General features: G+C 38.4%; 1 long non-coding RNA gene across 1 annotated transcript; it reads right to left on the bottom strand.

The window, feature by feature from the left end:
* Nucleotides 1-40806: 40806 nt before the first annotated feature.
* Nucleotides 40807-44052, bottom strand: LOC134736247 (uncharacterized). Its single transcript, XR_010120144.1, has 3 exons — nucleotides 43887-44052; nucleotides 43040-43092; nucleotides 40807-40896 (listed from the first exon to the last, which is right to left on the bottom strand). It is a non-coding gene; the product is annotated as an uncharacterized lncRNA (long non-coding RNA).
* Between the last annotated feature and the right edge of the window lie 28037 nt (nucleotides 44053-72089).

Raw genomic sequence — 72089 nt, 5'->3', positions numbered from 1 at the left:
TACAACAGATGACCTAACATTATACTTCAAGAAACTAGAAAACAATCTAAGCCCAAAGTCAGTAGAGGGAAGAAAATAAACATCAGAGAAGGAATAAAATATATAGAAAGACAATTAAAAAAAAATCAATGAAATCAAGAGTTGGTTTTTTTTTTGGAGATGGAGTCTTGCTCTGTTGCCCAGGCTGGAGTGCAGTGGTGCGATCTTGGCTCACTGCAAGCCTGCCTCCTGGGTTCACACCATTCTCCTGCCTCAGGCTCCCCGGTAGCTGGGACTACAGGTGCTCACCACCATGCCTCACTAATTGTTTTGTATTTTTAGCAGAGACGGGGTTTCACCATGTTAGCCAGGATGGTCTCGATCTCCTGACCTCGTGATCCACCCGCCTCGGCCCCCCAAAGTGCTGGGATTACAGGCATGAGCCATCGCGCCCAGCCAAGAGTTGTTTTTTTAACTTAATTTTATTTATCTTATTTGTTTATTTTTGAGACAGAGTCTCGCTCTGTCACCCAGGCTGGAATGCAGTGGTGTGATCTCAGGTCACTGCAAGCTCCATTTCCCGGGTTCACGCCATTCTCCTTCCTCAGCCTCCCCAGTAGAGCTGGGACTACAGGCACCCGTCACCACGCCTGGCTAATTTTTTGTATTTTTAGTAGAGACGGGGTTTCACCGTGTTAGCCAGGATGGTCTCGATCTCCTGACCTCGTGATCTGCCTGCCTCAGCCTCCCAAAGTGCTGGGATTACAGGCATGAGCCACTGTGCCCAGCCAAGAGTTAGTTTTAAAAACTTAAATTATTAAATTGTTGTATTCACACATTGTCATTGCAGATATTTATGGGGGTACAATTTGATGCATCAATACATATATGTTATATAATGAACAAATCAGGATACTTAGCATATCTGTCACCTCATTTATTTATCATTTCTTTGTGATGAGGACATCCAAAAGCCTCTTTTTTCACTTTTGTGTAATATACAATGTCATACTGTTAACTATCATCACCTTACTGTGCAATATAACACCAGAACTTATTCCTCTTATATAAGTGTAATTTTGTACCCATTGATCAAACTGTCTCCCCTCCTTCCAACATTGGCTTTTTGAAAACAAAATTGACAAATTCTTACCTAGACTAAGAAAAAAAGAGAAGATACAAATAAAGTCAGAAGTGAAAAAGGAGACATTATAAAACCTGTATCACAAAGAATCAGAAGATATTACTATGAACAATCATATGCCAATAAATTGGACATCCTAGAAGAAATGGATAAATTCCCAGACACACATAATGTACCAATACTGAATCAATAAGAAATAAAAATCCTTCAAAGACCAATGACAAGTCAGGAAATGGAATCAGTAACAAAAATCTCTCATCATAGAAAACCCAGAACCTGATGGCTTCACTGCTGAATCCTACCAAACCTTTAAAGAAGATCTAATACCAATCTTTCTCAAACTCTCGCAGATAGTTGAAGAGGAAGAAACACTTCTAAGCATTTTGTGTGAGGCTAGCATTACCTTGATATCAAAGCTAGCAAAAACATTATAAAAAAAGAACATTACAGTGCAGTAACCTTAATGAACATAGACACAAAAATCTTCAACAAAATACTAGCAGACCAAATTTAACAACACATTAAAATGTGGTTCAACATATACAAATCTGTAAGTGTGATACATCATGTTAACAGAATGAAGGACAAAAACCATATGGTCATCTCATTAGAGGCAGAAAAAAAATTGACAAAACACAACATCTTCCATGATACAAACTCCTCACACATCAGGTATAGAAATATACCTCAAAACAATAAAGGCCATATATGACAAGCCCACAACTAACTTTATGTTCAACAGTAACAAAGCTCTTTTCTCTAAGTTTTGGAACAAGACAAGGATGCCTACTCTTACCACTTCTATTAAACATAGTGTTGCCAGAGCAATTAGACAAGAGAAAAAAGGCATCCACATAAGGAAGGAAGTAGGTGAAAGCTTTTCCTCTAAGATCAGGAGCAAGACAAAGATGCTCATTCTCATTACTTCTCTATATAATATAGTAATAGAGGTTTTTGCCAGAGCAGTTAGGCAAGAGAAATAAGTAAAAGGCATTCAAAAATAGGACAGGAAGTAGCAAAATTGTTGAAGTCATGATCTTATACATAGATAATCCTAAGAACTCTACCAAAACACTATTATAGAACTAATAACAAAAAATCAATCACGTTTCAGGATATAAAAATCAACATACAGGCCAGGCATGGTGGCTCACACCTGTAATTCCAGCACTCTGGGGGGCCGAGGTGGGCGGATCACGAGGTCAGAAGATAGAGACCATCCTGGCTAACACGGTGAAACCCCATCTCTACTAAAAATGCAAAAAAATTTAGCCAGGCATGGTGGTGGGTACCTGTAGTCCCAGCTACTCGGGAATCTGAGGCAGGAGAATGGCATGAACCAGGGAGGTGGAGCTTGCAGTGAGCCGAGATCACGCCACTGCACTCCAGCCTGGGCAACAGAGCGAGGCTCTGTCTCAAAAAAACAAAAACAAAAACAAAATCAATGTACAAAGATCAGTAGCAATTGTCCTGCCTCAGCCTCCCGAGTAGCTGGGACTACAGGCATGCACCATCATGTCTGGATAATTTTTGTGTTTTTAGTAGAGATGAAGTTCCACCATGTTGGCCAGGCTGGTCTGGAACTCCTGACCTCAAGTGATCTGCCTTCTTCAGCCTTCTCAAGTACTGGGATTAAAGGCATGAGCCACTGCACCTGGCCAAATAATCCCATTTATAACAGCTACAAAATATGTGTACACTGAGCACTATAAACTGTTGATATAAGAAACTGAAGAAGACATAAATTGAAAGATATTCTATGTTAATAGATTGAAAGAATACTGTTAAAATGTCCATACTATCAAATTTTCTATAAATGCAATACAATCAAAATTCTCATGTCATTTTTCACAGAAATAGAAAAACATCCTGAATATCCAATGCAATCATGAACAAAAAGAAAAAGGCCAGAGACATCACACTACCTGACTTCAAACTATATTACAAAGCTATAGTAATTAAAACAGCATGGTGCTGGCATCAAAACCGAAACAGCAACCAATGGACCAGAATAGAGCTCCCAGAGATGAACCTATGCATTTATACTCAATTGATTTTTGACAGAGGTTTCAAGAACACACAATGGGGAAAGGAAAGTCTCTTCAATAGAGTGCTGAAAAAACTAGATAATCACAAAAACTATACAGAAGAATAAAATTGGATCCTATCTCACCCTATAATAAAATCAACTAAAAATGGTTTAGGAACTTAAATGAACGACCTACAACTACAAAAATATTAAAAGGAAACACAGGAGAAAAACTATATGACATTCATGTGGGCAGTATTTTTTTCGGATTTGACCACAAAAGCTCAGGCAACAAAAGCAAAGAAAGACAATTGGGATTTTAATCAAAGTAATAGCTTTTGTACAGCAAAGAAATCAACAGAGTGAAGAGATAATCTACAGATTGGGAGAAAATATTGTAAGCAACACAACTAGTAAGGAGTTAACATGCAAAAATATAAGGAACTCAATAGCAAAAAACAAATAACCTGATTTAAAAATGGGCAAAGGACCTGAATAGACATTTCTCAAATGAAGACATACAAATGGCCAACCAGTATTTGAAAAAAAATGCTTAAGATCACTAATCATTAGGGAAATGCAAATTAAAACCACCATGAAATTTCACTTCACACATCTCAGAATGGTGTGGCAGCTGTCTTTTTTTTTCCATGAAAAATATGAATAACAAATGTTGATTAGAATGTAGAGAAAAGGAAACCCTTGCACACTGTTGATGGGAATATAAATTAGCACAGCCATTATGGAAAATAATATGTAAGGTCCTGAAAACACCAAAAATATAACTACTGTATGATCCAGCAATCCCACTTCTGGGTAAATATTCTAAGAGCTTGAAATTACTATGTGTCAAAGGTATTTGCACTCCCCTGTTCATTGCAGTGTTATTTACAATAGCCAAGTTATAGAGTCAATCTAAGTGTCCACCAACAGATGAATGGATAAAGAAAATGTAGATTTACCCAATGGAATACTATTCAGCCTTAAGGAATAGGAAATTCTGCCATTTTTCAATGATGTGGATGAACTTGGAGAACAATATATTAATTGAAATAAGCCAAGAAGAGGAAGACAAAAACATGTTCTCCCTTACATGTGAAATATCTAAGACAATGGAATTCTTAGAAGCAGAGGGTAGAATGCTGGTTTCCATAGTCTGAAGGGTGGGGTAAATGGGGAGATGTTCGTAAAAGGGTAGAAAGTTGCAGTTAGATGGTAGGCAATAAATAATTATTTAAGATGGATTATGTTAATTAGCTTGATTCAACCATTCCATACTGTATGTATATGTGTGTGTGTATATATGTGTATGTATATATATATCATAACGTCACTGCGTACTTCATAATTATATATGATTATAATCAGAAAATAAAAAAATGCAAGCAAGTAATTTTCACTGTGGTATGAAATTTGGATTTTATTCTAAAAGCAAAGGAGAGCCATTGAAGGGTTTTAAGTAGAGGATCAGCTGATATAATTTACCTATTAAATAGATCACTCTGGTACACTTTTAGATACTAAAAAGCATTGTTCATAGATACTGAACCATATACCACAGACTTGCAAAAGTAAGTCCATATCGTTGAAATCTTCACAGATAAGAGAAATTTTTAAATGTGGCAAGTCAAAATAATTATCCTGCCACCTTCATATTTTCCCATATGTAAATTTCTATTGCAAAGTTTTATAATCTTCAACCAGTAATATTCCAGCTAAATATAGAAGTATATATTTTAAGGTTCTGGCAAAAAACCTAATGACAGTTCACAAGGTAAAAGATAAACAATTTCCTAATGATAAACTTGTTGTAAGTGTAAAAACAGGCAAGGCCATTTTTACTGTGTGTCATCACCATGGCCTCAGCAGGCTCCACCAGATGAGGAGCTAAACAGAGGGATGATGGCCTGACTCAATCTTCCCTTCCTCAAAAAGAAGAACCTCCATAATCTTCCTGAAGCCAGATAGACCCTGCTGATCCTTCATGTCTAACATCATCTGTGTAACATTCCACACTGTGACCATCTCAGTGGATGCCTTTCTTGACTTCTTACTCATTAGCATTTAGCTGGGCTCAGACATTTCTACTACAACAATGCCTGGATCACATGGCATTGACTAAGATTTTAGAATCGAAATCATTCTTCCAGAAAAACGATATAAATGAACTTCAAATATATTTTTCTCTACATTTATGTAAAAATGTTTACCTAATTTCAGGTATCTGTTTTGGTGGCAGGCTGAAAGCAGCAGTATGAGGAAGGGGAGGAACCAGCTCGGCTGGCTGTGTGATATTGGTCATGTTTAACTTCTCTGACTCCAGTTTTGACATTTATAGTGTGGGGATAGTAATACCTGCCATACTGGGAGGTTGGGAAGTTAAGAGGCAGTGCATCCACATTGCTTGGCACATAATAAATGGTGAACTAATAATATCTCTTATTGCTATTTTATTTGCCAACTCTACCTGTCTGTGTAGTTAATAATATCTTTCTAATAATATATGAGTAAGTTATTCCTCTGTATTCCTCTTTGATATATTTGTTCTATCATCTACTTGGCTATACCTCTTTTCCACAAAATACTCTACCCACAAAATAAGTCATCCCTCTCCAAGGGAGATGTTCAGAACTCAAGTTCTAAGCTTTCTTTACAGGTAGGGTACATTTGATTGGTCTACTGTAAATGGGGCTCTTATTTTTGCTGGTACAGGTGACAGGAGCAGCAGTGGTGGTCATTTTCCAGAGTTCACAAAGTTATGTTTCTGAGACAGCAGTAGCTCTGGTGACAGCGTTACTAGTGGTTGTAGTGAAGTCAAGTTACTGCTGACAGAGAAATTTGATGGTGCTGTTTGGTGCTTCGTTCCTTAGCTTTGAAAATCCTTTACCTAATATCCCATATTAAGCCCAAGCCTTTTGGCTTTATCTATCTGGATTCTGTGTTCTTTTTAGTTTTGTTTTTAAATAAAAACTTTTTAGTTGGAATAATTTTAGATTTACAGAGAAGTTTCAAAGCCAATAGGAAAGTTAGGAAACAGTCCACAAAACCACGCTCACTTCTGACACCAAATGCAGATTTCTGGGTTTCCAAGACCACTCTCACTTCTAACACCAGTTGCAGGTCCAGAGTTCACCAATTCTACCATTAGGTTTGATTGTTGATTAGAAGGACTTGTAGAACTCACTGTAATCTATCATGCTCAGAGCCACAGTTTGCTACAGCAAAACGATGCAGGCCAAAACCAGCCACGGGAAGAGAAGTACAATGCAGAGTCCAGGAAAGTTTCAAGCACTGATCTTCCAGCTGTCCTTTCCCTCCGGAGTCATGGCGTGTGTTTGCTTCTGCTGACAATTATGTCTGATAGTACACATGGAATAGGGCCCACCAGAGAAACTCACCTGAGCCTCGAGTCCAGAATTTATATGGGGCTCAGTCATGTGGACATGGTTGGCCATTCACACGGCTGACCTCAGTCTCACTCAACTCAGGATACTGTCCTCCAGTCATACTATTAGATTATCTGGTGTAATCCAAGGCCCCCAGTTTTAAAAAAAAGAAGACATCTTTATGAGGCAGGACATTCTAAGAGCTTGAAGATTACCTCCCAGGAGCTGAGAGCATAGGCCAGACCTCCCTTTACGCAAGGTTAAGTTCCAATATACAAATAAATCATTTTTTTTTCAGCTTTAAGTTCTGGGGTACGTGTGCAGGATGTGTTACTTAGGTAAACATGTACCATGGTGATTTGCTGTACAGATTAACCCATTACCTAAGTATTAAGCCCAGCATCCATGAGCTATTCTTCCTGATGCTTTCCCTCCCCCTGCCCCTCTGACAGGCTCCAGTGGGTGTTATCCATCCCCATGTGTCCATGTGTTTTCACTGTTCGGCTCCACTTATAAGTGAGACCGTGCAGTGTTTGGTTTTCCATTCCTGTATTAGTTTGCTGATAATAATGGCTTCCAGCTCCATCCATGTCCCTGCAAAGGACATAATCTTGTTTCTTTTTATGGCTACATAGTATTCCACGGTGATCATACACAAATCTTAATACAAATTTAAATACCTGTATACCTCTCACATCAGTACTGACACATGATCCTTTGGTCTCAATAGCTGCCATTTAATTATCTTATATATTCTAAGCCATGAGCATTATCTCCAGTCACTGCAGCAATATTTTAAGGTAGCTGTTCTGACATTTTATGATTGAGGAAACTGGGGCTCAAAGGTGAAACAAAAACATGTCTGAAGTCACCAAGATAGTAAATCACAGAGTCAGATTTCAGAGCCAGCCCTGACTCCAACGCCTGTCCTCTTCTGCAAAATGGCTGGTCTTACTTTGTGACTGATGCACTTGCCTTGGACTCTATAAAGTATAGACAAGACTGATGACTATTGCCTAATTCATTAAACTGTGATTAAACATGTTTTTTAGATTAGTCTAAACATTTATATTAGTCACATCCCTATGAGCATTTTTAAAAGAAAAAAATGCCTATTTGACATATTAATACAAACAGCATTAGTTTATTGCACAGTTCTGTCCTTATGATTTTTGCTTTAACTTTTCTTTTCTTTTTTTTTTTTTTTTTGAGACGGAGTCTCGCTCCTCTGTCGCCCAGGCTGGAGTGCAGTGGCGCAATCTCGGCTCACCGCAAGCTCCGCCTCCCGGGTTCACGCCATTCTCCTGCCTCAGCCTCTCAGAGTAGCTGGGACTATAGGCGCCCGCCACCCCCGGCTAATTTTTTGTATTTTTAGTAGAGACGGGGTTTCACCGTGGTCTCGATCTCCTGACCTCGTGATCCGCCCGCCTCGGCCTCCCAAAGTGCTGGGATTACAAGCGTGAGCCACCGCGCCCGGCTTTAACTTTTCTTAGGCTTATTTGAATCTTCTTTCTTTCTCCCTTCATGGACTTCAGCTAAGTGCTCATTCTTAGTTTTAAAGTGTTTTATTGTCATCTTTTGTCAATAAATAAATCTGGTTTTCTACTTCCCTAGTGAAGGCCAACAAAATTCCAAAGTGTTGTTTGGGATTCGTATAAGTTCAGAGTTCCTTTGTAATTCTCATTTTGTTTTAGATTAAAAACAAACAAACAAAAAACATGGACTCCCTGAACCTTGAGGCACTCTCTTCCTGTGCCTCAAGGCCAGAAATGTAACACAAGTCCTTTAGTCAAAGGTGTAACAGACAATTGCTGCTGAGAAAACGAAGCTACAGGAGTGGTGTTCCAAGTACTAGGTGGGCTATGGTAATTAGTAAGTGGTAAGCATTGAGCACCACAGGGAGCTGATAATGGGATGAAACTAATACCTTGTCAGAAAACAAGAACGATATGTCTCAACATTTAAAATAGATTTAAATACATTTAAGCCAGAGAGGCTGTCAGAGAAAATCTGCATGTGCACATTTCTAAGGATATAGCAATTAAATTAACTGCCACCCACTGCATCTTAAGATGAGAAAACTGAAGCATGATGTTATGTAGCAATATTAATAGTAACAACAACAGCTATTACTTATTAAGAGGTTTCTAGATGGCAGGTGGTGTATTAAACACAAACACATTGTATCATTTACTCCTCATGTTAACCCTGAGATAGGCATAATTATAGCCATCCTCTTAAATTGAGGACTGAAGTTTATAGAAATGAAGACACTTGGCCAAGGGTACAACAATTGCTAAATGATGGAACCAGGATTTGAGTCAATGAAGTATATGTCTAAACTCATATCTTTTACCATTAGGTACTATTTCCAATCATAGACCCATAGTCAATAATGGAACCATGAGAAGAATCTATCTTTCCATGCTTACAACCTGATAGAAACCAAAATGCCTCATTGTTAATTGTCCCGATATTGCACTGGGAACAACCATGTTGTCTGGAAAGAAAAAGAAAAAGTTGGGGCAACTAGTAATCTCTACAGAAGCCTTCTTATGAGGGACCAACGGAGAGAAAATACATTTTCCTGGCCCTTCAGCCAAACTTCCATCTTCTGCCAGTCCTGTGCCCTCAGGAATATTAACAAGTATTGGTGCACTAACAGATCTTGAACTTCCCTAAGCAAATAAATGTTCTCAGATTAATTTCCCTTCTCCTTCTCTGCATTTGAGAACCTCAGGTTAATTCTGATTTAGACTCAGCAGTTGTAACCGAGGCTGGGAGTAAAAAGTAAGGTTGACGGAGAAAAATTTACCAGTAAAGATATCTTCCTATATAATCCTATCCTCAACCTCCCTAAGTACAGACCAGAGAGAATATATTCCCAGGAAAAATCTGAGAGGCTTACTCTAGAGAAATTAAATGAATAAACCAGGAAATAGAAAGTTTAATAGTTTATGTGTTAATACTGCCATATAGCAGTTTTCTACATAATGACGCTTTGGGAGCCACAAACTTAACAATGGGCTTCCCACGAGTGGCTATATTAATATCAGAAAAAATAGCATCACCACTTCTATTCAACATAGTACTGGAAGTCCTGGCCAGAGCAGTTATGAAGGAGAAAGAAATAAAAGACATACAAACCAGAAAGGAAGAATCTAAATTGTTCCTGTTTTCACATGACATGATCTTATACAGTCACGTGCCACATAATGATGTTTCAGTCAATGACACATTGCATATACAATGGTGGCCCCATAAGGCCATAATGAAAACCTTATTTTTACTCTACCAACTAGTTTTGTGTAAGTATACTCTATGATATTCACACAATGACAAAAATCACTTAACAGTGCATTTCTCAGAATGCATTCTACCCTTAAGCGACACATAATTGTATATAGAAAACCGTACAGATTCCACCAAAAAAACCTTTAGAACTACTAAACAAATTCAGTAAAGTGGCTGGCTACAAAATCAATGTACAGAAATAAGTAGTGTTTCTGTATAGTAACAATGAACAATCTGAAAAAGAAACGAACAATCCAGTTTATAATAGCTACAAAAATAAAATAAAATACTTAGGAATAAATTTAACCAAGGAAGTGAAAGATCTGTATACTAAAAACTATAAAACACTGATGGCAGAAGTTGAAAACACAGATAAATGGAAAAATATCCAGTGTTCATGGATTGGAAGAATATTGTTAAAATGTCCATACTACCCAAAGTAATCTACAGATTTAATACAATTGCTATCAAAATTCCATTGACATTTTTTCACAGAAATAAAAAACCCTGAAAGACCCCAAGTAGCCAAAGCAATCCTGAGCAAAAAGAGCAAAACTAGAGGCATCATATCTACTAATCTCAAAATCTACCACAAAGACAGCATGATCCTAACATAAAAAGAGACAAATAGACCACGTAGAGCACAGAATGAAGAGCACAGAAATAAACCTCATGCATTTATAGTCAATAGACCTTTAACAAAGGTATCAGGAATGCATGGTAAGAGGACAGCCTCTTCAATAAATGGTGTTGGAAAAACTGGATATCCACATGCAGAAGAATGAAATTACACACTTATCTCACGTCATATATAAAATTCAACTGAAAATGGATTAAAGATTTCAATGTAAGGCATGAACTGTACCCTACTAAAAAACAAAACAAAACAAAACAACAAACAAACAAAACGGAAAAAAAAAACCTCTTGGTATTGGTCTGGGAAATGACTGGATATGACCCAAATCACAAACAACAAAAGCAAAAATAGACAAATGGGATTGTATCAAATTAAAAAGCTTCTACACAGCAAAGAAAACAGAGTAATGAGGCAACCTATAGAATGGGAGAAAATATTGGCAAACTATACATCTGATAAGGGGTTAATATCCAAAATATACAGAGAACTAAAACAACTCAATAGTAAGACAACAACTCCAACAAAGGGCAAAAGACTTGAATAGACATTTAAGCCAAAGAAAACATAGAAACGGTCACATTTTTTATATATAAAAATGTTCAACATCACTAATCAGGGAAAGGCAAATTATAACCATAATGAGATACCACCTCACATCTGTTAGAATAGCTATTACCAAAAAGAAAAGATAGCAAGTGTTGGCAAGGATGTGGAGAAAAAGGAACCCTTGTACACTGTTGGTAGAAATTAGTACAGCCATCATGGAAAACAGTATGGGGTTTCCTAAAAAAGTTAAAAGTGAAACAATCGTATGATCCAGCAAGAGTATATATCCAAAGGAAATAAATTCAGTTTATTGAAGAGATATCTGCATGCCACATTCATTGTGGCATTATTCACAATAGCTAAGATATGGAATCAACCAAAGTATGTATTGATAGATGAATGAATAAAGAAAATGTGATATAGATATATATAATGGAATACTACTCAGCTTTGAAAAAGGAAATTCTGCCATTTGTAACAACATGGATGAACCTAGAGGACATTAGGTTAAGTGACATTAACCAGATACAGAAGGTTGAATACTGCTGCATGATCTCACTTAGATGTGGAGTCTAAAAAAGCTGAACTCATAGAAGTAGAGAGTAGGATATTGCTTACCAGGGGCTTGGGTGGGAATGGGAGGGCATTAGGGAAATGTTGATCAAAGGATACAAAGCTTCAGTTAGACAAGAGGAGTAAGTTCAACAGATCTATCATGGTGAACTATCATGGTGAATATAGTTAACAATAATGTATTATATACTTGAAAACTGCTAAGAGTAGATTTTAAGTATTCTCACCACAAAATGTAAGTAATGCATAGTTAATTAGTTTGACTAACATTGATACATTGATTCTACAATGTATATATATGAAAACATGCTGTATACAATATATACAATTTTTGCCAATAAAAATGAATTTAAAAAGTAGATGCATCATAAGTACAGTTTGTGAAGATGATTTAACAATGATGAATTATATGCATACAATGACAATGCACCTAATTGTATAAAGAAACTACTATTAGATAATCTTTAAGAATGTTGATGAAAGTACAATAAATATTTTAATGTATTTTTTTCAGAATAAGATATACTATACAACAATAAAAGGAATATAGAAGAATCAAGTTTTATTTAATAGCTAGGTATAGAATTTTTAGTGTCATAGATAGAATATATCTAAATATTTTTCTTTATAAATTTGTATTTTACCACAAAGAAAACCTTACCATTTTAAAAAATAAAGTTGAGAATTCTTTAGGCCATGTACTCTGATCTTTATCTGATGAAATTAGAAATTAGAAGATGAATTATAAAAACTTAACTGATTAAAATTTAAAGAGTCTAAATAATCCCTGAATCAAAGAGGACATTAAAACTGAAATGACAAGATATTTATAAAACAATAAAACAGAACACCTCGTATTAAACCAATGGGACTCAGTTGAAGAAGTTCAGAGGAAAACTTATAGGTTTAAAAGTACTTAGTATTAAAGATACAATGCTAAAATAAAGGAATTTTGTATCCATCTTTAGAAAATGAACAAGCAACAAAAAATAGATAATACCTTCAAGAGCCTGATAGGGAAAGGAATTAACACAGCAATAACAAAATCATACAAGATTATGAGTGGCAAAATAAGGAAAATAAGCATGAAAATGAATGAGATTAAAATAATTGTAACACAGTACTATCTGCAACTACTCTATGGCAACAAATTTGAAAACCTACAGGAAAGGATAATTTGTTAAAAGATATAAATTAACATAATTATTCCAAAAATAAGTTAAAAATTTCAATGGATCAATTCAATTTAAAAAATTGAGAGTCAAGATTTTTCATTACAAAAGATACCAGAAGCAAATACCTTCACAAATAGCCAATTACAACGTTAAACAATTCCAGACAAAGCATGAACATTGCAACAATTTCATGAAGCCAGCATTTAAGTTAAATAGCAAAAGCTGATGAAGTCAGTGTAAAAAAGAAAACTAGGCTGGTCGCGGTGGCTCATGCCTGTAATCCCAGCACTTTGGGAGGCCGAGGCGGGCAGATCACGAGGTCAGGAGTTCAAGACCAGCCTAACCAACATGGTGAAACCCTGTCTTTACTAATAATACAAAAATTAGCTGGGCATGGTGGCATGTGTCTGTAATCCCAGCTACTCAGGGAGGCTAAGGTGGAATTGCTCCAACCAGGACCCAGGATGCAGAGGTTGCTGTGACCCGGCCACTGCACTCGAGACTGGGCTACAGAGCGAGACTCCATCTCAAAACAAAAACAAAACTGTAGACCAATCTGACCCATGTGTAAAAATTCTATATAAAAATATTATCAGGCTGGGTGTGGTGGCTCATGCCTGTAATCCCAGCACTTTGGGAGGCCGAGGCAGGTGGATTTCTTGAGGTCAGGAGCTTGAGACCAGCCTGGCCAACATGGTGAAAACCTGTTTCTACTAAAAATACAAAATAGCCAGGTGTGGTGGCGTGCACCTGTAATCCCAGCTACTCGGCACGCTGAGGCAGGACAATTGCTTGAACCCAGGCGGCAGAGGTTGCAGTGAGCCAAGATTGCACCACTGCACTCCAGCCTGGTCGACAAAGCGAGACTTTGTCACACACACAAAAAAAATCAAATTAAATCCAGCCAAATAGGAAAATTATAATGCAATAATACCAGCAGGATTTTATCCTAGCATGCAAGTATGATCCAAAATCAGACTATCAATAAAAATTATGATTATACAAATAGAAGACAAGAACAGGAATCAATAAAACTCAAGTTTCCCACAAAAATATATTTTAAAACTATCACATTTATAATTTATCATTTGACTAGAGATTACATAGAATATAAGACGAGAAAATGAAATCATTGGCATAGCTTTTGAAAAAAAAAAAAAAAAAGAAGTGACCTCTTTTGCCAATCATTAAATTTTATCCCCACAAAGTTCTAGAAGGCTTACTTCTTAAAAACTATAAAAATCAAAACTTTAAGTATAAAAATCAAAGGGTATTTATTAATGTGAGTGAATACAAAATATATACAAGTTCAAACATCTTCTCTAGTAATATAAGAGATAGAAAATCTACTATTAATAGCAATAAAGCTATAAAGTATTTAGATATGAATTTAACAAAAAATGTATAGGATCAACATGAAGAAATTACTTATTGAAAGACAAATAAGAGACATTTAACATTATTAAGTGGGAAAACAAATGATAAAAATTCAATTCTTTCAACCTTTGTATATAATTCAATTTTAATTAATATTCCAATGCTTTTTTTTGGGGAATATTGGATAAAATTATCTTAAATTTTAATACAAGACTATATGAACAGTCATAAGTTATCAAAAATAAAAGCTGTGAGGGGAAATTTATTAAATAAAGGCACACAATTGAAATAGCTTATTAGCCAGAGAAATATATTTAGGTGAATGAGACAAAATAGAGGCTATCATAATACATTCCAGAGTAATTACAAAATTAATGTATGACAGGTAATAGTTCAATTTAGTATGAAAAGGATAGTTTAATAAACTTTATTGATAGCAATGGCTATCTACTTGAAAAAATTAAGTTGGATGATTTATTTCAAACTATATTCCCAAATATTTCACAGATGAGAAGCTAAAGCATGAGCAGTAAATAATTGCTTTCAGCCGCATGGCTGGTGCAGGTGAAGCCAGTGCTTGAGCCTCCTGTGCGTCCTACTTCCTGTCTCCTCCATGTGGCCTGAGTGTGCCCAATGCACTTACATAAGGAATTACACTTTAGGAGAGTCCCATGAAATAAACAATGGTAGATGGGTTTCCACCTTTGCCCTGATGGGTTCTAATAAGGGTTCACCATGGCCCGTGAGCCAAATCTGGCCCACTGCCTGTTTTTACAAACAAAGTTTTATTGGAACACACACAGTTTTAATAAGGACATGTAAAAATAAACTTACTAAAACAGAAAATAAATCTGAAAAAAATTTCACAGACTGTAAGCATAAAATAGGAACCAGGTAGTTTTTAAAATTTTACATGTTTGGGCCAGGCGCAGTGGCTCACGCCTGTAATCCCAGCACTTTGGGAGGCCGAAGCAGGTGAATCACGAGGTCAGGAGATCGAGACCATCCTGGCTAACACGGTGAAAACCCGTCTCTACTAAAAAATAGAAAAAAAAATTAGCCAGTCGTGGTGGCGGGTGCCTGTAGTCCCAGCTACTCGGGAGGCTGAGGCAGGAGAATGGCGTGAACCCGGGAGACAGAGCTTGCGGTGAGCCGAGATCGCGCCACTGCACTCCAGCCTGGGCAACAGAGTGAGACTCTGTCTCAAAAGAAAAAAAAATTATATGTTTGCATTTTGATTATTTTTTAGGAGATGGGGTCTCACTGTGTTGCCCAGGCTGGAATACAGTGGCTATGCATAAGTACCATCATTGTGCACTACAATCTCAAACTCCTGCCTCAAACAGTCCTTCTGCCTTAGCCTCCTGAGTAGCTGGGAGGTACTTCAAGTGCATGCCACTGGGCCTGGCTACCAATACACCCAAAAGGGATAAATGGAAATACTTGACTATAGAAAAATTTATTTTTTGTGTGGTAAGAAACACCACACCAACAGTCAAATGCCAATTGTGAAAAAATATTTGTAATATATATGATGGAAAAAGAGGTTAGTAGACATAATTTACAAAAAGCTGCTGTAAATCAATATGAGAAAGATAACCCAATGGAGAAGTGAACAAGTGCTATGAAAAAGCAATTAATCATAAAAGAAAACCCAGAGGTTAATAAACATGAGATGTTTCACCTCGCTAAAAAGCAGGAAAATGCAAATTAAAGTAATATAGATGTATCACTTCTTGTTCATCACAATGGCAAAAATTAACAAGAATGAGAACCTAGTTCTGGCATTTCTTTATTCATGCATTCTTCTATTTAACACATATCTATTAAGTGCCTTACATGAGCCAGGCATGATTCTAGGTGTTGAGGATACAGAGTGAACAAGAGACAAAAACCTTTGTCCTTATGGAGCTTGCAGTGAACTGGGGAAAGTGGCGAAGAAGGTACTCATATTGCTAATGAAAATAGGAAATGTTATAGCCTTTTGGAAAGGAACTTAATATTTATTAAAATAAATACATAATCAGCTTGAATTGTAACAGTAGACTTGAAGAGATTTCCATCATGTATGGCTGAGTGACAAAAAGCAAGACTCTGGAATGTATATGATTGATTATCACATGCAAAAAAAAAAAAGCAATGACAGTCTCTCCCCCCCCCCCACCACCAAAGCATAGGTCTACATTTATATACATCATTAATGTTAAAACCACCATCTAAGGTGTGAAAACACATGCATGAAACTGTTTACATTGATCAGTTGAGGAGAAGTGGAATGGGGAAGCAAAAATCTCAAAAAGACTGAGCATCTACTCTAGAATTTGACATGTGATATCCAATTTATCTAAAAACTTCTATATCTGATTTCTTTTTACTTTCAAGTTTAAAATTCTACTTTATTTTAGAGTTTTAGTCATTGCTGGTAGATGAAAACTTTTTTTAAAAAATTTTACTGATCTATAATAGTTGTACACTAAAATTTTAGGGGTAAAAGTGGTATTTTGATACTTGCATGCAATATGTAATGATCAAATCAGGGTAATTGAGGTATCCATCACCTCAGCTCAAACATCTTTTTATGTTGGGAGCATTACAATTATTCTCTTCTAGCTATTTGGAAGTATACAGTACATTTTTCTTAACCATAACTTAAATATCTGAAGTTCTATATCAATGAGAATTGATGTTAATAGTTAAGCATCTCGGAGTAGTAACTCTACTGGTTATTATATTTTTTCTTTCTACTTGTTTTTTGAAACATTTTAATAAAAGTCATAAGCATTGATTATGCATGTTCTATATCATAAAAGTATACAATAAGATGAAGATAATATAAATGTCAAAAATGTAGAGGAGAGTTGGGCAGTTTGGGGGGTAACATAAGGACTTAAATTCCCATCTTTCATAGTTAGAAGTCAGTAGACAATGCCCAAAGGTGTTAATTCAAAATATAGAGTTTAATCGTAACTTATTGCTGTGTAACCATCAGAAAATATAAAACTAGAAATAGTTAAAAGAAGTTATCCCTGACATATAACAGAACTGACGTTTGGGTGGGCAGAATTAGTATTTATCTTCTATTGTAAATTGTTTTGTACTATTATATTTTTTTAATCAGAAAAAAAAACAAATTGAAAATGTAACCAGTTACCAGCCAGATAACCTCGAGCAAGTTACCTCTTAATGTCCCATCCCCCCACCTGTAAATGGGAAAATAGCAGCCATTTCATAGAGTTGATGTGAGAATGTATGTGAATTGCTGACCACAATGCTTATGATACAGTAAATACTCAATACATTGGGGCCACTAGTTTGATTATAATTTAAAAGTTGTAAGTTTGGTTCCCCTTTTTAGAGCCCCAGTATTTTCTCCTTATCCTCAACTCTACTCTCAAGCAATTAAGAGCTCTAGTTGAGGGGGATTTTATTTCATTGTCACCAAAAACAGATGACTACATATATGTGAAAATGTTAATCATGAATGTGTGGGTTTCTGACAGGCACATGGTAGTCCTCACATGCTATCTGGAGACCTGCTCTATCTGCTTCTGGCAATGTGAGGGTTCCTTTCCACTATAAGAAACTCAGACGATATGTGGCATATGTGATTCATGATATGTGGTCAAAAAAGGATTGATTTGGAAAAATGTCTACTATATGTTATATGAAAAAATTTAGGACAATATGTATAGTCTGGATTTTTAAATTAAAATAGAAATATAAGGACCCTTATATGTGTATATACATATTTCCTATAAGCATAGAAAGATGAATTAAAATCGAGTTAATTTTATATCACATACTTTCATATAGCTAAATTATTACAAGAAGTATATAATAGTTTTATTATTAGAAAGCACAGTGGCCCACAGCACTCTTTTGAAAGGAAACATATAGATAAGTGGTCAGGTTTGGGTATGTGTACTTAAGGAGGAAATGTGGGTCAGTGGCTCACAGACAAGGAGCTCAGAAATTTACTCAGAGTTCTTTATTTCCTATGAAATACAGTATTGGTACCAGTTCAGCGCCAATAAAAGTTAATTTGTGAAAAAGAACTATTACTCATTTCAAAACTAAAATTATTTTCCAGATTAAGTCTGTTGATTCTGTTCTTACCATTGGTAATTCACCTGTTAAGTGTACCAAGCCATGCAAGTGTTTTATAACTTTACATTTGAATCCATGATCTATTTTGAGTTAATTTTTTTATAAGGTGTGAAACTTAGTTCAAGGCACATTTTTTTCTTTTTCTGTTCAGTTACTCTAGTGCCATTTGTTTAAATTGTTCTTTTTCATTGAATTGCTTTCATTTTATTATTTTTTAAATTGGTACATAGTTGAACATATTCATTAGGTACATGTAACATTTTGATACATGCATACAGTGTGTAACAAATCAGGGTATTTAGGACATTTATAACTTCAAACATTTATCACTTCTTTGTATTAGGAACATTTCAAATCTTCTACCTATTTTTAAATATACAATATAATATCGTTAACTGTAGTCACCCTACTATGCTATCGAACAATAGAATTTCTTCTGTTTAACTCTGTTTGTGCTCATTAACTCATGTTTCTCCATCTCCTCTCTCCACACACATGCTTCCCAGCCTTGGGTAGCTATCATCCTGCTCTCCACTTCCATGAGATGAATTTTTTTTTAGTTCCCACATATCAGCAAGAATATGTAACACTTGTCATCCTTTCTTGGCACATTTCATCTAATATGACGCCTAGTTCCTTCCATGTTGCTGCAAATGATAGGATTTCATTTTTATGGCTGAATAGTATTCCATTTTGTATATATGCCACATTTTCTTTATCCATGCATCCTTTAATGAACACTTAGGTTGATTTCATATCTTGGCTATGTGGATAGTGCTGCAATAACCATGGGATTGCAGGTATCCCTTTGATACACTGATTTCTTTGCCCAGTAGTGGGATTGATGATCTTATGGTAGTTGTATTTTCAATTTCTTGAGAAATCTCCATATTGTTTTCCATGATGGCTACACTAGTTTGTATTCCCACTAACAGTATATAAGAGTTTCCTTTTCTCCACATCCTTGCCAGCATTTTCTATTTTTTGTCTTTTTGATAATAGCCATTCTAACTGGGGTATGATGATATCTCATTGTGGTTTTGATTTGCATTTCTCTGATGATTAGTGATATTGAATATTTTTATATACCTATTAACAATTGTATGTCATAACAAGTTGTATGTCATCTTTTGAGAAAGGTCTACTCAGATCTTTTGCCCACTTTTTAATAGGATTTTTTTTAATTGTTGTTCGAGTTGTTCGAGTTCCTTGTATAGCCTAGATGTTAGTTTCTTGAATGACTATTTTGCAAATATTTTCTCCCACTCAACAAATTGTCTCTTCACTCTTGATTGTTTCCTTTGATGTACGAAAGTTTTTTTGTTTTAGCCGGGCACGGTGGCTCACGCCTGTAATCCAAGCACTTTGGGAGGCCGAGACGGGCGGATCACGAGGTCAGGAGATCGAGACCATCCTGGCTAACACAGTGAAACCCCATTTCTACTAAAAATACAAAAAATTAGCCAGGTGTGGTGGCGGGTGCCTGTAGTCCCAGCTACCCGGGAGGCTGAGGCAGGAGAATGGTGTGAACCCAGGAGGCGGAGCTTGCAGTGAGCCGAGATTGCACCACTGCACTCCAGCCTGGGCAACAGAGCGAGACTCCATCTAAAAAAAAAAAAAAAAAAAAAAATTTTTGTGTAATATAGTCCCATATGTCCATTTTTGTTTTGTTACTTGTGCTTTTGAGGTTTTAGCCATAAAAATCTTGCCTAGACCAATGTCTTGGAGTGTTTTCCCTTTGTTTTATTCTAGTAGTTTCATTGTTTTTGGTCTGATGTTTAAGTCTTTCATCTATTTGGAGTTGATTTTTGTATATGGTGAGAGGTCTAGGTTCATTTTTCTGTATATAGAGATCCAGTTTTCCCAGAATCTGCTTTTGTTTGAGTGTATCTTTTTGAATAGCTTTTCAAATGATTGCCAATATTATATATAACTTAACAGTCTAGTCGTATCATCAGTTCAAGTGAAATATAGAAAACTTACCTCCTTTTAAGTCCTTTTACCTGCCCATTTTAATATAATTACATTAAATATTTTATATATTATATATATTTAGAACAGATATTATTAGACTTTTTTTTTTTTTTTTGAGATGGAGTCTCACTCTGTTGCCCAGACTGGAGTGCAATTGCATGATCTTGGCTCACTGCAACCTCTGCCTCCCAGGTTCATGCAATTCTCCTGCCTCAGCCTCCCAAGTAGCTGGGATCACAGGCGCTTACTACCACACCTGGCTAATTTTTATATTTTTTAGTAGAAATGGGGTTTCACCATGTTAGTCAGGCTGGTTTTGAACTCCTGACCTCAGGCGATCTGCTCACCTCAGCCTCCCAAAGTGCTGGGATTACAGGCGTGAGCCACCACACCCGGCCCATACTTTTTTCTTCCACAACCAAACATAATTTAGAAAACTCAGGAGGAGAAGGAAAGCCTAGTGTTTACCCATAGATTTCCTTACTCTCTTCCTTCTTCCTTCCCAATAATCCAGTCCCCCCAAAACCTGAGAACTCAGGATAACCACTGATGTAGTCCAGGCCAAAAGCCAGCTTGAGACTCAGGAAGAATCAATGTTTCGGCTGAGTTCAAAGCCAGGAAAACAGCACAACAAAACACAATGTTCCATTTCAAAGGCCAACAGTCAAGAACACATCCTCTCTTACTCAGAGGTCAGCCCTTTTGTTCTATTCAGACTATCAAGTAATTGGATGAGGCGCACCCACATTAGAGAAAACAGTCTGCTTTACTCAGGCTCCCAACACAAATGGTAATCTCATTCCAGTCTGAAATATTTGAGGCCAAAGAAAAATACCCAGATAACTCATCACCATGTTGTTCTTTATTCCCATATTCCCTAATGGCCAGCTTATTTTCTCTACCTGTCAGCATTTTCTTGTTTGTCTTACACTGTTTCCAGAGATTTCAGTTGCACTTATCAGGAGGAATAGGGAAAAATATACTTACTCCATCTTTCCAAAAGCAAATATGATTTGAGTTTTGAAGTTAATCATTTTATCTCAGACACTGAGGGAAAATAATTCAATCACTGGTTGGTCAGAGAGATCATCAACACTAAAAATTCCTCCACTGATTTCACCAAAAAGATTCTTAATCTAAAACCCCAAAAACCAATCTCAGGTCACTTTTTCTGTTTTCAAATCTGAGTCATGCTTTTCAGAAAACTTCAGTTTTGTTATTTAAACTGAAAGCTCCTTGAGGTCAAGGGCTACTTTTGTATTTCCATGGCTATTCAAAACATACTTGGGACATACTCTCTTTCCAGAGCTAGACTGAGAAAGATCCAAGAACAAGACCAGGTAGGAGTTTAATAATAATAGTATGGCTAAGGCTAAATACCAAGAATTAGGCCAGATGATTTTCCCAGAGCATCAAATAGTATCTCTAATTTTCACAATATCTTATAAACTGGCAACAATCTCCTTTTACAGCTGTGGAATATACCAAGAAATTAAGTGATTTGTCCAAAGACACATAGCTTAGGAATAGCAAGGCCGCCAGTTGATTCTAGGATCCAGGGTTGTTCTTCCCTTTACATTATAAAAATGTGGAAAGGAAAAGGAGTGGCTGGGCACAAGAAAAATTATGGCAGAAAAACTGGCAGGATTTACTTACTGCTTAGCTTGGGGTGTAATGAAAGATAATGAACCAAATACAACTTTGGAGTTAAGGTTGTTTGCAGAAAAATGATGGCTTCTTTCAATTACTAATGAGGAAGAGATTTAATATAGGAATCGGTGCTTAGAAAAGTATAGGGGAGGCAAAAGAGTAGAAGCTAGCCTAGGTCTCCAGAAATACTTTCCAGATCCCAGTACTGACCTACTGGGGACTTACTACTACAGAGACTATCACTGGAATTATTGAGTTCAAAAGACATCCCACCATATGGCTAGTTTCCTGCCAACACTACTGCCTCAGCTGTCATTGGGCTGCAGAATCTGGAGCCTTCCTGCGGCAACCATCACAATTCCTTCTCAGTACCTAAAAAGATGAAGAATGGACCTGGAAATATGGCTGTAGAACCTCATGTCTCCATGCCCTTGATTTGAAAAATAATATAGGTAAAAAGACAGCCTTCCCAAACTGGGGAAGTGCATTCAGTAGGCAAAACCTAGTTGTTATTCTGAGCCAAGACTGTAAAGGAATCTCAGAAACATAGTTTTAGGTTTTCAAACTTTGTAATTAAAAAAAAAATCATACTAGAAGGATGGTGAACGGAGGATGAGCAAGACAAACCATAATATCCTCTAGAGGTCTTTAACCTACAGGACAGGTGGGATGAAGTTGCCCTTTACTGTTATTAGGAACATAGAATTTTGAAAAGGCTGATAATAAATTCAGTATGTGAATTTTCACTGTGACCAACAATGGAAATGTCAATCAGGGATTAGGACTTCAGCAATGGAAATTTAGGTTAGTTGACATCAGCATAGAATTAAAATCTAGTCACACGTGCGGCTGAGACTGACCAGGTTTAGAATACAGCCTAGGGGAAAACAGTGCAGTCAAGCCTTGAGTAACATGGACTTGTACTGCTTATGTGTCTATAAGCAGTAACCCACTTACGAGTCCACTTATGTGTGAATTTTCTTCCAACGCTGCCGCCCCTGAGACAGCAAGAACAATCCCTCCTCTCCCTCTTCCTCTTCAGTCTACTCAATGTGAAGATAAGGATGAAAACTTTTATGATGATCTACTTCTACGTAATGAATAGTAAATGCTTTCTCTTATGATTTTCTTCATAACATTTTCTTTTCTCTAGCTTGCTTTATTGAAAGAATACAGCGTATAATGCATATGACATACAAAATATATGTTAACTGCTTATGGTATGGGTAAGGTTTCTGGTCAGCAGTAGGCTACTAGTAGTTCAGTTTTGGGGGAGTCAAAAGTTTCACATGGATTTTTGACTGTGTGTTGGATTATTGCCCTTAACCCCTGTGTTGTTCAAGGATCAAAATCATACTGGCCATTTTAGTCTTTATATGAAGTTAGTTTCTGGGAAAGGATTAGGTAATCAGTGACTTATTTTCTGTCCAAAAGCCAAAGACAATTCCTTTTAAAAGGTAAAATGGCTTTTCCCAGAAAACTGAGGCAGCACGAATACAACTAATGGAAAAATACAGTGAGAGCTTCAGAGTGAAGATTTTGTAAAGATATGATATTAAAATTTTGTTACACCTAGTGATTTCTATCAATCTAAATTTCTAAAAATCAAAATATGTACATGGTATCAAGTTAAATAATACAAAGAGCTAAAATTGAGAAGCCGTAGTCTCCCCATCCCTCTCTACCCTACACCCACTCCGTATCATGTACGAATTGAAATGAAAGTGGGATAACCAAACAATTAATTGTTAATATAATACCAACTAGTAGTTTGGAGATAAGAAGTGCAGGGTTTGTTCAGGGGTTCAGGGTTACTATCCCCAAGTGATCCATACACCAGGGAGAATGTTGCAACTTCATGTGGATTCACTTTTCATGCATTTTGTTAATTGTTTGTAGTAGCCCTGTCCCTGAAAACTCCCTTCTGAAGCAGCCTCTGCCTCCTCTCTATACCTGCTGCTTTCTAGGCTCACTGCATAACCGTTGTCCTAGGAATCCCCGCTCCTGGCCATTTTGGGTTGGAGCTGTACAGTTTTCTTGAACTGTGCTTTCTTCCTTCCCTCCTGCATTTCGAATATATCTTTAAATGACTTTTGAGGAAAGGCTAAATTTTCTGTCATTGCTTGTCTGAAAATGCCTTTATTCATGCTCTTCCTTGATTGATAAAGTCATTGCACTGTTTTGTAGCGTCAGAGAATCAGCATAGGCAGTTAGCCAAAAACTACTCTAGATTAATTTCTGAGACGCTTCCATCCAGAAGGCTGATTGATATGCTTTGAGTGTGTCTGTGGTTAGATGTGTCTACGGGTTATAGCTGTTTCCTATTATAGTACTTCTTATTAATAGCAAATTTGCCTTAATAGCAAAAGTCACTGTTATGATTTCTATTGTTATGGTTTACTTTTAAGTTGATTTTGAGGTCCTTCTCTCAAGAGTGACCACAAACCAAGATAACCACTTTCTAGGAGAGCCCTGACTAGGAGAAAGTTAGATTCGGGTGTATCAGGCAGGTGAGACACGATGAGGAGGTAAAACCAAATGCATGAAACACAAAAAGGTTATTACTTACAGATCGCATAGAGGTTGGGGTGTCAACAGGAGGCTGACGGGAAGGCTAGAGGTGGCAGGGAGCTCAACCAACGGGTGGGGAGCAAGAGACAGAGAGAGAAGAGCTGTGGGGCCAGGTCTTTATTAAGGTGCACGGGTGTTAGCCCTTACAATTTCCTCAGGGGTTGTGAATTTTTTAGTTTAAAAAAAAAAACACCTGTGAATTGGGGCACTTGTTTACAAGACTCTGGTGTTAACCATTAAGTTTTATCATGGCAGCACCTGTGGAATATGTTGGGTTTGGTTCAATGAGATGAGGAAAAAACGGGCTGTATTGCAAACAACCACACAGGGAGGGAAAGTTTTAACTGGGCCAAAGGTGACGGGATATGACTGGGCTTCAAATAACTTATGGCAGTCCTAAAAATGGGTGCTGAGGCAGCACTTTATTAAACAAATTGATGACAATCCACCCCTGGGTGCCCTGGCATGATATTTTAAATGTAAGACAGTTGTAGCTTGAGTGGTGAAGATATTGACTGCGAGGAGAATAATATCATTCCCAAGAAATTAAGCATTCAGTATGGCAGTTATGTTGTTGGTTATGAACTAATAATTGAGCAAAGTATATGTAAATATTAGTGGTATTGTGTCTAGCCAAGGGGAAGGAGTGGTTGTGGTTGGAGATGCAAGTCAAGAGGCTGCAGTAGAAAGCTGGATGGGGTTACAGTAGGAGAAGGCACCACAGAGTAGTCAGTCCTCTCCCCAGGGGGCCAAGGGGTTGTTTAATATGAGATAGGTGCCTCCTGGGGAAAGCAATAATCATCATTAATTTAGTAACCTCTATCAGGTTTTCATTTAGGCATGGAAGTATAGGGGTGTATTTTAGAAGAGAGCAAGGACTATACCAGGATCACGGGCTAAGCAGACAGTGAGTTCAGAAAGAAAATTTTAAACGTGTCAATTTTGTGCCTTAGGACAGGCAGCCCATGGGTGTGGCTGAGTGGAGACTTTAGTGTAAGAGGTGAAGTCTCCAGCACAGGGGGCAAAATCATCTCCAACAATAAGGTCTTGGGATGGTCTTGCAATGTCATCTTAGGCAATGACAGCTGAAGCATTGAGATTTTGGGCCCTTGCAAACTTGTGTGGGATTGTAGGACTGGGGTATCCTTTTAAGTGGGTACCTACTTAAGTTGATGTAGGGCTCTAGATTGCAAATCAGTAAAAATGCCCAAACCAATAGTGATAAGGCCATCAACAGAATGGTGTGCAGCTGCATCTGACAGGGTGTTTTTTGTTTTGTTTTGTTTTGTTTCTGTTTTTGTTTTTTTTGAGCATGTGGCAGTTTAGGTGTAAATGGGTTATGTATCAGATGAGCAAATGCCTGGCCTATAGGAAAATCTATTATTAATGAGTCCCAGGAAAGTATGTGCCTTCCATCTGGCCTCCAGCTCTTGTGGGATGGGGGTAAGATTGAAAATTTATAAAGATAGGCCCAGACCTGGATAAAATAAACTTTTGGGTGTTGTGAGGCGAGAGATTCCCAGATTTTTTTTTTTTAATTTTGAAAGGTACAAGTTTTAGGTAATGACCCAAGGGTTTATAACAAAAGTGAAGATGAGACCAGGACATCCAGTACTAAGAGAGCTCTCTTAGGTTTGGCCAAATGTGTTTTTTGGGGTCCCATTCTTTATTAGGGACATGACGGCTAAGGAACAGAAAGTGGCAGTATTCCACTAAGCTCATCACATATGATAGTTAAGAGTGCCACATGCATGCATAGTCTACAAACTCTTGTTACTGTTCACTCAGTTTATCCTAAGGGGCCTTCCAGATAGTCAAGAGGTCAGGGAGGGGAATGACTTTCCCCAGTACTCTGGCATCTGGCAAGAAACTGGGGACAAGGGAAGCCAACTCCTCCTTCAGGTGGAATATACCATAGGCCCCAGGTTTGGTTCCATCCTGTATTGAGGCCTCAGTAGCCATGCTGAGCCTGTGGGGTGCTGTTTCTGTAACCTAATGCATAATGAGCACCTGGCTATAGAGTGTCACAGGCTCGAGGTCAACAAGAATCTGTATTTTTAGTCGAGGGCAGTGGGTAGACAGTCATTTGTTGTTTTAATGGTGTATACCCTGAGGCCAAAAGAGGCAGCTTTTTGCATCAGAGGCCCTGGAGCAATTTATAGCCATCAGAAGTGGTTTGGAGATCTTGGGAAGCAGGAGAAGAGGTTGCCAAAGCCTCAGAATTAATCTGAGGTTCTCAAGTGCAGAGAAGGAGAAGGGAAATTAATGAGGGCATTAATAGGAGTGCCTGCTGATTTTAATTTGTAAATGATAAATACGTTGCCATCGGAACCCAAAAAGTAAGAAAAGATATTGAATTATATGTCCTTAAAGAGTGTATCATATGAACCTCATTGGAGGAGGACAGCATTGACATAATGCTGTAACTGTGCTCCTGGAGATGATGGATGTAGTTAAGAACTTGTCTGCAGAGACTGTGCATGATGACCAAACTGTTGAGACCTACCCCATGAGTAGCCTGGAAAAGGTATATTGTGTCCCTTTGGAGGTAGAGGCAAACTGCAGCTGAGAGATTGTTGAAGTAGGCACTAAAACATGTTAGCCAGTCTATGAGAGTAAAATATTTAGAAGTTCCTGATTAAATTGGATGAGCAATTTGAACAATATTGGGTATTGGGTAAAGGGACCTTGATGGATGGGACTATAACATTAAGGTTGTAGTAATCCACCATTATTACGTTGGTTTTAAAAATAGCACCCATGCGATTCTCAATTGTTTCTTATTGAGTTTCTTCCCTCTGGAAACTTTTACTGTCTTCTTTTTATCTTTAGCAGTCTAACATTTCATCAGGATGCTTCTAGGATTTAAAAAGTATATTATTTACTGTATTCAGCACTCTGTGTGCCTTCTCTGTGGCCAGAAATTTTTTTTTCTCTAATTTTCCTGTTAACTTCTTTCACTCCATTTTCTCCATTCACTTTTCTTGGGGTCACTGTTAGTCAAATGGTAGACCTTCTGATTTAATTTTTAAGTGTTTTTTTTTCTTTATTTCATATTTTCTATATCTTTGTCTTCTTGCTTTGTGTTTGGGAACCATTCTCAGCTTTGTTTTTCAATCCGTCTTACTGAATTGTTTTACTAGAGCAATTACTTTAACTTTTTAAAGTTCTTCCTTGTTCTGTAATTGGTTCCTTAGTATCTTGTTCTTGTTTTATTGTTGAAATAACCTCTCAAGTTTCTTGACTTTTTAAGGGCTTCCTGCCCCCATCTTAAGCTCTGTTTTGTTTCTATAACAATTATGTACAAGGTTAAATAGTCTGGTTTCTTTTCCTTTCATGTAGCTGTGTTTTTCTATATGTCTGGTGATTTTGGTCGTTTATTAATTATTAAGAATGAAGAATTAGGTAGTCAGGTCTGACCTGAGCTCTCTGTGTGTGTGTGTGGGGTGTGTGTGTGGGTGTGTGTGTGTGTGTGTGTGTGTGTTTGGAGGGGTGTCAGTCAGAAGGCTTTAAAGTGAAATTCCCAGGAAGGAGCCAGAAGAGCTCTGAAATTTGGAGCTGGAGACAAATTACACTGCCTTCTCTTTACTTACAGGATAGGGCTACTTTCAGTCCTGCCTCTGCTTCCTAGCAGCTTTATAACTTTGGGCAAAGTACTGACCTTTCCTATAGTGCAAAACTGTTTTACAGAGCAAGGGCTTCCTCTTCGCCATTCTTATATCTCTCTACCATACCTGACAGGGCTAGATATATAGTACCATCCACCACTCCTCCCTTTGGGTCCCTAGTGTACTCCCTTGCAAAACTTATGCCCACATTTCTATTTTCATCTACTCACTTCAGAAAGACCTGTGGGCAGAAACTCTGTATCTCACCAAGTAGTATAATGCTTGACACATATTAGGAGCTTGACAAATGTTAGTTGAATTAATAAATCTAAATTTCAATAAGTACTCATTTCAAAGACGTGAAATTATGGAACTTGAGGGAGCTCAAACTTAAAATCCTTTAAACTCTTTCTTAAAACTTCAACTGCAGTCTACATGTCATGTTGCATTACTTCTGTGGAAGAAGGAAAGATCCATAATGATTAATGTTGACAAAGGAGTAATGAGCTTAAAAAATTGTTAGCTAATATTTATTCATCATGAGATATTCTCCAAAACCATCTCTAGGTTGGTCAAAATGAAGACTCCAATGCAATAAAGAAATATAATTTAATTTAGTTACATTCTTTTTCTAGGGCAGACTATGTTTATCTTATGAATAAATGTATTTTGTTAATATCTTTGCTTCTGCAATTTTGATTTAGTCTTCCAACTGCTGGCCATCCATCATCAGCAATTAAACCAGGCAAAATTAATCACTGAGAAATTATTTACTGAGACTAGACCTAATACCAGGCACTTAATTGTAAAAGTACTTCCTCAGGCTTCAGCTATAGGCTGAATTGTTACACTTTCTATAAAGCTGTGTGCTTGTTCTGTTCTTTTTTTCAGAGTGATTTATCACCCTAGCACAATTCAGTTTCAATAACTCAAGTTTCCTAGAACTCCAGTGGGAATAGTGCGAGCCCACCAGCTGCAGATGTCCTGGTTAAGGCTTTCTTCTCACATTTTAATTCAATTATAACCAGATATTTTTCCCCTTGTTCATTCATGTTTAATCCAATATTCACATATATGAAAAGAAAATTTGATAAAGTTGTGAATGTGTTATGTTTATATGTAGAATGTAGAAATTGAGGTTAAGTTTATTTCAGCTCTAAGAAACTAAAAATCTCAATTAATTTTTACATTTCCATTCCCAACCCTCTAGATCAAGTTCTTATTACATTGTTTGGATTATTACAATATCATCTTAATCAGCTGGTGTGCCTGACTTAGTTTTGCATGACCCTGATTGTTTCTTTACACTACTGTTGTAATTGTAATGGGAACCTATTGGATTGTTTTACTAGAAATACTTTCTTTTTTCTCCTATTTTTATTATTGCAACAGGAGCAGAGCAAGGGAAGTGTATGCTAAGATTTTTGGTTTTTTTTGGGGGGGAAGCTCAAGAAAATCTATTGTAACATTCAATATAGGTTTTAAGTTTCTAACAGAAGAAAAATTTACCTATTCAATGGAAGGTAGAAAAAAAGAAAAAATTAAACAAAGAAAAGTGTGGAAATAGAAAGTAAAAAAGCAGAAATCAGGTCAGGCTCGATGGCTCGTGCCTGTAATCCCAGCACTCTGGGAGGCCAAGGTGGATGGATCACCTGAAGTCAGGAGTTCGAGACCAGCCTGGCCAACATGGTGAAACCCTGTTTCTAGTAAAAAATACAAAAATTAGCTGGGCGTGGTGGCACGTGCCTGTAATCCCAGCTACTTGGGAGGCTGAGGCTGGAGAACTGCTTGAACCTGGGAGGCGGAGGTTGCAGTGAGCCGAGATCATGCCACTGCACTCCAGCCTGGATGACAGCGTAAGACTCCCCCTCAAAAAAAAAAAAAAAAAAAAGCGGAAATCAGAATCTGAATGTAATACTAATATAATAATTTTCATGTAAATGTGTTTAAAATGCCAATAAAAAGACAGATGCTCTCAAATTGGATTAAATTATTACTGTGTTGTTTTTAAAAACATATTTAAACCCAAAGGATGCAGAGTAATTGAAACTAAAAAATGTGTATCACAGAAAAATTAACCAAATAATGATGTGGTAACTATTCAACATCATGCAAAACTAATTGAAAAACAAATGAGATAAAGGAGGACATGTATATATACTGATTTTAAAAATAGACCCAGGGGGCAGGTGCGGTGGCTCATGCCTGTAATCCCAGCACTTTGGGAGGCTGTGGCAGGCAGATCACAAGGTCAAGAGATTGAGACCGTCCTGGCTAACACAGTGAAACCCCGTCTCTACTAAAAATACAAAAAAAATTAGCTGGTCGGGCGCGGTGGCTCACGCCTGTAATCCCAGCACTTTGGGAGGCCGAGGCGGGCGGATCACGAGGTCAGGAGATCGAGACCATCCTGGTTAACACGGTGAAACCCCATCTCTACTAAAAATACAAAAAATTAGCCGGGCGCAGTGGCGGGTGCCTGTAGTCCCAGCTACTCGGGGGGCTGAGGCAGGAGAATGGCGTGAACCCGGGAGGCGGAGCCTGCAGTGAGCCGAGATTGCGCCACTGCACTCCGGGCTGGGCGAAAGAGCGAGACCCTGTCTCAAAAAAAAAAAAAAAAAAAAAAAAATTAGCTGGCGTGGTGGCGGGCGCCTGTAGTTCCAGCTACTCGGGAGGCTGAGGCAGGCGAATGGCGTGAACCCGGGAGGTGGAGCTTGCAGTGAGCCAAGATCGCGCTACTGCACTCCAGCCTGGGTGACAGAGCGAGACTCCGTCTCAAAAAAAGAAAAAAAAAAAAAATTGAAGTTTTGATTAATAACATATATGCATATAATAATATAGCTTCAAGTATATAAAGCAGCAATAAATGGATCTATGGGGAAAAACAAATAAATCAATATTTGTGGTTATACACTGCTGTTGGGGTGAAGAAGTTTGGCTGGGGCAACACTAACAGGAAAAAAAGCAGATAGGAAGGAACAAGTCCCTTGTCTTCCTCCTCCCAGGTACTCTTTAATATCCCCCAGTGACAGAGCCTAAAAGGAAGCCACCAGGAAAAGGAGAAATGTAATTTTACAAAGCGAGTACAGAGGTTAACTGGAAGCTGAAAGACTGTAGCTTAACAATCAGCATAACATGGCAGAATACAGGTCTTTTAATAGCTGGGATAATTCTGAAAATGAAGTGTGAAAGTGAGGGGCATGTTCTCTTAGATTTGAAAACATAATATTTGAAAAGTTATTTAAAAAGTTTGGAACTTACATGAGAGTAGAAAAATAGATCAAAGGGGCAGAGCCCAGAGATAATCCTTACATAATAGTCAGTCTTGACACTATAATACACTTGGCCTCACACATCAATCAGGAAATAACTTAAAAAAATCTCACTGCAATGGAAAACCAGCTTATTTTATGGAAAAGGATATACAGTTGACCTTTGAACAATGAAGGGTTTAAGGGTGTCAACCACCCACTCAGTTGAAAATTCACATTTAATTTTTGACTCCCCATAAACTTACCTACTAATAGCCTACTATTGACTGGAAGCCTTCTTGATAACATAAAGAGGCAATTAACACAGATTTTGTATGTTATATGGGTTATACATTATAACAGTATTTGCAAAAATACAGTATGCCAGAGAAAAGAAAATGTTATTGGCCGGGCGACATGGCTCATGCCTGTAATCCCAGCACTTTCGGAGGCTGAGGTGGGCGGATCACGAGATCAGGAGATCGAGACTATCCTGGCTAACACGGTGAAACCCTGTCTCTACTAAAAATACAAAAAAATTAGCCGGGCGTGGTGGCGGGCACCTGTAGTCCCAGCTACTCAGGAGGCTGAGGCAGGAGAATGGCATGAACCCGGGAGGAGGAGCTTGCAGCGAGCCGAGATCACGCCACAGCACTCCAGCCTGAGCGACAGAGTCAGACTCCGTCTCAAAAAAAAAAAAAAAGAATAACAGGAATGTATTTCATAAGCGAATTCAGGCTTAAAACATCAAGATTACATTGCAGGTATTTAAATGCAATGGGAGATTTTTTGACCTGATTTATTACCTTTTTACATCAAATAAAGAAAAACAGTTAAATTTATTCTTATCAGCACCTTGCTTCTGTTGGCTTAGCCAGTCAACATTTATTGCTACAATAAGCTTTGTTAAGAAATTCCTATCAAAATAAGGCCTTTCAGAGCACAGCATCTATTCAAAACTTCTGTAGGTTCAAAGTAGTCTGTTTTTGTTGATTATGCTTAACAATATTTTAATTCCACATTTTATCCTAAGGAAAAAAATCTGTACATAAGTATGTATGTATGTTTGTGTGTGACACAATATCTGTAAGACTGACGAAAGCTACAGATTGGAGAATATAGAGTGTTAGTGAGGATGTGAGGAAACAGGACTCTGCAGGCATTGCTATTGGACATTTAAATGGGCACAGCCTTTCTGGGGCTTGGTGAAATTGAATATACAATGACCCTTTGACTCCACAAATCCAAGTCCTCGGCAAATAGGATACGAGTTGTGATATTTATTGCAGCATTGCTTATGACAGCAGGGAGTCGGAGGCAATGTAGTTATTGATCACGAGGGAAATCGTTTGTAAGCTCTGGAAGAAACAATTAGGGAGTTCTCTGCATCAGTGAAAAGTAATAAACTAGATGCACGATGAGCAGCAACGTGGAGAGGTATTACAAACAGCACTGAGGAAAACAGTAAGGAAGAGAACAGCCTCTATGATATAAAGCGTTTATGTAGATCAAGAAAGAACAATCTCTACAGTGCAAAAGAAAAATCTCTACAGTATATTTACATATTAAATTACACACATTAAACAGGGATACCCATATCTAAAATTACATACAGTATGTATATTTTTTCACAGATACATAAATTTCCAAAAACATTAACACTGGAGGAATAATCAGTGTGGGAGAAGGAAATGGGAACGGGAATAGAGAATGATGTGAGAGAAAATAATACGATAAGATACACGTAAGGAACAAAATTGAAGAGTGTGCCCTCCAAAAGGACAAATGTGATAACACAAGCCTCTCTAGGAGAGAGAGAGCGAGAAAGAGAGAGAGAGAGAGAAAAGAAAAGAAATGAAAAGATACGCCGCTCTCCTGCTCAAAATCTTTGACTCTACTGCACAAACTGCATACAGTCTACACTTTTTAATCAGCTACTAAAGGCTTTCTGCCATCTGTTCCAAACTTAGTTTTCTATCTTCTCTCTCTGCAGTTCCCAATAAAGCGACTGCTTACTGTTCTGTGTGTATTGCTTGGCCTTTCTGAGAGAATGTTGCTCACACTAGCTGTCATGTATTGAATACCTATTCTGTGCCTGGAATGGGCCTAGGAGCTTTAACATTCAGATGTCATTGACTGTCCAAACAATGCAATGTGGGTGGCATTCCTGCCCCAGTACTAAAGATCCTAAAGTAAATGGAGGCTTTGAGAGCCTGGCTGGAGAGTCAGAAGGCTTGTATTATTCCTGCCACTAGCATACCTTATTATCCCCCACCCTCCACCCACTCGCCCCTGTGCCATCTCCATATGTCTAAATCATATCTACGCTGCAAAGCCTTTTCAAATGCAAACTCTGCAGTGAAGCCTTTCCTGCTGACTCCATTCACCTTTTGTGAACCCCATATTATTTGTTACGTATATAACTCTTTTCTGTACTCGTTTTATTTTGACTTTTAGATTGTAAACTCTTGAGCACACAAACTGTATGTGGTTCATTTTCTTCTTGAGACCTTATACATTTTTGCAAGGGGATGTCAAATTTAAGTGAAAAGTGCTTTGGAATTTGGGCATATGTCAATAGAGGCTTTCAGTCTTAGCATTTGAAAGCAAAGGGCACCCAGGCAGAAAACTGGCAAGTTGGGTAGGTCATTTAGGAACTGTCTGTGGCTACAATTTCAAGTGCACCAGGAAGAATACGTGTGGCCCCATCAGCTGTCTGATGCAGGATATTTTACTCATAGCCTTAGGTTTCAAAGTTAGAACAGAGATCCAAGAACCCATCACCCTTGGCAAAGATAACACATGGCTTTACTACTGAGGTGGCAATGAAATAACTGAAAGTTAAGTTTTGAAAATGAACATATGTACGTATGTGTGTGTTTTGGTGCATGTTGTGCATCAAACTGTGGAGACGAGAGAGAATGGAAAGGAGGAAGTAGGGTTCCTGTAGGGCAAAATGTATACTTCACCATGGTAGTTAGGGTAGGGCCTGTAGAGGGAGGGTTGAGGTTAGGGCAAATTTAGAGTTTTTACAGGCTGAAATGGGAAATTCATAGGCCTCTCTTTAAGAAGCTGGATAGATTAATATTGCAGTTTCAGCTGGGTCAATAAAATATCATTCCTGTCTTTTCTCACATGAATTCAGAACCAACTGAGGAGTGGACATACAGTAATAAGGTAGAGGTTGAAATTATCTATTACTGATAAAAGCTGAATTGAAGAATGTGGCTTAGATGTGTGCACACCTAACACTCTCTGCCCCTGAATTAGACACATGTCCTTCTGAATGTACCTTCATGGTAATGAAACAAGTACACATCCTGAAGGCAGCCTGGCTTGGAAAGAGCAGGAGGAAGCCACTGAGCCAAATGTTGCTGTTTTTTCTCCCAAACTGGCCAATCAGATACACCACTCCCAGATGAAGCAGTGGAGAGAGGAAGTTCCTCCCCATGAAACATGAGTGAGGTGAAAAGGAGATATTTACTTACCCTCCACACCCAACAACTAATATCAGTTAAACAGGAGTTGTCATTTTAACAGAGATAAAATTAAAGAATACAGATGTGATGGTTAATACTGAGTGTCAACTTGATTGGACTGAAGGATGCAAAGTATTGATCCTGGGTGTGTCTGTGAGGGTGTTGCCAAAGGAGATTAACATTTGAGTCAGTGAGCTGGGAAAGGCAGACCCACCCTTAATCTGGGTGGGCACAATCTTATCAACTGCCAACGTGGCCAGAATAAAAAGTAGGCAAAAGAACGTGAAAAGACTAGACTGGCTTAGCCTACATTTTTTCCTCTGCTGGATGCTTCCTGCCCTCGAATATCAGACTCCAGGTTCTTTAGCTTTGGGACTCAGATTGGCTTCCTTGCTCCTCAGCTTGCAGACAGCCTATTGTGGGACCTTGTGATCGCGTGAGTTAATACTCCTTAATAAACTCCCCTTTATGTATACATCTATCCTGTTAGTTCTGTCCCTCTAGAGAACTCTGACTAATACAACAGATAACCAGAACTGTTTTTCAGAACCCAACTGAACAGTTGTGCTGCTAATCAATTGACTGCACCTCAGCCCAATTTTACCCTTCATTTTCTGCACTGGAGCAGTACAGCTGGACCCTGAAAATATTTCTCCTTTGCCAGCTGGCCAGCTGTCAAGCTTTGTCAGAAGAGTGCTCAAGGGATGCTGGAGGAGAAGTGACTTTTCTCTTCCTGGCAGCAGTGTCTTCTTCTGGGCAGGCAGGCTCTTGTTGTGGGCCCTTTTTCTGCCATGCCAGGCTACAGCAGCAGCCAGGGGCCAACATCACCTGGACTTTCTCTGTGGGTGACTGCCCCTGGCATCTGCACAGGAGGCTTTGCAGCAGAGTGCTGCCAGCCTTGCAACCCCTGTGAACAGCATTCCCCAACACACCAGCAGCAAACAGAGCCTCAGCAGACTTCTCTGCCATCCACAAACAATGGCTGTGCTCTTTCTAATGGGGGACGGATCTCTGGAAGGGGCCTTTCCCAGATCTGTCTCTTCTTTAAATGCTATGTCTCAGCCCTAAGGGCAGTAGCTGCTCCTACAACTGCTATTCTTATATTCTTGAGCACTCTCTTTACTTCTCACTAGCTAATTCTTCCGTCCCCTGTTACAGTGAATAATTCTGTGTATTAAACTTTATGTTAAACTTTGCCTATTCAAATTACTCCGTAGTTTCTGTCTTCTAATTGGACCCTGCCTAATACAGCCATTAATTAGTAATTTTAGCACTATGCCCCAGTGCATAATAATTATGAAGGAAAACAATACCATTTAATATTTGACTAGCAGGTCATTTTTTCATAATTGTTTCTAAACTCTGTGAAAGATAATTCAAAGCAATATTTTCCATGTACATTATACATTAAGTCATTTAATCCCATAAGATAGAGCATTTCTATAAATTCTCAAAAGGTTGTGAGTATAAAATAGAAATATGATTTGATAGTGTCTCCAATTTTCAAACACTTCAGTAGAAGACTTTCTGAAAGGTACTAAATCTGTGCCATTAAAACCAGTGACAGAGACTCAATTTTAATCTGCTTGAAAGATTGCCTGGACAGCCATAAATGGTGTATTTCAAACTGTTGCTATCACCTTGGGGATCTTTGCCTACTTGTGGCTAAAATCCTCAGCAGAAGCAGGGATAGGCACTGGTGCTAACCAAGACCCTCCTGAACATCCAAATGTTATCAGGATAATCTGAGTAGTGCCTGAGCAACTTATCTGGTGACTGGTAGTCTCAAAATTCAGTTGCATTCTCAGTAATCTTGTTCTAAAAAAGCTTAGAATGATCATCTGTGGCTTCCTAGATTTCATGGATAGGCACTCAAAGACTTTCAAATACTTTAAAAGGCTTTAAAAAAGAACATATATTTGAACATTAGTTTTATTGATAGACAATAAGAACCCAAGATCATAACTTAAAGAATGTAATTCTTGTGAATGGTAGCAAGCCCACAGGTCTGGATTCCAGCCTTAATTCACAGGCTGCAGACCTTTGGCTGGTTATTTGATCCTCCCCAGGCCTCACTTACTTACACGTATAAAATGAAGAGGCTACAAGGCTACAGTAACCAGAACAGCATGGTACTGGTACCACAACAGAGACATAGATCAATGGAACAGAACAGAGCCCTCAGAAATAATGCCACATATCTACAACTATCTGATCTTTGACAAACCTGACAAAAACAAGCAATGGGGAAAGGATTCCCTATTTAATAAATGGTGCTGGGAAAACTGGCTAGCCATATGTGGAAAGCTGAAACTGGATCCCTTCCTTACATCTTATACAAAAATTAATTCAAGATGGATTAAAGACTTACATGTTAGACCTAAAACCATAAAAACCCTAGAAGAAAACCTAGGCAATACCATTCAGGACATAGGCATGGGCAAGGACTTCATGTCTAAAACACCAAAAGCAATGGCAACAAAAGCCAAAATTGACAAATGGGATCTCATTAAACTAAAGAGCTTCTGCACAGCAAAAGAAACTACCATCAGAGTGAACAGGCAACCTACAGAATGGGAGAAAATTTTTGCAACCTACTCATCTGACGAAGGGCTAATGTCCAGAATCTACAATGAACTCCAACAAATTTACAAGAAAAAAACAAACAACCCCATCAAAAAGTGGGTGAAGGACATGAACAGACACTTCTCAAAAGAAGACATTTATGTAGCCAAAAAACACGTGAAAAAATGCTCATCATCACTGGCCATCAGAGAAATGCAAATCAAAACCACAATGAGATACCATCTCACACCAGTTAGAAATGGCCATCATTAAAAAGTCAGGAAACAACACGTGCTGGAGAGGATGTGGAGAAATAGGAACACTTTTACACTGTTGGTGGGACTGTAAACTAGTTCAACCATTGTGGAAGTCAGTGTGGCGATTCCTCAGGGATCTAGAACTAGAAATACCATTTGACCCAGCCATCCCATTACTGGGTATAGACCCAAAGGACTATAAATCATGCTGCTATAAAGACACATGCACACGTATGTTTACTGCGGCACTATTCACAATAGCAAAGACTTGGAACCAACCCAAATGTCCAACAATGATAGACTGGATGAAGAAAATGTGGCACATATACACCATGGAATACTGTGCAGCCATAAAAAATGATGAGTTCATGTCGTTTATAGGGACATGGATGAAACTGGAAAACATCATTCTCAGTAAACTATCGCAAGGACAAAAAACCAAACACCGCATGTTCTCACTCATAGGTGGGAATTGAACAATGAGAACTCATGGACACAGGAAGCGGAACATCACACTCCGGGGACTGTTGTGGGGTGGGGGGAGGGGGGAGGGACAGCATTAGGAGATATACCTAATGCCAAATGACGAGTTAATGGGTGCAGCAAAACAACATGCCACATGGATACATATGTAACAAACCTGCACGTTGTGCACATGTACCCTAAAACCTAAAGTATAATAATAAAAAAAAAAGAAGAGGCTATCAGATTTCTGCGAGTGCTAAAGTTTATGATTCTTTGAAGAGAAGAGCTTTCTCGAGACTCTTCACATGCCTCCAATTTAGACTCATAATTCTTTCAGTCTCTGTTAGCTAACTTCTAAACACATTGCTGACACCACACACTCAAAGCTTACTAATGGATTTTGGCTTACAGTAGTGACTTGACTATCTTTTCCTTGGTTATACGAATCTCTCTGTCTGACCGTAGTTACTTCACTTCATATCTTATCACCCATAAAGCTTACTGTTTCTAGGTATGTAACTTCTGCTTTACATTAATCACTTTTCATGTGTGTAGTCTGGTTTCCCAAAATCAAAGCTCAACGTCTTTTTTTCTTCATGTTCTAGAGCAGAATGCTATATTCACATAACACATGCTTTATAAATATGTGTTGATTCCTACATGCTCTTCTACTAAAGATGGATGAAAATAATTAAATGGTGGAAACCAAATCTTTATCTTTCTGAGATGCTTTGCCTAAGGAAAAACGGAAACAGAAGAACAGATTGATAATAGTTTTTTTCTAGTAATTTATGTTTTAATTCTAAAAAACTGAAAAATGTAGAACTGAGTGAAGTAGAAATGTTTTAAATTCATCCCCATCCTGTTTCCTAGGATTTAACGATTCAGTGCATAACCTCAGAATCTTCTGATAAATATTCCTAGTGCTTCCTGTAACAACATCTGGAAAAGTGTGCAGGTATACTCCATTACCAGAAAGAGGAAGAAAGATAACTCTCTTACTATTCGTCCACTGATAATACAAATAGAATACGGAACAAACAACTACAAAGTAATTCTTCATTTTTCTCAAGTTGTTGCCCTTAGTCCACTCAGAGTCTGCCTGCAACGGACTTTGGAAGGCCTTTCTCATTCCAGTTTCTTTTCTTCTCCACTCCCCACTCCAGATACTTCCCTGTCTGTCCCAGACTATGGAGGACTCCCTCCCTTCTGGAAGGCTCTCAAGGTAGTGACACTGGTGCCTGGCTCCCTCCTGAAGGTCCTGGGAGGTCCTCCTTGGGAACAAGGCATGGGTCTTTTCGGTTTTTCACAATGGAAGCTTTTACACACCTTTCTCTTGCTCATATTAATCAGCTCTCTAGCATAGCTTTGAAGTGTCACCATCCTAAATAAGAAAGGATACCTTACCAAAGAAGTGAGAAATGGAAATAGGAGACAAAGAGGAAGAAAATCAGATCTATTGATCTATCTATCCATCCATCTATTCTATTGTCAATTGTAATAATAAATATATAATTCTATAACAAATTCAATATTGTGTAACATAGATACATATATAAAACTATACATATATACACACATATATAAACATGTTATAGATAGGATTATTCTAAACAAATGTACTAGACATGTTAGTCTACGGCTTGCTTTTTTCACTTAAAACATTACTTTTCACTTACTTTTTTTTCACTTAAATTATTATGGATATTCTTCTATGGTAATATATATAAAATTACTCAATTTTTAAAAAGCTATATGTACAATAGCTTATCTAATCAATCTCCTAAGTATGTATATTTAGCTTAGTTTACACATTTGCTTTGCATATAATGCTGCAATCAAATTGCTGGACTAGATACATGGTCATTACACATTACATATTTATACTGTAAACACTTTAGGATAAATACCTAGAAGTAGAATTGTTGGGTTAAACGATATGCACACTTAAACTTTTAGTTGATACTGACTACTTACCCTACAAACATGGTTGTACCTATTCATATTCTTATCAATAGCATGTGGGAACCCTGTCTCATCATGCCCTTATGAATTCAGGATAGTTTTAATGTTTTGTAAGATACTTACCAATATGATAAGTGAAAAACAGCATCCTCAAGTCTGAAGTTGCATTTCTATCATTTCATGTGATTTTTAACCATTTGCATTTCTAATTCTTTGAAACTGCCTGTTAGTACCTGTTAGTATCTTTTTTTTTTTTTTTTACTGTCCAGTCCATCTATTATTGAAACCATTTTTATTGGAGATAATCCTCTATCATATTGATGCAAATATACAGATTTATTTTTACTTGTAGCTTTGCCTATTATTATTATTTTAATTATTTATTTATTAATTTAAAATCACTTCTGGGAGTTAAATTCAACAATATTTTTCTTTTGGATTTGGCATGGTATATCATGGTAAGGAAGACCTTCCTCCAATATATAATAATGTTTATCCATAAGCTGTTTTTTTTGTGATTTTTTTATCTACCTGGAAATTATTTTGGAGGAAGATGTGAGAAAATAGAATGTTCTATTTCTTTCTTTTTTCAAACTAGAAAGCCAGTTTTACCATATCATGTATTTTTATTTTCATTTTTTAATTGTCAAGTCTCAGATATGTCCTTTCATTTAAAAAAATATCTTCCCCTTACCACATTGAAATAATTGTTCTTGTTTATTATTTCTTTCTAGAAATACCAAGCCCATTATTTATTTTTACAAATTCACTTACCTGGTCTCGCATCCCGTAAGCTTGAGGTCAGACAACACTCAGTCTTCTTCTGTAAACCCCGTTTTTTGGATTTTTTTGGAATCTTGATCTCTAGGAAATCAGTGGAGATACTAAGTATCAGAGGCTTTGGCTGGTTATACAACTTGAGGCCAGCAATGTTATCAGAACAATTTATCTTTGTACATTATTCAGGTTGTTAGAAACATATATGATACTTTAATGCTATGAAAAAATATACTTTTGTAATCATTTTAGTAAAAGTTGTATATATTCTTATTTGGCCAGGAAGCTATTTTCAATTTGACATATTTGGAGTGCCAAGTGGGATAATCATTTATAAGATTAATAATTAACAGTATTATGACAATTGCCATTTTAATTACTTAGTCTTGGAAACCCAAACAGCTCTTAAAAATTGTTTGTTTGTAAAATATAAATGGGGCATAATATATATAGATCACTCAGTCTAAGTAATCGCTGTATAATTTATTTTCCTCTAATTTCCTGGAGTATTATTTTATGAATAATATTTGGTCTAGAATATTGAGATTTTTAAGGAAAACATCTAGGCCGGGTGAGGTGGCCCATGCCTGCAATCCCAGCACTTTGGGAGGCTGAGGTGGGTGGATCACCTGAGGTCAGGAGTTCGAGACTACCCTGGCCAACATGGAGAAACCCCGTCTCTACTAAAAACACAAAAAATTAGCTGGGCATGGTGGTGGGTACCTGTAATCCCAGCTACTTGGGAGGCTGAGGCAGGAGAATTGCTTGAACCTGGGAGGTGGAGGTTGAAGTGAGCCGAGATCATACCACTGCACTCCAGCATAGGCAATAGAGCAAGATTCTGTCAAAAAAAAGAAAAAAGAAAAAAAAGAAAAGAAAAAAAGTTTTCTTTTTCATTTCTACATTACTTAATTTATTTTATCTGCTAAGGTCTGAATTATTGTTTCTCCTGCCAGATTAATATGTTGAAATCCTATCCTTAAGGGGATGGTATTAGGAGGTGGGGGGTGATGTCTTTGGGTGTGATTAGGTTATAGAGGTAGAGGCCTCATGAATGTGATTACTGCTCTTATAAAAGAGGCCTCAAAGAAATCCCTCACGCCTTTGCCAGGTGAGGCTACAGTGAAAAGATGGCCATCTAGGAAGTGAGTCCTCACCAGATACACAATGCTGGTGTCTTGATCTTGGATTTCCCAGTCCCTAGACCTGTGAAAAATAAATATCTGTTGTTTATAAGCCACCCAATTTATGATCTTTTGTCACAGCAGCTTGAAAAGATTGAGACATATACTTCTGTCTTTCTTTTTTTTTTTTTTGGGACGGATTCTCGCTCTGTCACCCAGGCTGGAGTGCAGTGGCGCAATCTTGGCTCACTGCAAGCTCTGCCTCCCAGGTTCACGCCATTCTCCTGCCTCAGCCTCTCCGAGTAGCTGGGACTACAGGCACCCGCCACCATGCCCGGCTAATTTTTTGTATTTTTTTTAGTAGAGACGGGGTTTCACCGTGGTCTCGATCTCCTGACCTCATGATCCGCCCGCCTCGGCCTCCCAAAGTGCTGGGATTACAAGTGTGAGCCACCGTGCCCGGCCACTTCTGTCTTTCTTAAGCATTATAAAAGCTTTAGTGATATAATTTTGAAATTCTGATAACACCTGAGCAAATCTAAGGATCAGAGCAGCAAAAAAAGAGAATAAAGAAATCAGAAGAGTTTTGGAAACAATAACAGGTTATAACAGTTAAAACACAATGTTAGGGAGTAGGAAGTTATTCCTTCTGGCTGCAAATATCCCCTATTCTGCAACACATATATACATAAAAGTGTTATTTCAGCTAAAATTAACAATATGAAAAACAGAATGCACTTCACATGCTTTTACAGAAGTAAATTGTGTGTTACGGCAATGTCAATAAATAACAGATGCATTGATGTTTTCTCTCGTAAACTTTAGAACTGGACATCTCTGGGTTTAAGTCTCATATCTGACATTGACTGGATGTGTGAACTTGGGCAAGTTAATTTTGCTAAGCCTCATAAAATAAGCTCTTATATAATTTTTGAGATGGCACATAGTCTTGGCATTAAAAATATTAGCTGTTAATAGTGTACTGCTACTAAAGCTTTTGAGATTTCATAGTTACCCAGGAACTAAGGAACCATAACAGCCAGTTCTCATTCACTCAGCAAACTGAAAAAAAAAAAAAAAAAGAAAAAAGTTGTAGAAACCCTTACCTTAGCATATTTTCAGGAACAATCAGCAGTTAATTAAATTTGAAGCTGTTAGACTAAAGTGAGAGAGAATACAAGTAAGAGCTAGTCAAAAAATCAGAAGACACAGCAAAAATGGAGATTTACAAAACAGGCTGGGAAGAGATGAGAATTGAAAATATAATGATATTTACTAAGAGCATTTTTGATAAAACAATACTGCTGACTCCTCTAAAACATACTCTAAATAATATTTTTACTTTAAAAACATATTACTTTATTGTTTATTCTTTTTTATTCCACTTTTAGTGTCATTGCTTTAGTATTTTTGCATCTTTGTTGAGATATAAGAAAAAGTTGCATATATTTAAGTGTACATGATGTTTTGATATATGCATATAGAGTGAAATAATTGCTGCAATCAAGCTAATCAATATATCCATTTTTTCATTTTTCTTTTTAACTCAATTGCTTTCTTCTGTAACTTTCAAATTATTATTATTATTTTTTTTTGAGACGGAGTCTTGCTCTGTCACCCAGGCTGGAGTGCAGTGGCGCGATCTCGGCTCACTGCAAGCTCTGCCTCCCGGGTTCACGCCATTCTCCTGCCTCAGCCTCTCCGAGTAGCTGGGACTACAGGCGCCTGCCACCATGCCCGGCTAATATTTTTGTATTTTTAGTAGAGACAAGGTTTCACCGTGGTCTCTATCTCCTGACCTCGTGATCCGCCCGCCTCGGCCTCCCAAAGTGCTGGGATTACAAGCGTGAGCCACCGCGCCTGGCCAACTTTCAAATTATTTTTATCCTCCATTTTCCTTTTGTGTACTCCCCCACACAAATACTCATTAGAAGAGACAGACTATGTTGTTACCTCTTTTCAACCTTCAAATACTGCTTTCTCTCTTGTTGCCTGCTTTGCTCTTCGTGTAAATGGACGACTATTAGATGATTGTGGCAGAAAATATGTGGCAGTGCTGGTTATCACATGCCTGCTTAACATGCTTTTAATTACAATGAAGATCCCAGTTCTGAGAAAGAAATTTTGTTTTTCTAAAAAATCAAAAGTAAAATGTTTATACATAAAATAAGAGCTACCCAAATTTTAAAAGCTTAAAATTGGTCTCGTTTTAGAACCATAAAATGACTACAGTTTCTTAGTCCAGAAGAGTTAAAAGAATATTAAGTTAAGTAATAGATAGGACTACATACTCTTAGAGAGTCTTAGCTACTTAAAAAGCAAATTTTTTTGTGTCTTACACAGAATCACATTATAAAAGTCCCACCTGTCAATTTACACGTGATTTTGTATAGCTTTCATCCAAAACATTATTTAGTAATTCCAATCAAAACTAAAATACAGTTTCTATGGAACTTGACAAGCTAATTTGAAACTGTGCAAGAAAAGAGCAATGGTCGAAAATGTACATCACAGGAGCATAATCGTCTGAGACAGAAAAAGAAGAAAGAAGACAGAAGAAGACGAGGAGGAGGAAGAAGAAGAAAAGGAGGAAGAAGGAGGAGGAGGAGGATGGGAATGGGTATGATTTGTTCTACTAGACAACAAGATTTATAATAAAGTTATAGTGACTTTAAAAGTGTTATATTAACGTGGGGACTGATAGAAACCATGGAAACGAATGGATAGTCTAGACACAGACATATATAAAAACTTGATATCTGACAGAGGTGGCTTTATAGATTAGTAGCCAGTATTTGGTGCCAAAACATTTAGTTACCAAAATAGAAAAAAATAAAGTCAAATCCTTACTTCACAGCACACATAAAAGATGGATTAAAGACCTAAAAAAAAAAAGAAAAAATATATGACATTTTAGAAAAAATATAGGAGAATACCCTTAAAAGCACAAGACAAAAAAGGCACAGGAAACACAAACTATCATAAAAAAATTGAGAAAGTTGACTACATGAAAACTGAAACTTCTAACAAAAGATAACATAATTATGGTAAAAAGACAAGCCACAGACTAGAAGAAGCCATTTGCAACATGTACAAGTTTTGCAACATATATCCAAGATATATGAAGAACTTGTATAAATTTTTAAAAAGAGTATACGACTTAATAGAAAAAGGGCAGAAAACATCATCATCAATTCACAGAAGAGCAACCAGAAGAGGAAACACACACACACACACACACACACACACACACACACACACCTTACTAGTAGTCATTTTAACGAAAATTAAAATATCCATCAGATTGACAAAATTTTAAAAGTATAAAGGACGATGTGAAGCAACTGTAATTTTATACACTCCTTGTGAGAGTATACAAATCAATTCAACCACTGTAGAAAGCAATTTGGTAATAGATGGTGAACTGATAATGCCTATTATCCATAAAAGCCTGAAAATCTCCTCGCATGTACAAAACTTAAAGAAAAGCTCACTCATAAATTCAAAGATACAGGAACAAAAATCTTCAGGGTCGTATTGGTCATAGTATTAGGTTGGTGCGAAAGTAACTGCGGCTTTTGCCATTGAAAGTAATGGTAAAAGCCGCAATTACTTTTGTACCAACCTAACAGGAAAAAAAGGAGACAAACTGTAAGTCCATCAATGAACCAGAACTATGTATATTAACATAATGATGCACAAAAAACATTACAAGCTGAGCACAGTGGCTCATGCCTGTAATCAGTATTTTGGGAGGCTGAGGCAGGCAGATCACTTGAGGTTAGGAGTTCGAGACCAGCCTGGCCAACATGGAGAAACCCCGTCTCCACTAAAAATACAAAAATTAGCTGGGCATGGCTGTGCACGCCTGTAATCCCAGCTTCTAAGGTGGCTGAGACATGAGAATCGCTTGAACATGGGAGGTGGAGGTTGCAGTGAGCTGAGATCCCGCCACTGCACTCCAGCCTGGTCTGTCTCAAAAAAAAAAAAAAAAAAAAAAAAAATTACAAAAGAGCATTGTAGTATGTTACTGCTTATAGTTTTACAATTTTATGAAAAAATATATTGTTAGGATTCTATGCAGATGTAGGAAAAGTATAAAGAAATGCACGGCCGGGCGCGGTGGCTCACGCTTGTAATCCCAGCACTTTGGGAGGCCGAGGCGGGCGGATCACAAGGTCAGAAGATCGAGACCACGGTGAAACCCCGTCTCTACTAAAAATACGGAAAAATCAGCCGGGCGTGGTGGCGGGCGCCTGTAGTCCCAGCTACTCGGAGAGGCTGAGGCAGGAGAATGGCGTGAACCCGGGAGGCGGAGCTTGCAGTGAGTTGAGATCCCGCCACTGCACTCCAGCCTGGGTGACAGAGCGAGACTCCGTCTCAAAAAAAAAAAAAAAAGAAATGCACAGGAATGAGAAGCATCTAATTTGGGATGATCGCTGCCTGCTCAGGAAGGAAAAAGGGGAATGTGACGAGCTTAAGCTATCATAATATTTTAATTCTTAAATTGAATGGTGGCCATCTAGGTGTTCATGATTATAAATCTTCATATCTTTGTATGTGTCTTAAATATTTGATAACAAATTTGTTTTAAAAAAGAGGCAACAATAGGGTAGGGCATATTTTTACCAAAGGCTGAAGTAAAAACTCTTGAGTTGGAATTTATACTTAGAAAAGGGGCTTCCATTTTTCTTAGTCACACTAGAGTGATTGGGGTGGAGGAAACACAGATTTTTTTCTCAATCTTTGTTTTCTCCCCAACTACTATTGTATTATATTACATAGTCTTTGAAAAGGCTAAAATGAATCTGAAACCTATAATATAGACAATAAATGTGTCCCATAATCCAGTTCCTTCAAAATTTTGCAGACTTTGCTCAACTGTCTTTTTGTCTTGATTTTTTTTTTTTTTTTGCTTGTCAAGGGACCTAAGGCCATTCTGATTTCTGATCCTTTGTGAATATGAGGATGCTGATGATGTTTAAAAGCAACTGAGGCAGATTCTGAAGGTGTTTTATAAATAAGAGTTTCAAGTGTATACTGAATAATGATATTATTTAGTGTATTTCAAAGTGACTCCTTTGAAAGATGCTACACTCATTGGATGGAGCAACCATGATACCTCCTGGGCTTGCAATGCCCTTGGGCCTATTGATGATTTTCTGGATTGCAGTGACAGGACAATGCAGAGGGAGGTTTGGAACCACACTCTGTCATTCATCACAAGCTGGAAAAGAACTGAATTAACGAAATAAGACTTATAAGTATAACTTTGATTTTTACAAATGTGTTTTTTTTCAGAGTCTTTTGTCTATATCCTTATATCTTTCAAGCCTAGGTCAAGTGCTTCCTCTTTCTTTATTCTTCAGGAAACACAAAGTACCAGAGCACGTTCCTGGTGCAGAAGATGCAACAGAAAGTGGGATATAAGTGATCTCTATCCTCACAGAGCTTATTATCCTTTATATGTATTGCTCTAATGATGCTCACTGCATTTTTGTCATTTGTGAACATTTCATTCTACTAGACAGTGAGTTTGATGCCAGCCTCGTTTTCCAATCATCAGTGTTTCCCTATGGAATTTAACACAGTGCTTTACAGCTACAGATAGTGAATCAATGTGTGTCGAATCAATAAATGAATGACTTTTCCCAGCATGCTTTGCTCGAGTAATACAAAATAGCTTCTCTCCTACCAAATTGGTAGAAACTAACTTAATTATGATATTATGTCTTGGAGTCATATTAAGAAGTTTGCATCAAAGAAACTATTAAAATGAAATGATGGTACAAAAATCAGCCTTAATGTTTTTTCCTTGGAATTACAGAATACAATTTATAGCGTAATATTAGTGAATCATGTTTGTGTAAAATGGTTATAAATGTAGAATAATATGCTTATTCAATAGGCTTAATATCTATTTAGAAGGGACTATTATTATGTACTAGGAAAGAATATTATTTTATAATATTGCTGAGGAAAAAGTTTTTAAAATTCTCTAAATATATCTTTATGATAGATAATGCCTAAATGATAAAAAGTTTTGAAATAATCTCTTACTTTGATTTGGTTTAAAAAATATTTTTCTTTGTGCGAAGACAAATTCCAAGGGTAAATATTTTGAAGAATTAAAAGTTGTAACCTCAAATTTAAAGCACTAAGAAAAAGTATAGAAAATTTGTTAAAATTTTCTTCTACCCAGGAATACTCTTTTGTGATAACTCATCATTTCAGAGGGTTTAACTGCTCTCTCTTTAGCTTTAATTTTTTTCCTTTATATCTTACACCAATACCTGTATTTTCGTCTTCTCTTTTATCCCAAACTATATTATTTTGGTGTAAATTAATCTGGTTAATGTATAATGAGTGAGATCTCGAAAATAAATTTTAAATCACTCAGCAGGCCCATTTAAATGATTTTCTAGGGGGAGTATTTCATTGAACTATTAATTTTGCCAAATGTTACTCAGTTTCTAGGGGCTGGGTCAGAAGAAGTGGTATTATTACAATTTTATGATTTTCTAGAATTTAAGGACAGTATTAGTTCGTTACCTATAACACACACCTCCTCACAATACTCATGAACCTCACTCTTTATTTCTGGAATTGGAGTGTTGTGTTTTTTTGTTTGTTGTTTTTTTTCCTGAGACAGAGTCTTGCTCTGTCACCCAGGCTGGAGTGAAGTGGCACGATTTCAGCTCACTGCAACCTCCACCTCCCGGGTTCAAGCGATTCTCCTGCCTCAGCCTCCTGAGTAGCTGGGATTTTAGGCATGCACCACCACGCCTGACTAATTTTTGTATTTTTTGTAGAGATGGGGTTTTACCATATTAGCCAGGCTGGTCTCAAACTCCTGACCTCTGGTCATCCGCCTACCTTGGTCTTCCAAATTGCTGGTATTACAGGCGTGAACCACTGCACCTGGCCTGGAATTGGAGTGTTTATTTAAGAACCAGACAACTGTTGGGTCATAGACAGCATGTAGCTATCAATTTTCCAGATTGCTGTCTGAGGGGAAAGCTGACAGCAATGGATCTGCACTAGGATTTATCGTGAATCCAGTACCTTTAAAATGATTTTCTGGGCCAGGCACGGTGGCTCACCCCTGTAATCCCAGCACTTTGGGAGTCCAAGCCAGGAGGATTACTTGAAGTCAGGGATTTGAGACCAGCCTGGCCAACACGGTGAAACCCCGTCTCTACTAATAATACAAAAATTAGCCCAGTGTGGTGGCAGGCACCTGTAATCACAGCTACTTGGGAGGCTGAGGCAGGAGAATCTCTTGAACCTTGGTGGTGGAGGTTGCAGTGAGCTGAGATCGTGCCATTGCCCTCCAGCCTAGGCAACAGAGCAAGACTGCATCTCAAAATAAAATAAAATAAAATAAATTCCTATTGCAAAATGTACCAAATACAGAATGATATATAAAATTCCCCACTCTGAAGCTGGATGCACCAGGAGCAGTAAGCCTTATATTCCCTAGAACTCATTTATGACTTTGCCCACTAATTAATGAATGGCTTCTGCAAACTCTCAGAAAAGCTGAAGCTAGGCCATTAATAAACCATAGCTCTCATTTCCTGAGAGCTCTTATCTAATAGTCAATAGCTCCCTTTCCTTTCCCAGCTGGATTTGAACTTGCTACTGAGTTTTGTAAACTAAAACAACCCAAAAGCTACTCTAATTCCTGCTTCTAAACTCAGCATGGGCCACTTTTGGCTCTCAGGGGAAGATCAAAACAGAAGAAATAAATTCCCTGTCAAGAACTGTGAAGGCTCTGAGATTCCACTCTACTTGCAGGCTAACAAGTCAGCCAAATACAACTTTATGTATGCTGACAGAACACATGAGACTCCTGGGTCAGAGAATGAGGAGATACATCTTCAGAGATAGTTTATTACTCAAATCATAGCAGTAAACAGAGTATCAGCATTATTTGTGCTGGTTTCCAAGATCAAATTTCCACAAAGTGATGCAAAGAGGACCAGATGACACCTGCATATGTAGTAGGTTGTGTTGCAGGAGAGAAACCTTGAGGTAGGGAACCCAAATCTTTAATAATGTGCAGTAAGCATGCCTGCCCTTTGCTCCAGAGGAAAACACTATCTCTATATTCCAAGACTGTTTGCTATGGAAACATCCTTAAATAGTCTGGAACAAAGAATAGTAAGTACCTTGCTGGCAATATGTGCAGAAATGTGAGCAGCTCATGGTGAACTGTCTTTCAACATTCCCCCAGCTGATTCAGGCTGGACTGATGGTTCCATTAAAAAAAAATGAAATAAAACCTTTTCAAATATTTCAAAATCTTGTCCTACCCATTTGAATATAAGAGGTTTTCATGTCCCTGACTAGTTTTTGTTTCCTCCAAATTGGTTTATTTTAATGTTATTATTATGATTTAGAGACAGGGTCTCACTCTATCACCAAGGCTGGAGTGCAGTGGCATGATCATAGCTCACTGTAACCTTAAACTCCTGGGCTCAAAGATCCTCCTGCCTCAGCCTTCTGAGTAGCTAAGACTACGGATGCATGTCACTGTGCCTGGCTAATTTTTAACTTTTGTAGAGATGGGGTCTCACTATGTTTCCTAGACTTGCCTCAAATTACTGGCCTCAAGCAACCTCCCATCTTGGCGTCCCAAAGTGCTGGGATTATTTTTATTACTGTGTGTTATTGGTGGTCTCTATCTTCTGTGTTGGGAATTTTCTTTAGCTGCTTTACAATTTTAGCTGTTTGCTCATTACTAAGAACAGGAGACTAAATAGCGTATTGGTAGCTCTGAATGCATAGGTAGGGCTCTGTTGACTGTGGTCTTACCTATTGGGTGATTTCATTGAGCCATCTGGAAAGAACACTTGATGTCAATACGTTTAGGTCTTTACTCTCAGCTAATCAGTTTCCCTACATAAATATCATCCAATCTTCTGCATGGATGCTGGGGAACTGGCTTCCAGGGTTCTGAGAACCCAGTGGTGAAATCATCACACATACATTTATGCACACATTAACAAAGTCTTTTTGTTTAAATAAAGTACTCCTAAATCACACTTCTCTCATCACAAATAAGGTTAAGAATATTTTCCTGCATTTACTGTCAGTGTGTTTTCTCTTCTGTGAACTGACAATGTTATGTTCATGTTTATACTGAGTTGTGTTTTTCTTTTTAGGAATTATTTATGTACTCCTGTTCTGAACCCTGTGTTAATTATCTGTGTGGTATCTTCCTCCAGATTTTAGATTTTCCTTTCCTGCTATCTGCTGCTGCTGAGCATTTTCCTCAATATAGCCTTTCTTCACTCCTAGACTTTTGTGACGTGGCTTTTGGTCCAACACTCCACCAATGTACCAATGTGGGCTCAAGGTCTAGTCCCTAGCACCACCCCCATTCCCATGCTCCTCATAGGCCCTGTGCTGTTAGAGGTCAGGTGATGTATGATGCTTTAAGAGCTCATTGCCCTTCCTGTGTGGTTCCTACCTTCAGGGGATCTGTTTTTACTGTCTCCCAACTCCTACATTGACTTAAAAGAATATTTTATCCATTTACCCGTTATTTTTTTCTTGCATTTTTGGGTGTTTTATAGCCAGAGTGCATAGAGATCTCTAGTGCATTTTGTTGCTAGAAACAGAGGCCTATAATTGATTTATTTTTCTTCTTTCTAAACACTGTACCCATTCTTTCTAAACACTGTATCCAATCAGGCTGGAATTTTATAGGAGCATATATCTTCTGGCTAGGAGTTTGAAATGTAAAATTGAGCTTATGCACTAGGTTTTAAAGTTTTTGTTTTTGTTTTTTTCATTTGTAGAAAGGAATGCCTTAGTTATGCTCCTAATTTTAAGGGAATCTATGCCTCATTTTAGTATTGTTGTGTTAGCTAGAGATAGATCTCCAATGTCTTAGTTATAGGTAATCTTGATAAAGTTAGTGGGTACATTTAATTTTAAGTAAACACATTTTTTACAATAGTGTCTTCACCAATGTTTCTTATGATAAGTGTTCTTAGTCTCAAGGTTGTAAGTTGATAATCTTTGGAAATATTAAAAGAAAACTTTCAATCTTGCAGATATGCACTTTGGCTTTCCGAGCAGTCTAAGACAGAAACTTGAAATTTACTTAATGTTTATGGCAATTGGTATGTACATATTTCTAACCTTCTCCTTATCTTACAAGACACAATAACTGCCTGATGCTTCTTCTAAAAGCCCCACGTTTCAAGTTTCTCATTCTTTCAAAAGTATCTTCATTAAAGTTCCTTGTACAGTAGTTGTATTTTCTAGCAAAGGCTGAGTTAAATAATATTAGGCTTATAGTTATCTGTTCCCATAGGATAAATAGATATACCAAAAGTTGTCCTTCCTGGAGAAAAAAAAGTAATCCAATAGGTTAAGGCAGCTACAAGTCAAAACTCTAAGGTAGCAATAGGCCTAAATGGTACAGCTCTGAGAAATTACAAGACCAAGATACTCGTTTAAACAAATCTTACATCCATTTCATTCATAATTTTATCTCAGTGAATTATTAGAAGCAAAGGAGAATGTCATAATTTTAAAATGTTACTTATTTTAATTACATTTGGTTGACATTTTTATCCCATAAATCATTTCTAACACTGCAGAAATTTTGCCCTCACATTGGTCCCCAAGTAAGGTCCCAGAGGTTCCTTCAATTGCTTATGGGCAACCTAATGCATAAGGCTGCACATAAAAGGTCCTTCTATTACTATACAATTAGCACAGTGATAGGTGCTGGTGCTGATGGTGGTGGAGATAGACTGTTGTTACAAAAGACCACCTCTTTTTATGATGTGAAAATGTGCATTCTTGTTAAGGCAGCAACATACAAATGAAGCAAAATAGACTGGTGGATAGTTCTTAAACATTAATGTGCATATAACATATAAATTATCTAACCTCTATATACAATGCAGATCCCTAGCTCTCTATCACCAGAGATTCAGATTCAGTAGATCTGATTTTTGAAAATTTTGAGAAACACTATAATTGGAGCTTACAGTCATGTACAAAATAGTGGCTATTTTAGGCCAAAGATCTGTCAGGGAAAACTTCAAGGAAGTGATGAATAGGATAGGATTGTAAAGCATGACTTGCATTTTTATGTCTGGAAAGGAGAGAGAGAGTCTTTGACATAAAAAATAATACCATGAGCTAGAGGCTAGATTTGGAAATGAGTCCTATGAAAAGAAGCAATGAGTATATTCTCCTGACTAAAGCATAGAGGTTATAGTAGCCTGCCCTGAGAAGATTGAAAAGACCAATGGCCAATAAATACTTGTTGGACGAAACTGCTGGCTTCTGGAGAAAGTTTCCAGCCAGTGCAGAGAGAGAAGATTTGAAGTGGGAAGGAAATTTTTCCTGAATAACCTTAGCCCTGGGAGCTCATCATCAGCAGACCTGGAGGATTAAGTAAATTTTTTTTTCTTTTTCATCCCATTCTCTATTAAAAGCCCTAATCTGTCTCCCTGTCTTTCTTTTATGGATGTGTGTACTTCCTATCTTATAGTAATTCAAAGATTCATCTTGTCTTCCTTATTAGACTCTAGATTATATGAGCGCAGGTTCTTAACTTATTCATCATTTTGTTTCTTCACAGTCCACCATACAATGCTATGCAAAAGGGCAGTATTCATAATATCTGTTTAAACTATCAATTGATGACATAATCACTTCACTATGCTAGGTACTTTGTACATAATATCATACTTAGATTTTTGAAATCTACTACAAGTTAGGCATTGTTATCCACATACTGTAAGGAAGGAAACTGAGGCTTGGAAATGTCAAGCACTTGTCTATTGTCACACAGCTATTAAAGGGCACAGTCAGAAATGAATGCAGGACTGGAAACTCTAACTGACTTAAAAGATGTACTCTTTCCACTGACGGATGGAACAAAGAAATGAATGAAAGAGAGAATGAGGAGTATAAAGCTAAGTAATTCATCTGAAGGGAATGATACTGAGATTTTAATCACAGTTTCAATCTGCTTATTCCAGAGGTGGAAGGAAGGTGAGCCGGGGATTCTTCAGTTCTGAGCTCTTTGGAAAAAGGTGTGGTCTGCTGGAAGGGAGCGCTAGAGCACAGAATGTATAGTTAGAAGGTACCTAGAATGTAGGGCAGAGCCTACTGGATATTCTATACCTAAGTTGATGGGGAGAGAGACCCAGCTGTTCACACATGGCATTATGACAATGTGGAAGAGGAAGAAAGCAGGACCTATGATGAGAGTTAGTCTTGAACGATCACCCAAGTGATTGGTAAAATATACACATTCTCAGGTTCCATAGCCAGAGATTCTGATTAAATGGTCCTGGAGTAACGTGCAGGACCATATAATGTGCAGTCCAGGTTGAGAACTCACTGTCCTAGGATTTAACTTCATTTCTTGAACATTGGGATTTGGCCTCATTGTTACTACAGCTCTGACCGCCACAGGTGTTCTTCATGGAGAATAGGTCACCAGTTCAAGGTTACTGGTCTCTGGATGTTGAATAAAACAGTGTGATTATTACTACGAGACTGTTTTGTTCTCATGTGATAGTAGCCATCTTTTTCTGAGCATGTCCTGCATTCCAAGTGATTTTGCTTCTGGGATCAAATTACACAGCCATTGGCATGAGATTGGCTTAGCAAAATTAATGAAAGCATAATTAAGCAAGTTTTCCTCAGCGGTGCCATTTGAAGGGTCCTTATAAAGTTTTAAATATTAAAGTAGTAACGTAAATTAAGAAAATGATTGTTTGAATTGCAAGTTAGACTTTTCAATTAAACTCAAATTACACCTCTAATGAAGTGGATCGTTAGTGATGATTTCAAATTATGAAGCAATACTTAAAGAATACAGCATGGGGTTTGAAGTGGAAGGCCTAGCTCCAAAACCTGACTTCGTAGTAGTAAATGGATAACTTTGGAGAGGATAGTAACTTGTCTGCGCCTGAGTTTCCTCGTTTATAAGATGAGGATGATAATACTTCCTTGCAATAGTGTGATGGTAAATGCACAACAACTGGCTCTCGGGATGGACTGCTGGTTTGTGGCATTTGCCAGTTTTTGAGGTGCAAATATTCCACCACGGCTGATTTCAAGTTAGTAAGAGAACTGGCTCAAAAAATTCCTGAAAATTTAACACTGGGTTTGAGTACCTCTGCTTACTGAGATATTATGATAAAATAATGAGTAGAATATCTAAATCAGTGTTTGACCCAAATGTATTCAATATGTACAGTGTTTCCCAATTCTATAGTTTTCAAAAATTTCAAATATTACCATATTGAAAATAAAATTGTTACCATTTGAAAACTAAGATGTTTTACCTGGCAAAAGAAGAGCAATACTGTTCTGTTAATCTTGAAACTTGAAATGGATTTATGCTCTTCAAAGATGGGTTAGTCCTAAATTCACCATGTCTCCCATCATGAGTCCTTGAAAATCTATATTTACATATTTGAAAATTATGAGATCTGTGTGAAGATTTGATTAGCAAGTATTTATTAAGCATATTTTGAGTTCTCAGCACTATGCTATACACTGTGTACTATGTTAATAACTTCTTTGAAAGGCGAGGTTTTCATGTGTGGAAGTCTTAGATCGTCTTTAACACTTTCTACTTTCTTCCCAATGACCTTGTCTCCACTCTTGGCATCCAGTACTTCTCCTTGCCTCTTCTCCTTTCTCCATATGTCACCTCTTCTAGGGGCATTTTTTTTCTGCTAGGGGACATCACTAGAAAGGTAATGGTCAAATCTGACAAAAGAGGATGAGAATGAAGGAGCTTACTGAGAAGCCAGATATTTATTTGGCATCATCCCAGGTAGGACCCAAACTATATTTTCCTGACTTTGGCAAGAAGTTTGGTGGGAATAGATTGCATCAGTGAAAGCCGTTCAAAACCCTTACCTATCAAAGCATCCAATTTACTCTCTATTTCCTGAGTCCTAAATTCAAGGCGAGAATGAGTTAACAGTCTTCACATTTGCTTTCTTTCTCACGTGGGCCTTTTGCCCTGGGCTTAGTCCCACAGTTCTTGCCATATACTCTAAATAAAATCCAGATTCATATCCAGGCATAGCCCTGCATAATCTAGCCTCTGACCATTGTGCCACTAGTAACATCAACTTGCATTTATTGAGTGCTCACTATGAGCCAGAGGTTGCCCTGTTGTGACCTGAATTAAGTCATATTATTCTCATAACAAAGCTTTGCAGTTTTAATTTTGCTTTATAGATGAGGAAACTGAGGACTTAGTTTAAATTTCTTGTCTGAGATCATACCGGTCCAAAGTGGCAGGGCTGGGATTGAAGGTCTAGTGAGGATTTCTTTCCTAAAGGACATGTGGTAAGGATGATACGAGTTCTGAGGATGGCCAAACCTGCTGTCAACGGGGCACGGAGTGTAGCCTTCCATGGGGAGGGGGTGCCATGGAAGAGCCAGGAGAGAAAGGCACAGAACATTGCCAACAACTGTTCCAGGAAATGGCAAAATAAAATAAAATATTTGAAAAAGAGAAGAAAGTATGATGGTGGACTTTGTCTAACATCACGGTTATGGAAGGTATGTACCAAGTGTGAACCAAAATGCAGTTTGACAGACACATGCAGTTAGTTGTCGGTCTCACCATTACTATCCATTTTTAAATTAACATTTATGGGAGACCAGAATATTCCACCCAAAAATATGAAGAATTATTGAGCTGAAGGCAATTAAGAGGAAACAGATTCAGGAAAGCTTTCTGACCTTCAATTGCTGAAAAGCAGGGCATAGGTTGGCCTCTTTTCCTAGGGAGAACAGAGGTTAACACTGAACACAACTTTGCACTCTTATTGGCCTGGAGAAGGCACCAGAGGAATCTATGTTAACAAGGTTTACTAACTATCCTTTATCGGCCAACTCCTTCCTCGGAGTTTTCACACCTAGAGACACAAAGTCATTTTTGTCGTGTCACTTCTCTAAATATTCACTATTCTTTGTTAAGGATGTTATATAAGCTGGAATTCAAAGCCACCACTTCGATAAGTCATTCCCTGAGTGTCTCCCATATATGTATATGTTAATCAACTTCTGTTTTTCTCTCATTAATTTGTCTATTATAGAATTCTGTTTTAACTAAGACTCTATGAGGGTTGAAGAAGCCATTTCTTTTCTTCCCCTACACTTTCTTTTGAAATATACACATGGAAAACTGCTCAAGATACAACTTCACACTTGATGAACTTTCATGATGGGAATAGACCCATGTAACCAGCATCCAGATAATAAAATGGATAATTACCAGCATCTAAAAGCCTCCTTATACCCTTCTCATTTATTTACACCATCATTCCTCAAATGTAACCACCACACCCTACCTCTTTCACTATAAATTAGTTTTGCTTGTTTTTGAACTTTATGTAAACAGAATCATACATATTTAATATTTTTTTGTTTGGCTTCTTTTGTTTTGGCATTTGTTTCTTCAATTCATCCATATTATTGCATGTATCAATGATTTATTTGTTCCTGTTGCTTAAATATACCATGGTTTATTTGTTCTGCTTCTGAGGGACATTTCAGTTGTTTCTAGTGTTTACTACTATGTATTGTGAGCCTTCCTGTACATGTCTTTTGGTGCCTATAAATATGCATTTTGTTGGGTATATACAGAGGAGAATTGCTGGGCCATAGGATATGCATATGTTCAGCTTCAGGAGATAATGCCAAACTTTCTTCAAAAGTGGTTGTACTAAGTTACACTCATACCAGCAGTGTATGAGGATTCCAGGTGGTACACAGTGATGGTCTCATTCTTTTTCATTCTGGTGGGTGTACTTGATACATTATGGTGGTTTTAATTTGCAGTTTCCTCACAGGAATGTTGGGTACTACTGTTTACTGGCTATTTGGATATCCATTTTTATGAAGTGGCTGTTTAAGCCTTTTGCCCATTTTTAAAATTGGGCTGTATGTTTTCTTTCTATTGATTTGTAGAAGTTTTGAAAATGAATCTTAACAGTCTATTTTGCAAGGATTTAAAAATCTATATATAGTTAGCTAAATACAGCTTCTTCATATCCAATGCTAAGAATAGTACTTAATAGCTTGTTAATTGTTGAAAAAGTAGTTACTTATTTTTTAAATGGTTGTGTTTTCAGCAGTTTGGTTCCAGACCTTTTTTTTCCCCACACATATGGCATTCCTGTACTCAATAATGACAAGTCAGTTATTCTAGAAAACAGCTTGCTTACTCTTTCCCTCTCTACCTCCCTCTTTTCTTTTCTTCTTTATTTCTATCTCCCATTCTACCTCATTTCATTCCTTCTCTTTCTTTCTTCCTATTTTCCCACAACAGTTTACATTTATATAAAAACATTCTAGTGAGTTTCTTTTAGAGAGCTTGTTCTCAATTAATAGGCCACAACCTCTTTTCTGAGAACATGCATAAATAGCTGGGACTCAAGTTTATGTAAATAATCATATCAGAATTACCTTATGATGTTGCTTTCCAAGCACTACCTTTCATGAGTCATTTAAAACTGCTGTAAAAATTCATTCGACAGAGAGAGACTCAAGTACAAGCTCATTATAGAATTTCAAATGAACCATGTAATACAAAAGGAACATTGATAAAATACAAAATAACTGATAATGGTGTTCTTCCTATGCAGGTATGCTTGGTAAAGCACACCTGATACATGAACATTTAGAACTACATAAAAGATAAATGCTCTTTATTACAAAGGCAATCTCTGGATTACAAAGGGATTCCCAGTAATTCACAAAATGCTCTCTTTTGTTTCTCTATGTTCAGTTTGCTTATTCTGTTTCATCTGTCTTTTTTACATAGCAAGCAACCATGCTTAAAACACAATTTTATTTACAGAAAATGATTTATATATAAACTTATAACAAAATATTGCATCGAATAGATTATCTGTAGAAAAAAAAGAATAGGGTGGGCACGGTGGCTCCCGCCTGTAATCCCAGCACTTTGGGAGGCTGAGGCGGATGGATCACGAGGTCAGGAGATCGAGACCATCCTGGCTAACACGATGAAACCCCGTCTCTAGTAAAAGTACAAAAAAATTAGTCGGGCGTGGCAGCGTGCACCTGTAGTCCTAGCTGCTCGGGAGGCTGAGGCAGGAGAATGGCGTGAACCCAGGAGGTGGAGTTTGCAGTGAGCCGAGATTGTGCCACTGCACTCCAGCCTGAGTGACAGAGCAAGACTCCGTCTCAAAAATAAAAAAAAGAAAAAAGAAAGAAAAGAATACTTCATGATGTCACTAGGAGGGAACTTTCTTTCTTTCTTTTTTTTTTTTTTTTTGAGACAGAGTCTCACTCTGTTGCCCAGGCTGGAGTGCAGTGGTGCGATCTTGGCTCACTGCAACCTCCGCCTCCTGGGTTCAAGCAATTCTCCTGCCTCAGCCTCCCAAGTAGCTGGGATTACAGGCATGCACCACCACACCTGGTTAATTTTTGTATTTTTAGTAGAGATGGGTTTTCACCATGTTGGCCAGGCTGGTCATGAACTCCTGACCTCAGGTGATCCGCCCGCCTCGGCCTCCCAAAGTGCTAGGATTAAAGGCGTGAGCCACTATGCCCGGCCTAGGAGGGAACTTTCTTTAAATGCTTTCTCTGAGTTGTGGCATTGGATTTCTATTGATTGCTCCATCTTTCCAACTCTAGTGTTACGCAATGTTGGCGAAACAGCAGATCATTAAAAGAATTCTACCATCCCTTCCAAGGCTGAATCCATATCTCTTTATTGCTAAGTTCTTACCTAATTAAAAAAAAAGCCACATTTGAAATGAAAAATATAATCTAATGTTTAATCTGCTGAAAGAAATGGCCTACGGTAAAAGGTGAGGAAGATGTCTGCATAATTTTAAACCTCCGATTCTGATAGAGAATATATAGAAGGAACACAAAGCCACTCGGAATTTCTGAATGCTGGTGAGAATGCATGATTCATTTGATGAGTTTTGCCCTAAAGGGGAACAGAGAAATGGGGTGGTAGGAGGAGGAGGAGGTAGAGTCTAGACATGATTGCTTGGAGATGGGAGAATTAACAGTGTATTTGTGTGATGATGGGAACAATCTACTAGAAAGGGAAATGATGACGCAAAAGAAAGAAGAGAGAATTGCTGGAGTGACGTCCTTGGAGGTGGGAACTAGGTGCAGGAAAGGGGCTGGCCTTACAAAGGGGCACAGAGTACATGCTCAAAATATATTGAAGGAATGAATGACTTCACACTGTGGGAACTTATTTTCGCTTCTATTTTTATCACTATATGGGCCCTCAATATGGTATACTGAGTGATTAAAAGCAGAGTCTTGGGAGTTTAAGAGACTTGGCTTTGAGAACCACTCCCTTGATGTCTCAGGGAAATTACTTAGATTCTCTATGTCACAGTTGGTGCATCTGTAAAGTAGACATAATAATAGTATCCCTCATAGGGTTGCTGGTACTATTAAATGTGACAAAGTATATGAATTGCCTAGCAAAGTGTCTGGCACGTAGCGAGGGACCTCAAAGTGGTAACTTCTATTGTCAGCACTGCCTGTGCCTTGGAGCAGCAGTCGTGGGTACCTAGAGCTAGGAGTCCAGGGTGAATGCCACATGAAGCCCACATCCACTCTGAGAGTAGCACAGCTTTCTCTCTTCTTCCACGGGCAGCTCATGCTGCAACAATGCAGAACACAGCATTCTTTGTTCCAGCCCTGCAGTACTCCGACAATTCTGAAGGATAAGTTCTGGAGGCTAATTTTCTCTCCTTTTAGAGTCTTCTCTAGGTTAGGGCAGATTGCAGGACTGAAGTGAACTGCCAGAGAGCAGAGATGACAAAATGAAGCCAAAAAGGGGTGGGGGGAAATGGGGGGGAGTGGGTTGTGGGGTGGTTAGTGATTTACTCCACCACAGATGTAACCAACACTGCCTTGAGTAGGTGGTCAATAAACAGTTTGATAAATTGATGGGAAATATTATACCACTTCCCAAGGAATTTGAAAGCCCAAGAAAAGGTACTGTAAAACTTAAAATCAATTAATAATATTAACAAAGATGGGCCAGATTTTAGTCTCTTCATGTAATTGAACAAATATTTACAATTTGCCAAAGTGTATCTCGGCAAAAGTGTAGACTGTCGATCAAGATACTTCCACAATCTGCTTGTTAAAGGCTTTCACAGACTAAGCAGTAACACCCAAAACACTGATTTAGTTGTGACTAACACTTCATGGCTATTAATTGTTTTGGTTTGGGGGCAATATTTTGGAAAAATAAATTATGATGGTTTGAATCCATGTTGAACAAAGTTATTAAGTAAAAGGTCCACATCCTGGGGAAATATAGATGAGAAAAGGAAAGCCAGCATTAGGATAATAGAGGAAAGAGAAAACCATTGCCTATCTTTCTTGATTTAAACAAATTGGCATAAGCAGGGGTCATTGAGAATAAAATGACTTCATACAATTCTCATGACAATATCCTAAAGGCTACAGTCCAGTGATACAATCAATTAGGAGTATTTAACACTTATATTATCAGCTATAATTATAACAAGTTCATCATTCTGGTTTTTGTACTGACTATAGTGCCTGCTAGTCAACAATAATGTCCTTCAATTCAGTAACTGTAAATAGTACTTTCATACTAAGCAATATTTCATTTGTTAAATTTCACATCTTACATTTACCAGTGAGGGCTCATTTTCAGTCAATATCTTCACACAGTTATCATCATAATCAAGTCCTAAATTAAAATTCTCTGTATGTGATATATATGTCATAAATTTTCATTTTTCTGGGTTTGGGCTTTAGCTGTGCTATAATTGTCTTGTCTTTTCTCTATATCTTCATATTATATCTCAATAACATGGGACACAAACCACTATACTTTCACTTTAGGTCCAGGACTCACAGTACTCTCTCACTTTAGCCAGTCTCACTTTTTGATCTTGAGAGACAGCACCCACTCAGTGCTTCATATTTCCTGTTCTGCCTTTGGCTATGGGTTGAGTCATTCATACATTTATTTGTTTAATCACTCAACAAATGTATACAGAGGCCCTATTAGGTTCTAAGAACTCTGCTAGCTATTGGGAATGCAGCCATGAACAAGAGATGCAGCGTTCTTGCTCTTGTGGAGTTTGTGTTCTAGTGGGAAACCAGGCACCAAACGAGAATATATTACATGAGATGAGTGTTGCCAAGACATTGGCGGAGGAGGTGAGATTCTGTAATGGGAGACTTGGCTCAGGTCATCTTTGAACTGCAATTTGAAGGCTTGTATCATGACTGTTTTGTCATGGTGTCACATTTGTAGAAATATCAATTTGACTTCCAAAAATAATAAAAATTAAAATTTAATGAGGTTTAGTGACAAAATGCCAAAGAGCAATTTTCTACATAACATGATATGAATAAAATTTCCTAAGCACATGCTACGTGTGAGGCATAGTTCCCTTATGGAGTAGAAACTATTAATGCCCCCATTTTACAGATAAGGACTCTATCTATAAGGCCACAGGTACATTAAGTAATTGCTCAAGCTAGATGGTCACATAGCTAGTAAGTAATAAAAATGGAATTTAAATCCAAATATTCTGGCTCTTAACCACCATGTTGTATGACCATGTAGAAGCAACATTTCTTAAAAACCTCTTTCCTGTTCTCTTTTCTCCTTCTACCTTCTACATGTAAAATGCCCAAAAGATTATTCTTCAAATTTAACCCCCTGGTTTTCCTGACTCCTTTTCCTTACTTTGTCTAGTTGGGCCTTTTAAATAGGGCCATTTATCGTGTCTCATAAAATGAGTTAGGGAGGATTCACATCGATGCAAAAATCCTCAATAAAATACTGTCAAACCGAATCCAGTAGCACATCAAAAAGCTTATCCACCATGATCAAGTGGGCTTCATCCCTGGGATGCAAGCCTGGTTCAACATACGCAAATCAATAAACGTAATCCAGCATATAAACAGAACCAAAGACAAAAACCACATGATTATCTCAACAGATGCAAAAAAGGCCTTTGACAAAATTCAACAGCCCTTCATGCTAAAAACTCTCAATAAATTAGGTATTGATGTGACATATCTCAAAATAGTAAGAGCTATATGTGACAAACCCACAGCCATTATCATACTGAATGGGCAAAAACTGGAAGCATTTGCTTTGAAAACTGGCACAAGACAGGGATGCCCTCTCTCATCACTCCTATTCAGCATAGTGTTGGAAGTTCTGGCCAGGGCAATCAAGCAGGAGAAAGAAATAAAGGGTATTCAATTAGGAAAAGAGGAAGTCAAATTGTCCCTGTTTGCAGATGACATGATTGTATATCTAGAAAACCCCATTGTCTCAGCCCAAAATCTCCTTAAGCTGATAAGCAACTTCAGCAAAGTCTCAGGATACAAAATCAATGCGCAAAAATCACAAGCATTCTTATGCACCAATAACAGACAAACAGAGATCCAAATCATGAGTGAACTACCATTCACAATTGCTTCAAAGAGAATAAAATACCTAGGAATCCAACTTACAAGGGATGTGAAGGACCTCTTCAAGGAGAACTACAAATCACTGCTCGACGAAATAAAAGAGGACACAAGCAAATGGAAGAACATTCCATGCTCATGGATACGAAGAATCAATATCATGAAAATGGCCATATTGCCCAAGGTAATTTGTAGATTCAGTGCCATCCCCATCAAGCTACCACTGACTTTCTTCACAGAATTGGAAAAAACTACATTAAAGTTCACATGGAACCAAAAAAGAGCCCGCATTGCCAAGACAATCTTAAGCAAAAAGAACAAAGCTGGAGACATCATGCTACCTGACTTCAAACGATACTACAAAGCTACAGTAACCAAAACAGCATGGTACTGGTACCAAAACAGAGATATAGAGCAATGGAACAGAACAGAGCCCTCAGAAATAATACCACACATCTACAACCATTTGATTTTTGACAAACCTGACAAAAACAAGCAATGGGGAAAGGATCCCCTATTTAATAAATGGTGCTGGGAAAACTGGCTAGCCATATGTAGAAAGCTGAAACTGGATCCCTTCCTTACACCTTATACAAAAATTAATTCAAGATGGATTAAAGACTTACATGTTAGACCTAAAACCATAAAAACCCTAGAAGAAAACCTAGGCAATACCATTCAGGACACAGGCATGGGCAAGGACTTCATGTCTAAAACACCAAAAGCAATGGCAACAAAAGCCAAAATTGACAAATGGGATCTAATTAAACCAAAGAGCTTCTGCACAGCAAAAGAAACTACCATCAGAGTCAACAGGCAACCTACAGAATGGGAGAAAATTTTTGCAATCTACTCATCTGACAAAGGGCTAATATCCAGAATCTACAATGAACTCAAACAAATTTTCAAGAAAAAAACAAACAACCCCATCAAAAAGTGGGCAAAGGATATGAACAGACACTTCTCAAAAGAAGACATTTATGCAGCCAACAGACACATGAAAAAATGCTCATCATCACTGGCCATCAGAGAAGTGCAAATCAAAACCACAATGAGATACCATCTCACACCAGTTAGAATGACAATCATTAAAAAGTCAGAAAACAACAGGTGCTGGAGAGGATATGGAGAAATAGGAACACTTTTACACTGTTGGTGGGACTGTAAACTAGTTCAACCATTGTGGAAGACAGTGTGGCGATTCCTCAGGGATCTAGAACTAGAAATACCATTTGACCCAGCCATCCAATTACTGGGTATATACCCAAAGGACTATAAATCATGCTGCTTTAAAGACACATGCACGCGTATGTTTACTGCGGCACTATTCACAATAGCAAAGACTTGGAACCAACCCAAATGTCCAACAACGATAGACTGGATTAAGAAAATGTGGCACGTATACACCATGGAATACTATGCAGCCATAAAAAGGATGAGTACGTGTCCTTTGTAGGGACATGAATGAAGCTGGAAACCATCATTCTCAGCAAACTATCGCAAGGACAAAAAACCAAACACCGCATGTTCTCACTCATAGGTGGGAATTGACCAATGAGAACACTTGGACACAGGAAGGGGAACATCACACACCAGGGCCTGTTGTGGGGTGGGGGGAGCGGGGAGGGATAGCATTAGGAGATATACCTAATGTAAATGAGGAGTTAATGGGTGCAGCACACCAACATGGCACATGTGTATATATGTAACCAACCCGCACGTTGTGCACATGTACCCTAGAACTTAAAGTATAATAAAATATAAATAAATAAATAAATAAATAAATAAATAAATAAATAAATAGGGCCATTTAATGTCTGAGGCTTTTTTCCCATTGTCAATTGAGCCATTAGTCTGGTTACCACAACTAAGGGTGAGCCCAGGATCTGACTGAGTGAGAGAGAGCCTTCCCCTTTAGAAGGTGTGTGGTGAATCAGGAGTGGAGGTGGAATTTTTTTTTTTTTTTTTGAGATGGAGTCTTTTTTTTTTTTTTGAGAGGTAGTCTCGCTGTCACCCAGGCTGCAGTGCAGTAGCATGATCTCGGCTCACTGCAGGCTCCACCCCCCGGGGTTCATGCCATTCTCCTGCCTCAGCCTCCCAATTAGCTGGGACTACAGGCACCCACCACCTCGCCCGGCTAATTTTTTTGTATTTTTAGTAGAGACGGGGTTTCACCGTGTTAGCCAGGATGGTCTCGATCTCCTGACCTCGTGATCCACCTGCCTTGGCCTCCCAAAGTGCTGGGATTACAGGCCTGAGCCACCTCGCCCAGCCTGAGATGGAGCCTTGCTCTGTTGCCCAGGCTGGAGTGCAGTGGCAGGATCTCGGCTCACTGCAAGCTCCGCCTCCTGGGTTCACACCATTCTCCTGCTTCAGCCTCCCAAGTAGTTGGGACTATAGGCACCGGCCACCACACCCAGCTAATTTTTTGTGTTTTTAGTAGAGAGGGGCTTTCGCCATGTTAGCCAGGATGGTCTTGATCTCCTGATCTCGTGATCCGCCCACCTCGGCCTCCCAAAGTGCTGGGATTACAGGTGTGAGTCACCACACCCGGCCTGAAGGTGGACATTCTTGCTTGAACAAAGAGAAGATGTTTTCACTTGCAAATGCTTTATAATTTTGTCTCTTTTGTCTGTCAGAGAGGAGTCGGAGATATTAGCTATGCTAGGAGTAAGAAGAATGGCCCAAGAAGGAAAGCATGTACCAATGTCCTGGGCAGAGGGAGCATGGGGTTTATGAGGTATTAAAAGCTATCCATAGTGGCTAGAGAAGGGTAGGCAGCAAGGTAAAAAACAGCCAGATGGTAAAGAGCATTGTAAGCTTTGGAAATGATTTTGGACTTCATCTTTTTTGCATTTGGTAAAGGGGATTCATCTAAAAGGCTATTGCAGAAATTAAACTCTCAGTGAGAGTGATGTGGACCTAGATAGTGGTAGGGGGTATCAAGGGACTCAACAATAGAAGGTATAATAAGAAAGATTTGTGATTGATCCAATGTAGATTATGTGGGAGAGAGAGAAGCCGAGAATAACTCCCCAATGTTTATGACTTCAAAATCTAGGTAGAAGATGGGACCATTCAATGAAATATGGAAGAATGGCAGGGGGAATTCGTCTTTTTGGGTTGAGTGCTAACAATTTGTACTCTATCAATTTAGCTAAGCTAGAATGACAGTTTTCAATATCCCCTTTCCTGAATAGTTCCAAATTAGTAGAGGCCACAAGAGCCATTTTGCTTGAGATTTTGAAGGCAGAAATGAAACAGCAGCCATATTCTTTTTATGCTGGAAGATTGGTGCAGGGGCACCAGTGGCTACTTTAGCTCATGCATGTTGTCATCTACCTAGAGGTTTCCTTGTTGGCAAGACTTGCAGCTTCTTCGCCTCCTGCCAGATTTTTTTTTTTTTTTTTTTTTTTGACAGAATCTGGCTCTGTCACCCATGCTGGAGTGCAGTGGCATGATCTCGGCTCACTGTAACCTCTGCCTCTCAGGTTCAAGTGATTCTCTTGCCTCAGCCTCCCAAGTAGCTGAGACTACAGGCGTGTACCACCATGCCCGGTTGATTTTTGTATTTTTAGTTGAGACGGGGTTTTGCCATGTTGGCCAGGCTGGTCTGGAACTCCTGACTGCAAGTTATCCACCTGTCTTAGCCTCCACATGAGCCACCACACCCAGCTGATCTTTCTTTCTCTTTCTCTTTCTTTCTTTCCTTCCTTCCTTTTCTTTTCCTTCCTTCCTTCTTTCCTTCCTTCCTTCCCTCTTTCTTTCTTTTCTTTCTTTCTCTGTCTCTCTCTCTCCCCCTCTCTCTCTCTCTTTCTTTCTTTCTTTCTTTCAGCAGGGTCTCACTCTGTCACCCAGGATGGAGTACAGTGGCATGATCTCACCTCACTGCAACCTCTGCCTCCCTGGTTCCAGCGATTCTCCTGCCTCAGCTGACCAAGTAGCTGGGACTACAGGCATCCACCACCACAACCAGCTAATTTTTGTTTCAATAGAGATGTAGCTTCTCTTGCAGGTGACTTGCATCAGGCAGGTTAGAGGCTGGAAGGCAGTGAGAGAGCAATGTGGGTTCCATGTAGTCCTCATGGGTCCCAGTTAATCGTCATGTGTTTCGGTTTCTTGGCTCTCCCCTACTTCTCATCTACCTATTTTTCCCTTGCTGACTGCAGGCTCAAGCACCAGGTACAAAGACAACAGCCTCAAAGAGATGGCTTAACTCAGCAGTCCCCAACCTTTTTGGAACCAGGGACTTGTTTCATGGAAGATAATTTTTCCACACACCAGGGGTGGGGGTGGTTTTGGGATGATTCAAGCACTTGTATTTGTTATGCACTTTATTTCTATTATTATTACACTGCAATACATGATGAAATAATTCTACAACTCACCATAATGTAGAATCAGTGGGAGTCCTGAGCTTGTTTACCTGAAACTAGATGGTCCCATCTGGGGATGATGAAAGACAGTGCCAGATCATCAGGCATTAGATTCTCATAAGGACCACACAACCTAGGTCATGTGCAGTTCACAATAGGGTTTGCGTTCCTATGAGAATCTAATGCCACTTCTGATCTGACAGGAGGCAGAGCTCAGGCAGTAATGTGAGCGATGGGGAGTAGCTGTAAATACAGATAAAGCTTTGCTGGCTTGCCCATCACTCACCTCTTGCTGTGTGGCACAGTTCCTAACAGGCCACAGAGTGCAACTGGTCCATGGGCTTGGGGTCGGGAACCCCTGGTTTAACCAGTTCCCACAACTGCATGAAGTGTAGTCCCTATCATAAATCTCTCATTACCTATTACATCTAGTGATTCTGTTTCTCTGATTAAACTCTACTGATAAATTGTGTTAGAGGAAGATCAGTTTTGTTTTATTCATACTGAATATGAAGAACCTATGAGACCATGAAATAGAGATCAAATAGGGAGATGAATATTCGGGTCTGGGTATCAAAGATGATATATTCAAGACTTATTATAATGTAGGTAAAAATAAAGTCTTGGTATAATAAAAAATATATCCGTTCTTTGTCCTCCTTCCCAGCCAAGAGCTTCAAAAACCCTTGGAATTTCCCTAAGGAGAGAATGTCTTTGTTATGCTAACTGAAATAGTTCAAGGTGGGTTTTTAGCTTCGGGATGGGGGCTGGTCACAAGAAAGACCAACCACAAACGCCCAAAGTGGGAACTTTGGGCCCGCCAGACCTGCAAGGAGGGGAAGAGGGCTGGAGATAAAGCTCAATCATGTGGCTAATGATTTAATCAGTGGTTGTTACTGAACCAAACTTGAGTCTCCTCACCCTGGTGTAGTAAGTCCAAACATTCACACCAAGGCGTTGTAGTGAGAGAAAGGAAGGAGTGTATTTTCAAGGTACCAAGCAAGGAGAATTAAGCAATTCATGCCTAAGACCCGACCTCTCTGATGGCATGCAAGCAAAGGTTTTTAAAGAGAGGGATAGATTTTAGGAAAACAGAAGTTACAGGCAAAATTGTAAATCAATGCATACAGGTTATACATTGGTTTGGCCTGCAAAGGTGGAATATCTTGAAATGGGGGCTTTCAAAGGTCATAGGTGGATTCAAAGATTCTCTGATTTATTATTGGTTAAAGAAGCAAAACTCTGTGTAAAAACTTGGGATTTCAGTCCTCAGTTCCTCCTTATCTGAGGTCTATGTGCCAGCAGATGGCATTTTCCACTTGGTAGAGATCTGGGTTTCTGAAAAACAGTCCAGGGATATGTGTTAAGATGTTATCTTTAGTTTCTAAAGAGAGTCAAACATCTTGTGGTTCTAACTTCTTGGCTATTGTCTTAAGCTATTATTACCTTCTTGCTTATCAGGTTGCTCATTTGCTTCTGAAGGCTAGCTAGGTGCCTGGAATTTCCCTTGAAGGAACTCAAGATTTTCCTTTATTTTCCTGTTTGGGATGGGGGAAGGAGCTGGCAAGGCCCTAGAAGGGGTCTGTGCTCCATCTCATTGTGCCTACGTAATAAAACACCAATAAAAATTCTGGACACTGGAGGTTTGGGGGAGCTTCCTGGTTGGTGAATACACTGACGTGGAAGGTGATGCTCTGAATGCATGGGAGAGGGCATGAAAGCTCCGTACCGGGACTCTTCTAGAACTTGCCCTATGTGTATTTTTTCTGACAAAGCTGTAATTGTAAGTCCAGTGCTTTTCTGAGTTCTGAGAGTTGTTCTAGTGAATATCAACCTGAAGGCAGGTTGGTTATTGGAACTCCTGAATTTGTAGCCAAGTCAGTCAGAAATGTGGGTGGCCTAGGGAACCCCAGAACTTGTGGCTGATATCTGAAATCATGGCAGTCTTGTAGAGGACTTTACTCTTAAACCTATGGAGTCTGATGTAACTCTCAGTAGTTAGTATCATTATTAAGTTATAGTAAACCTCGTTGGGGTGGAAATGGAGCAGAGGCCATGGAAATGGCTATTGTAATGAGAAAACATTCAGGGAGACTGTCTAAATCCACATGAATCAGCAACCTTCTGTATGAAAATTCATGGTCCTCTATTGATAACTTTGATGCTCACCAGGAAGGGGCTGTGGTGAGAGGGGGAAGGTACCACAGGGAGTGGGGTGGTCCTGCTGTTCTGATGGTCCTCCCACCCCCAGGCTGTGGGCCTTCTGTGTTATAACACAAACTCTGGACTTCATTCAGTCTCAGTGATATGGACAGGAGGCAAGGAAATACTGGCTAGAAGAGGGTGTTTCCCTGGCAAAGGCCCCCACCCTCAAGCCTGGAAACCCACAGCCCTAAATGGGAAGAGGCATTCTTGTTTTTGTGCCCAAATGTTGCCTTTTCCAAGACCACTCAGCCCACCACACGCCCATCCTGTACCCATAAAAACTACAAACCCCAAGTTCCATGAGCCCAACAGCAGAGGAGCAGAAGAGCGGCACGGCAGAGGAGAGAAGAGAAGGAGCATCTGAACACGGAGAGGAGTTTGGCTGGGGACAGTTAGAGACATTGGCTATGGGATGGCCAAACTCCAGGGGAAGATCATCTTCCCACTCCATCCCCTTTCCAGGTCCCCATCGATCCTGCTGAGAGCCACCTCCAACCAGCAATAAAATTCCCCCACATTACCATCATTCAATTTGTCCATGTGACCTCATTCTTCCTGGATCCCAGACAAGGACCCGGGTACCAAGAGGGCACTGAGCTGGTTAACACTTAAGCTGTCTGCAGACAGCAGAGCTAAAAGAGGACTGTAACATGCCCACTGGGGTTTTGGGAGTCACAGGTACCCACCCCTAGACACTATTATGGGGCTGGAGCCCAAAAGTGCTCACCTCAGGACCTGCACCTACTCATCTGTGTGCTCCCCCTCCCATAAGGGGGGCAGGGTCAGGGAACTCCTGTTTCACTAGCATCTCAAGTGCTTCATTTCTATGCTGTGAATCTGCATTAACTGCAGGTTATTCACTTTTAGCTTTGTTCTTCCAGCATCCGGTTTGCTCCGGGCATGAATAGCCTGTCCTGTATGGCTGAGTCGAGAGAGCAGGGAGGTTGCGGGAAGGTGGTGGATGACAGAACAGTTAGTATGGGCCACAAGTTATATTACTTGCAAAACTTTTTCCTCACAAAGTAGTTTGTCTGAGCAAATGTAAGATGTGTTTTCTCAGACAGTTAATTAAGCCAAATGCACAGTGAACAACTTGTGGGCTTTCCTAGAGTCATTTGGGGTTTGCATTCAGTCTTTGAATCTGGGGAGGCTATCATTAATAATTTAGTATCTGGGAATGTTACCTGAGAACTAAGACTCTGAGCTACTAATTAGCCACCCAGAACCAAGAAGCTTTCTGTGTCATTCTTACTATATTCATAAAAGCATAATCATGTGAGCTGATTTTCAAGGAACAAACATCTTTAGCAATGTTTTATGATATTCTGTGTGGGCTTTTGCATGTAGGTGGCTGAGAGGCAAGATGTATTTAGATGTGGAATTGACTAAAAAAATGAAGTTTAGAGAAGGAATGTGTGTGTGTGCGGTGGGGGGGCACCATTGCTCTTTCTGAAAGACTTTGCAGTCAGAAGAGATACAAATTCCTTAGGTTAAAGGACAGTCACATGGATGAGTCTTAACTGCTTACTAGTCCACACAAACCACTGGGAGGTCTGAAGAGCATGACTGAGTCCTCCCAACCCTAACCAGGATGGTACCCTCTGTTAAAAGAAAAGAAAAGAAAACAAAACAAACAGAACTTTAGACAAATTAAATTTAACAGACTTTAACTGAGCAAAGAGCAATTTTCAAACTAGGCCCCTGAACCAAAATAGGTTCAGAGAGACTACAGGGCTGCCTTATGGTCAGAGATGTATGGACAGAAAAAGGAAAGTGACATACAGAAAATGGAAGTGAGGTACGGAAACAGCTGGATTGCTTACAGCTGGGCATTTGCCTATCTAAACATGGTTTGAACAGTTGGCTGCCTTTGATTTGCCCAGATGTGGTAACTGGTACAAGAGTAGGTTATATTCTCTTTACATATCTAATTAGGTTACATTTACTATGTATGGTACTTTAGGCTGAACTTAAAATATGTAAGGAGGCAGCTTTAGGCCAAACTTAACTGAACAATTCCCCTCTTTTAGAGGCTGACCGAAACTTTAGGCATTCATGTCACTCTGCCACCACTGTAAATGTACTT

This window comes from Symphalangus syndactylus, chromosome 3 (genome assembly GCF_028878055.3).
Source record: "Symphalangus syndactylus isolate Jambi chromosome 3, NHGRI_mSymSyn1-v2.1_pri, whole genome shotgun sequence".
Taxonomy (NCBI): Eukaryota; Metazoa; Chordata; class Mammalia; order Primates; family Hylobatidae; genus Symphalangus; species Symphalangus syndactylus.
This window is presented reverse-complemented; position numbering and strand designations above follow the sequence as displayed.